We start from the raw sequence: 72,089 nt of genomic DNA on the forward strand, positions 1-72,089 counted from the left end.
TTGTGGACGGAAGCCCGGCTCCCGTAGGAGTCCGGGCAGAGTCTTCCTTGCAGTTGAAGTTGAGGACGGAGCCTGGCTCCCGTAGGAGTCCGGGCGGCGCTTACCAGCAGTTGGAGTTGTGGACGGAGCCCGGCTCCCGTAGGAGTCCGGACGGAATCTTCCTGCAATTAAAGTCAGGTGCGAAGTCCGGCTCCCGTAGGAGTCCGGACGGAGCTTGCCAGCAGTTGAAGTTGGTGACGGAGCCCGACTCCCGTAGGAGTCCGGGCGGAGTCTTCCTTGCAGTTGAAGTTGGGGATGGAGCCCGGCTCCCGTAGGAGTCTGGGCGGAGTCTTCCTTGCAGTTGAAGTTGGGGACGGAGCCCGGCTCCCGTAGGAGTCCGGGCGGCGCTTACCAGCAGTTGGAGTTGTGGACGGAGCCCGGCTCCCATAGGAGTCCGGGCGGAGTCTTTCTGCAATTAAAGTCAGGTGCGAAGTCCTGCTCCCGTAGGAGTCCGGACGGAACTTACCAGCGGTTGAAGTTGGTGATGGAGCCCAGCTCCCGTAGGAGTTCGGGCGGAGTTTTCCTGCGGTCGAAGTTGTGGATGGAGTCCGGCTCCCGTAGGAGTCCGGACAAGGTCTGTCTGCAGCCAGAGTCGGGGACGAGGCCCGCGAGGGTTAATCCCATTGAGAACTTTGGCTGAGGGTATTTTATACCCAACAACACTAATGGTCATTGGAGGAGAAACTGTTCACTCTACCTGAAAAGCCTAAAGACCAAGAAAGGTTATACATCTTTAGAAGGTATGTCTAATATGCTTGCAATTGAATCTAACCTAATGATTTATTCTACTTCTAATTGGGTATTGGACTCTAGTTCTAGTACTCAGATATGTACTTCAATGCAGAGTTTAATAGGAAATAGAGGGTTGAGGCAAGGTGAGATAATCCTTCAAATCAGTAATGGAGTAAATGTTGCTGTAGAAGTCGTTAGCATCTACTCTCTTCAATTACTGTCAGAATTTAGATTAGATTTAAAAAATTATTATTTTATATCTATAGTGAGTCAAAATTTAATTTTCATATCTGTACTAGCATAGGATGGATTTGATTTCAATTTTAATAAATTTTTTTATTTTATTTATTTATGAAATAAATTAATTGCATGTGATCTTTTAATTAACAGTCTTTATCACTTGTATGTTGATGCGAATGTGAATATAAACGAGTAAGTAGTAAGTGTCGTAGGTCACAAGAGATCCAGAGATGAAGTTAACTAGAAGTATATGTGGTACCTTAGGCTGAGACATATTGAAGAGAACAGGATAAATAAACTAAAAAAAGATGGGATCCTTGATTTACTTAATTCTAAGCCATATCTAGCTTGTGAATCTTACCTGTGAAGAGAAATAACCAAATCATTCTTTATGGGACATAAGAAAAGGGCCATTGAGATACTTGTCCTGGTGCATACCAATGTGTACGAGTTATTTGATATACAGGTCAGGAGTGGTTATAACTACTTCATTATCTTTACTGATGATTTATCATGATATAGATATGTATTTCTGATGAGACATAAGTCTGAAACCTTTAAAAAGTTTAAAGAATTCAGAAATGAAGTAGAGAGATAAATAGGCAAACTCATTAAGATTTTTCGATCTGATCGAAGAGAAGAATATCTTAGTCGAAAATTTTTGAGATATCTTATGCACAATGGTATAGTCTCTTAATGGACTTCTTCTGGTACATCTCAACTCAACGAGATATCTGAAAGGAGAAATAGGATCCTATTAAATATGGTCAGATCCATGATGAGCTTACTGATTTATCCTTATGTCTTTGGAGAAATATCTTATTAATCATGATATATCTATTAAATAGGATTCTTTCTAAATCTATTACTACCACAACATATAAGATATAGCATGATAAAAAGCTAAATCTAGGTCATCTAAAGATTTGGAGATATCCAGCTTATGTTGGAAGACAGATGACTGACCTACTAGAAGATAGATCTGTCATAGCTCACTTCTTAGAGTATCCAAAAGAAATCATAGGATACTATTTTTATTTTTTACAAGATCATAATGTGATTGTGAGTCGTCATTCTAATTCTTAGAAAAAGAGTTTATTGATGATGGTGGCAGTGGAAAATTAATTGAGCTCGATAAAAAAGTCTCTGAAGAGCAACGAGCTGTAGATCCTCAGGAACCCATTAATAATGAGCCAATAGTTGTTCCTCCTCCACCTCATAGATCTAATAGGATCTTCCATTCTCTTGAAAGGTACATAGGTATGCTAATAGAGGATATAGAAAAAATATTTTTTATGAGAGATAAGGATCATGGAAATGATCCTAATACCTTTGATGAGGCTTTATCCGACATCGACTTTGAGAAATGGTTAAATGCTATAAAAGTCAAAAATTAACTTTATGTACTCGAACCAAGTATGGACCTTAGTGGATCCATCCGAGAGTATAGTACCCATTGGGTATAAATAGATCTATAAAAAAAAATAAATACAGATGGTAAGGTGGAGATCTATAAAGCTAGGCTTATGATAATAGGTTATAGTCAGCACAAAGGCATTGATTATCAGAAAACTTTCTCGCCTGTAGACATACTAAAATCTATCCATACTCTGCTTGCTGTTGCAGCTTATTATGATTATGAAATCTAGTAGATAGATATGAAAAATACTTTCCTGAATGGATATCTTGAGGAAGATATTTATATGGAGTAGTCATTAAGTTTTACATCCGATGATGGTGATCACTGTATTTGCAAGCTGCAAAAGTCTATATATGGATTAAAATAAATTTTTTGAAATTGGAACCTTCATTTTGATGAAGCGATCATACTATTTGATTTCATCAAAAATAAAGAGTAACCTTATGTATACAAGAGGATCAGTGGAAGCATAATAACTTTCCTCATATTGTATGTAGAGGATATCCTCCTTATTGAAAATGATATTTCTATGCTGACCTCAGTCAAAATATGATTGTCCAAGAAATTCTTTATGAAAGATCTAGGGGAAGCATCCTATATTCTTGGAATCAAGCTCTATAAGGATAGATCTAAAAGGATATTAGGCTCGTCTCAAAAACTATACATAGAGAGAGTGCTGAAGAGGTTCAATATGAAAAACTCTAAAAGGGGACTGCTACCCTTTAGGTATGGTATTTATCTTTTCAAGATGATGTATTCAACTATATTTGAGGAAGTTCAGCACATGAGTAGGATTTCTTATGCCTCGATCATAAAGAGCCTTATATATGTCATACTATATACTCAACCTAATATTGTCCTTGCTATGAGTGTCATGAGTAGGTATCAGTTAAATCCAGACAATGAGCACTGGATAGCTACGAAGAACATCCTTAAGTACTTGAGAAGAACTAAGAATTTATTTTTAATTTTTGGAGGAGGGTCTGAGTTACAAGTCGACATTTTTACTGATTCAGACTTTATGTCTGATACTGATTATAGAAAATCTATATCCGGGTATGTATTCGTATATAATCATGGCGCAGTTGGTTAAAAGAGTTTCAAGTAACCCAACATAGCAGATTTGACCACTCAAGCTAAATATGTCACTGCCTCGGATGCTGCAAAGGAAGGCTTTTGATTCAAAAAATTTATCTGAGAGCTTGGTGTTATGATATTGGATGCCATACCACTGTACTGCGATAACAATGGAGCCATAGTACTTGCTAAAGAACCCAGATCTCATCAAAAATTCAAGCACATCAAGTGACGATTCTATATCATATGCAACTATCTCAAAAAGAAATATGTCGAGGTGTGAAGAGTAGACTCTACAGACAACGTGACAGATCCACTAACAAAGTAGTTGAGTTAGCCAAAGATGAAAGTCCATCTTGGAAAGATGGGACTTAGATTAGTGACCAATTAGCTTGAGTCCAAGTGGGAGATTGTTAGATGTATGTCCTAGAAGCTAATTTGATCGACACATTGTAATTCTATAGGACATAAATTTATACTTAAAATATTGATTTGATCAATAAAAGGATGGTATCTATTTTTTCAAGTGAATGTATCCTTGAATCGTTTGAGGAATTGATGCTTACGATATATATTCTTAAGATATTGAGAATTAGAGGTATATATAATTAATTTTTAAATTACTTTCAGTCATAGTATCATCATAAGAATGGTGATCAATCTGAATAGATCGATGCACAGATCGCTTCTTTGGGGATAGATGAGTCTATAGTCTATAGTATAGAGATACCGAGCGACAAGTGCGGATAGTTATTAGAGAATAACTAATACTGAGCATGACCATATGAGAGATCATGTGGATTTTTATTTAATTATCAATGATTATCTTAATACTGTAGTTGTGTGAATAATCTTTTGACCTGCGATGGCATAATTGCTCACAGAGAGGCTGCTGAAGTTTGATTGCACATAAACATGACCTCTTAGCCACTTAAGTCTTTGTAGTGTATGTTGACGACAGTTAGTCTACTGTAGGAGCAGAGTGTGCATCTAGGTAGAATCTATCGATCTTAAGAGAGAGTAGTCATCCTATAGGATTTGAGAAGTTGAGCCCTTAAGTCTGTGGCTACAGCAGTGTGATTAATGGAAAAGAATTTTTATATGAATCACTTTTAGATTTGAGTTGATTAAATCCATCATATGACTGATGTCGAGGTTTGATAATTTATCCATGATCTACCATCTTGTCGAGAATCTCGATAAATGGACTGATTCACATGAAAACTACACCTAGAGGTTCTTTCTTCAGTTCTGCTGAGTTACCACTATATATTACTAGGTATCACTGGTAGATTGTGAGAGCTCACTAGGATTATTTTAGATCGACGATCTTTATTGAGTTAGAGTGAAATCATTTCGATCCATTAAAAAAAATTAATGATACTATGATAGAGATCATAGTATATCTTACTATTAGACAGAATTGGATCTATACGGTCATACAAACAAGAAAACTAATTTGGATAGATCAATTAGACTTGTAAAATTTTAATTAAATTAGAATTTAGAAAAATCATATTGGATTTAAGAAAAGCTTTGCTAGCACATTGTTAAACCGAATTCCTCTTGAAACTTGGATTCCTTATTTGATAAGGATTAGGTCAAGTTAAGTTACATGCATTAGACCTAATCCAAATTAGATTTGAAATTGGGTTCAAGGGTCTCAATTATTGGGTGCCAATATATTTTGGATCAAGCATTCATTATGCCATTTAATTTGATTAAATTGGGTGTACTAAATGTGGATGAATTAGAGGGACCTTGGCTCCATCAAATTAGATTTGGGTGTAGGCCAATGGGTGGCTTGTGGCATGAGGATTTCATTTGGGTGTGTGCCCCATCCCTTATGGCGTGAGGATTTCAGGTGGGTGCCAACTATTGGCACCCCCTCCCCTTTCCTTATTTGGTAAGGACAAGTGATAAAATTTAACGCTTTAAAAGAAGAAGTCCTAACGAGATTAGCAATCCTCTTTAAATAAAGATTTGAAGTTTAGTTAGGACTCCAATTCAAGACCTATTTAAAGGGATCCCCTCTTAGCCTTATGACCAGACAACCAAGCATCAAACCAACCCCTCCAAGTCTCCATGCCTCCTTTCTCTCCCTCTCCTTCTCCAATGCCCAAAGGGTTGGATGTCTAAGCTTCTCCATGCCCAAAATCTGGTTGGGCATCCCATCCTTCTTCCTCCTTTTGGTTGGTGGCTGTTCTACATCAAAGAAGATCCAAGGAAGGGGAAAAGGCTGATCACATGGTTGATCAAGAGGTCCAAAGGTTGATCAAGAGTTGATCAATTGCATGTGAAGAAAAGAAGAGGAGCAATCCATGTTGTTCCTATGTGGATATCCATAAAGATCGGACGTCTGCATGGCTAAAGTAGAATCTGTGCTTCTTCTAGATCCAAAGTTAAGGAAAGAAAAAGCAAAACAGGTATGTGATCTGTTCACATGTTTTATTTTTAGATTGAAAAATTAGTATGTATTATTTTCAATATATGAACTAGATCTTTAGATGCTTTAATCATATGTATGCATGTTCTGATTAAAAAGAGTTTTGATCTATTATTCCGCTTTATTTTTCCAAAAGAATTTTGAAATCAGCATGCACCAGCACCCTACCGAATTCCAACAACAACAACTATAGCCATAGCAATGGTGATGACTTGGTGGCAACAATGGCCCTTGGTGATGGTGGGCCATATTTCTTGATATTCGGCCACTATCCAACCAGTGACTATATCAAGGGAATAGAAAAAAGAAAGAGAAAACTGGTTTAGTGGCTATACCTCACCTCTAGTGAGGTGTTTGTGTCTTCTTTCTGATGAAAATGGATGATCACTCACCACAAACACTCAATAGAAAACCAAAGAAATCTTATGGATTTTATCCACATTTTGATTCAGGATTAGGTCAATATGATTAAGGGAAGAGGGGAAAGCCTGTTTATAGTAGGGATCTAGAGTTTCAAGAAGCCCTAGATTTTCAGTCCTTATCGAGTTGGGGGAGGAAGATGACTCTAATCTAGAGTCTTCCTCCCCCCATTCTCATGTGCAATGCACACATGAACAGCCCACAAGAGTTGATCTAGGTCAGATTGGGCCCACATTACAACAGGCCCTTATAGAATCGAGGCCTCTCAATGCACTTGGGAGATGACAGCAATCATCACCATGAGCCTTGGCCATCGTGTTTTGGTGGTCTAGGTGGTTGGGGAGCTGAAAGAAAGAGGAAAGCTTCAATAAGAGGTATATGATTTTCCACTGGTGAAGGACCAATGTATCTATCATTTCAAAATAGAAAAAGATAGGAAGGCAAATATGGTTGGTGGGCCATTGTTGATCACTAGCCAACTTTAGGCAGTGGAGAGATGGATGCATAATTTTCAACTGGGATCGAATCTAATCAACATAGCAGTGGTGTGATTGAGATTGCAAAACTTCCTGATGGAATACTGGGACAAAGACTTGAGCTTAAGCATCGTGTTAGGGGCCAGTTGGTTGGTGGCTCTGGACGGATTCATAGATCACCTACAAAAGTTTAGGTTTGCATAGATTAAAATAGCAATCGATGCATTACAAGCCCTCAAGTCAGATGTCCATATTAGGGATCGAAGGAGAATATTCTGACCATCGACTATCACTATGGCTGGATTAGTTGCAAGGACGACCAGTGCTAGTACCATATGTCAGTGCCAGATGGTAGTGAGATGGAACGGTTGCTCAACCATGAAAACATCATCTGATTGGACCTAGGAAAGGGCAGCCCAGTGCCCATGGTAGTGAAAGGTCCCAATGAATTGATGACTTCTAACCCCCCCTCCATCAGCTAACCGATGGATGATATTTGGCCCTTGGCTGGTCATCATGAAAATTCAACAGTTAAGGATGCTAAAAGGGGGATCGCATCTGAGGAAGTAGACCGAGTCAACCTTGAGTCCTTCGATTCTTGGTCAACTCCCTCCAGTTCGAGCTCTCCATTGAGCCACTCAAGTCCATCAAGTTCTCCATCTGACTTGAATGGATGGCAAAGGCACCATTGAAGGTGGCTTAGCATCATTACTTGATAAACAAGTTGGATCATCGGTCTAGATCCACACTTGACCCATTAATGCATATAGATCTGGGTAGGAGATAAGCATAGTGTAGCCCATAAAGGACCTTAGCCAATGAACTTGCCGATAGGGGAAGCAAGCTAGAGTATGTTCTGACCTCCTCATGTGGCCTAGAAGCCCATTATCCCCGATGGCTGCTATGGGTGTGAGAACCTCATTTTTTTTTAACTTTTCCTACATGAATCTTAAAGCAGAAATAAAAAAAAAAGAAAAAGATCTATGGAAGAGGACTCCCAATGGGAGTCCACCTCCTCTCTTGAGTTCGATAGTGAAAAGGAGTCCTAGGGCTGCTAGACTCTAGTGAAAGCCCTATGACATAGCCTATAAAAAGCCCTTCCTTCTCTTGAGTACCTTGCACTCAATCCTAAATCAATTGTTGGCAAACCCATAGAAATTTTTCCATCAACCATTCCTTTGCAAACTACCACCGATTTCTCACCGATGATGAGATAAGGACCTCTAGTGTCTCTTTTCTTCCCTTCCCTGCCCCCAAGCCTTGCTTATCACCTAAAATTAACCAACGATTCATCAGATTTTGGTGGGTGAATCCTGCCATGTTTCTTCTTCTTTTCCTTCCATTGAGCAAGCTGTCATCGTTGAATATGGCCGTACTCGGACTACTGTGTGCTGGAGCCACCATCATTGCCGCCATGGGATTGCCACTATTGCTACAGAGGGAGATGGCCGGCCTAAATCATTGCCCCTTCCCCTATTTTCATAAAGTAGAAAACAAAAAAAATAGAGACAGAGAAGAAAAAAAAAAAAAGAAAAAGAAAGAGAAAAAAAGAAAAAAAAAGAAGAGAGAGAGTTTCTCTCTCTTCTCTCTCTTCATTTGCTTTCGATTTTTTCTCTTTAATCTCTCTCTCTGATCTTCTCTCTCTTTAGAAATCTTATGGACCAGAAAAGAATCCAGATGTTTAGGTACACTCAAATTAACTAATTAACCTAGAGAGGGGTCCGTAACCTGTTGTGTTAGGGTTGTTTATCTTGATTTTATACTATCCATAATCTTTTATGATTTCTATATTTCATCTTAATTATGTAGAGGTGCAATTATTTGTACAAAGTTGTCAAGTAGAACACCTGGACTATGAGTTCGTAGATCAAAGAGTTTGTTGATTTTGGTGTTTGAGTCAATCACCAATAGAGGTAAAGATCCTTAGACATAAATATCTATATATATGTTTATTTATAAATTATATGGTTTTAATTTTTTGTCACCATTTTTGATGGATATGTGATAGTCGGTATGATACTTTTATTTTCTATATTACATATTTTTATTGATGGCTTTTTGGATGGTTTGTACCGTAATACTGACTATTAAAAATTTGAAAGAATATAATATTTATAGTATTTTATTGACATAATTGAGATTAATAAGTTAATGATCAAGCAAAGGGTGTTTGGACTAGCCACGTTAAATTGTGAATAGTCATATTATAGATAGAAACGTGATACTGAGAATAGCCTACTATGGACTAGAATATGGTATTAAGAATAGTCCATCATGGGCAAGAACATAATACTGAGAATAACTCCACCATCGGCAAAAATGTGGTATTGAGAATAGCCTGCTATGAACAGAAACTGAAAATAGTCCCACCATGGTCAAGAATGTGGTACTGAGAATAGCTTCATCGCATGTAAGAATGTGATGCTTGAGTTTGCCAGTCACAAACTAGAACGTAACCTTGATTAGTCAAAAATCCTAAAGACAATTATTGATTGATTTGGATCATGTTAATATGAGATATGAATGATAAGATATCAAATCATAATTAAGTAAATAAAATTTACTTAATAAATGTGTGGTTTATCAATTTTGAAAAGATAGATATTTGATGGTATATTATGAATGTTTTTGTATATATCAATATTGAGTTATGCTGGATACTTGACGTGTGATTTCATGATTTATATTCTCTCTTTGATATTATTTATTTATTATTTTTAAATTATTATGATATCTGTATGAGTGTGTTGAGATTCTTATTAGACTGTAAAGCACATAACCCTCCTATTTTTTTAAGAGTTACAAGATACTTGCACTTGGCTAATGTTGGGATCTCGATTTGAAAGGATTGATTAGATTGAGTATCATCAATTATAGCTGAATGATTAAATTTTATAAATTATATAAGATTTGATATTTGTTAATATGAAATATTTATTATGAATTGAGATCAATAATATTCATGAGATCTTAATGAATTTTAAGGCCTTGCATATTCTTTAAGATCTTGCCCTAAAGAGTGTACGGCTATCATGTATCCGATGCAAATGCTAGGTTCGGGGTATAATAGAATAAAATCAGAGTTTAGATTATGATCACTAGGGATTGTCATTTAAATGGTACTTGAGTATAAGGTTATGATCACTAGGGACATGATTGAAGTAATAGAAAGGATTCAAAGTTTGGATTTCAGATCAATAAGTATTATGATGAAATTTATGTATAAGTGGCATATGATGTGTATAACAGAACTGATGAGTTATATCTTGAATTTTAATAAGTAAGATTTCACCTAAAAATGAGAGGTGTCGACCCTCGAATCAAATGAGACATATTGATATATTATGTTGTGTATACATGTTTAATCATTATTTAGATAATTTTGGAATTCTAAACTTGATATAGGTGAAGATCATAATGATTTTTCTAATTTTGATGTTAATTATTTGATCATTACAATTTTAAATTTATTAGAAAAAAATTATTTAGGATGTGATCTAAGAAAAAATTACATCATATGAGAGAGAAATATTTTTTGAGCTTTAAACCTCCAAGAGGATCATGCATGGAACTTGCATGTAAATGAAAAAAATATGTGTATCTATTGATGGATTAGATTTTATTATAAGAGTATGACATACACCTTTTGGTAGAATCTTTAATAATTTGTATTACCATCTTTTATATTGGATTACTTGATCTTTCTTGTATTTGTCAACGGTAGTGGGTGTATTGATTATCTCAAGTCAAACTTTATGTTCCTGAGCTGATTTACAATATCTTGCTATTGTTAAATTTTTAGAAGACTTATATGAGTTTTAATAATAAGGGACAAGATTTCATGTTGGTTTATTTGTTGATCCTAAGAGTCATGATGAAGGAAGCTTCAAAGAAAATAGCCAAGTCAATTCTACTCACATGAATATTGACTTGAGGTATTCTGCTTTGTTAAGGATTTTAGTTAATCTTTTTACAAAGAAAGGTTGGTTTAGAATTATCTCACTAGTTTCTAGCTAAATCCAAAGTTAACTCACTTTAAATTAATTGTAAATATATTAGATTCTAGATAACCGGTAAAGCTTATGCAATGCTTTTAAACATGAAAAGTGGATCAAGCTTTAATTTTGATGTGGTATGCTCGAGGCATAGTAAAGATAAAGAAACTTAAAGTTTTACTTTAGTTCTACTTATAAAAAACAATGAAAGGTTGGATATTTGTTATATTCTAATGTAAAGTGATATTTTTGTTAGAATTCATTCGATATACTTACAAAATCTGATAAATTTAGATCAAAGTATGCAATAGAAGTATGGTTGTTTGAATTGCTTAGAAACATTAATTTTTTTATTCAAAAGATATTGCAATGGAAGGCATTAATTTCCAAGTAAAAAAGGATTTCATTGATAATAAAAGGATAATGCTATTGATTCTTGACCTAAACTAGATATAGCCATGAAATTTTTGTCAATAGGTTATTCTATTGTAGACAATGCCAAGAAAAACCCTGGACATCTCAAATTTATTGTTAGTGGATTGATGATTCTTTGATTATGCTCAAACCTAGAATGCTTGGCAAAGATCTCATTGTTTGGGATTTAATATTGTTACTCCTTATGGCTATAAGGGCTTAAGATTTTCCTTAGATAAAAGGTTTAATCAATAAATCATGTGAGGGTTTGAAGAAGAAAGATGTTATATATCATGAAAAGCATTTGATGCTCAAGTCACCTTCTAAATTATTTAGAGTGGATTGGGCTAAACATGACTTCTACATGGAGTTAATCAAGAGCAATACATTTCACAGACAAAGAATTGTGTATTTTAAACTAAGGTTGAGATGTTAGTGTTCATTTGAAAGAGATCGAGATAATTTGATATATATATTGTAGATGAAAGAATCTAATTTTAAAATCACTATAGGAAAAAGGGTCATTTTTGAGGGATTTTTTGAGGAAAAAAGAAAAAAATTTGTTGAAAATTTATATTTCCGACAGAAACACGATCGTCGGAAAAACCCTCCTCAAAATTTATTTTTGAGAAAATTTTTTAGGGATTTTATTTTTCAAGGGATTTTTCGACAGATTTTTTCCTTTGAAAACTTTCGATGGATTTTTCAAGAAAAATTCTCTGAGGGATTTTTCGAGAAAAATTCTCTGAGAAATTTTTTAAGAGAAACTTTTCAAGAGATTTTTTGAGAAAAATTCTCCGATAGATTTTTCGAGGAAACTTCTCTGAGGGACTTTTCGAGGGAAGCATACCAAGGGATCTTTCGAGGGATTTTTCGAGAGAAGCATACCAAGGGATCATCTGAGGGAATCTTTTTGAGAGATTTTTTGAGAGATTTTTCTAGAGAATCTTTTAGAGGAACTTTCTGAGGGATTTTTTTCTCAGCAAATAATTTTTGAAAAATTTTACAAACAATTTTTTTTGAGGGTTTTTATGAAATTTTTAAGGGATTTTTTTCTCGACAAATAACTTCCAAAAAAATTTTGAAAAATTTCTCAGCAAATATTTTTCAAATTTTTTTTTGAATTTTTAAGTGACTTTTTTATATTTTCAATGAAATTATCCCTCGCTAAATAATTTTCGAAGGAGATAATCCCTTGCAAAATGACTTTTTGAGAGAAAAAATATCCCTCACAAAATATATTTTTAAGAAAAATATTCCATTGTAATATTTAAATCTAACCATTAAAAAGTACCTATAATATTCTATTTTTTTATATACCTGATCATATACAAATAATTCATATAACAACAAATTCATATTCATAAATATAGCATATGAGTCATAATAGAAAATCATAATCATCACAAATATTATCTTTCTCATATATCCAAGTCTATAAATAAAATAAGTTCCACAAATATCATCATTCTCATCATATCCAAGTCCATAACAAAAGAAAAAAGTACCATAAGTATCATCATCCCAATCATAACAAAAAAAGAAAATCATAAATGACTATCCTCTTCATCCTCCTGATCATCATCACCATCATCACAATCATCACCATTTGTAGGGGTAGTAGCTAGAGGCGACACTGGAACTGTAGATGAAGGTTGCGCTAAGATAGATGGATTGCCATTCTTTTTTTTTTTGATGGGTGTGTCTGAAGAGCTCATCCAATGTAGTGCCCTGTTCAACTTCTGTGTCTGAATTTCACAATACAAACAATATTAGCAACTTTAAAAATAAAGTTATGTTATATGACCAAAAGGATTGCTCTTAATATTAAGATCAAAAAGCCATTCAGTGGAGGATCAGCATGCACTTAAAAAGCTAATAGATAGAGATTATCGCCAATTGGCAAAGAAGTCAAAGTTTAACATGGGGTAGTATAACAACATAGAAATTTCTAAATAATCACATTACCTATACTTACATCAAACTTGTGTCATGCTTGGGTTTTCAAACTGAATGCAATTTGTAAAGTTATCAAAGTGACTGTTTTTCAGGATCTTTGATTTATCATTTTAGTGGTTTTCCTATGACAATATTCAACTATTTTTTATTGGAAAAGGAAAAAAAAAACATTGTCAATGCAAACCAAGATCATGTTATTTCTCAAACTTCCATGTCAATAAATGTAGCTCTCATAAAGGTAAAATTTCAATTGCTCAACCTGCATAGAAAATAATTCAATCCTTTGAAATGCAAAAGCAAGGAACACAGTATAGTGTCAAGCATCTAAAGATGCATGAAACAAGTTACAAAGCACCTTCATGCTTGGTTATACTAAAGTCACTAAAGTTTACTAATCTGCTTCTATAAACTCTAAAATCATACGCTATCATCAAGTAGAACTCCTCAAGGGACCAGTAACTAATAATAGTTCAATAATCGAGTTTTGTAAATTATACAAAGTTTGATATTGGTTAATATATAATATTTGTTATGCATTGATCAATAACGTTCGCGAGATTTTGAGGCTGTAATCAATTTTAAAGCCTTACATATTCTTTAGGATCTTATCCTAAGGAGTGTATAACCATCACGTATCCAATCTGCATGCTGGGTTCGGGGGTAGGATAGTGGACTAGTTGAATAAAAAGGAGCCCCTAACTAAAGTAATTGATGCAGGCCTAAACCTAAATGGGGCCCATCATCTAGGGTGATTTCTTCCCTGATCAAGTCAAGAGGGTCGGGATCGCACTTGACTAAGAAGGGGTGGTAGGGCCTTGATGATGATTGGATGGAGTCCTCCAACCTTCAAAGAGTGGCGATAATGAGTTGGAAGGAAGTGGGCATCAATTTCGTCAACACGGCCAAGAAGGCCCGATTGTTGGGGATGCCATGGCCTCCAATGGATCTAAAGGGGCAAGCCTTGTTGGTGCATCAGAGGAAGGATGCCGATCGATCAGCCTAATAAGGACTCATGAGAAGGGGGTGCTATGAAGACCAATGGAGATAGGGGGTAGAGAGGGGTGCATGCTCTCTACCCCTCCAAATCGAGTAAAAGACCAATGCTTTGAGCATTCAAAACTCATGGGCTGTTTGGGCCTAACTGTGGTTGAAATAGGAGATCAGCCTAATGGAGAGAGAAAGTTGGGGAATCAACCAACTCAGCAACCTCCTATGGCAATCCAAGAAGAACTGGATCATGAAATAGCCATTAGATGTATCAAGACGACCCTATGCAAAGAGATCAATGATGTGGGGATGGGGGGGTCAGCTGGGGTGAAGGAGCGGATGGTATTGGAGAGCTTGAGGCTACTTGAGGAACTGGCCCAACTTCCCCTCCACCCTCTCACCTATGAAGATTATAGTTTGAAATACAAAGGGGCACTAAAGTCATCCTTCTCATCTGCCTATAGAAGACTAATGTAACTTCATATCTAGATATATGTGTGCTCATGGAGATATGACTGAGTGGGAGCAGCTTAGACCATGCCCTACCCCGGTTCTCGATATCCTAGGGTTTCTAGTAATTGAATCCCAAGGTCTTGCCAGGATATCATTATTGTATGGAAATTGGGAGGGGTTAGTGTGGATGAGTTCCATAGTTGTAACCAGGAGACTATATTTGTAATTTTCAAACCTAATGGATCACCTTGGATCTTATCTAGCATCTATGCTAGTATGGAGTGCAAATAGAGGCAGGTGCTTTGGTATGAGATTTTCAAGCTAATTGAATAGGATATCTCGATACTGGTGGCTGACAACTTCAATTGCATCAATAGCCCTCAAGAGAAAAAGGGGGGTATGCCCTATACTGACAAGATTGAGATTAGTGAATTTTAAGATTTTATTGCCACAAATGATCTTGTCAACCTAGGCTTCTCGGAGCCTTGGTTCACTTGACGGAACAACCAGCAAAATGAGGCCAGAGTTTGAGAGTAGATTGACAAAGTCTTTACTACAATAATTTGGATTCATCTATTCTCAAGCTATCAGGTACCCATCTTCCTCTAATTTCGTTTGACCATTGCCTGCTTCTAATTTTCATAAACACTAGGAGATCTCACCAAAGCCCCTTTAGTTTAGAAGTTCTAGCTTTCTTACCATGCTCATGGGACATCATGCGAGATGCATGTGTGAAGGTAAGGTTACAAATTTATGGTAATGCTATGTACCAGGTGACTGACCAACTAGAACTGACCAAACATTGGCTCCACTAATGGAACATGGAGGAGGTAGGCAATATCTTTAGGCACCTAGAGAAACTTGAGGCATCAATCTTGGATCTCTAGATAAGGGAGGAGAGGGATGGTGGTCTCTGTACTATATACCATGTGAAGCCACAGAGGAGACTCTCTATGCACCATTCCTTGCTCCGATAGTAAGCGATTTTGTAGAGATAGAAGTCCAAGATCTAGTGAATCAAAGAGGAGGATAGAGACTCACTTCTTTCACCAATACCCCATTAATTAGGAGATAGAAGCTAGATCCAAGCACTATGTGGTTTCAGTGGATAGTGGGTGGACAGTAAGGACACCATCAGCTAGGAGATTCTCCACTTCTTCAGGATTCAGTGAATGACTGGATGGGGGATCTGCTACCTTCTCTTGCCCACCTCCTATAATTCATATCTCTGTGATATACAGAATGACGAGTTGATTGGAGAGGTGTTTAGGAGGAGGTTTGAAGGGCATTCTGCTTCATGGCGAAAGATAAAGCATCAGGATCAAATGGTTTGCCCTACTATACTTTAGGAGATATTGAAGCATCATTTAGAATGAGGTTGTTGAGGTTATGCGCCAGCTTTTTACTATAGAGAGGATATTGGTGATGTGGAAGCAGACTTTTATCACCCTAATCTTGAAAAGGTAGGATGCTTTCAAGTTAGACCACTACAAGCTGATTAGCCTTTATACGACCTTGTACAAGGCCTATGCTAGAGTCATAGTTGGCAGGATGAAGCCTTTTCTTCCCCATCCCATTAGTTTGAAGTAGGGCTTCTTTATGGAGGCCAATAGCATCTCTAACAATATCCTAATTGCCTAGGATTTCATGCATGATCTCCATCGCACCCTTGCCTATAGCCACATGATGGCAATTAAGCTTAACATAAAGAGAGCATATGATCATGTGCTGGGATTTCCTCCACTTTATCCTAGAGAGCTTTTGCTTTGACAATTGATGGATTAGCTAGATCTTTGGTTGTGTGTGCTCCCCTTCCTTTGCCATCCAAGTCAATGGTACTCCAATGGCCTTCTTCCACTCCACATCAGGCTTCGCTAAGGTTATCCTCTTTTCCCTTATCTTTTTATTCTTTGTGTTGACATCTTTTCTTATTCTCTCCATGCTACATCTTGGAGCGAGGGGCTTAATGCATACACACCTACTCCGGGGACCCAATTGCTATCCCACTTGCCCTTTACAAATGATTGCTTCTTGCTAGGCTAGGTGATGGTATGGGTTGCCATGATCTTCATGAGGATCTTGAGGGATTATTGTGCCACCTTTGAGAAAAAGATGAATCTACTAAAGTCAGTCATCTATTTTAGCCCAAAGACCAAGCGTCAGTTGACATAAGCAATCAAGGATTGTTTGGAGATTATGAAGTGGGTCGAAATGCGGTGCTACCTGGGGAGGTCGGAGATTGGAGAGACCAAAATGTACTAACATGGAGCAAAATTTCACAAAATGGATGGAGGGCTACAAACTAGGTTGCTATTCATGATAGATAGAGTGATGCTGGTCCAATTAGTCCTGTACTCAATGTCAATCTATATGATGTCTAGCACCATTTTGTTGAGGGCCTCATTGTTGAAGCTAGAGCAATTTATTTTGGGGTTCTTATGGGGCTTATGTAAGAGTAGAGAAGGGGGTTAATCTTATTACTTGGGTTACTTTTTGCCAGTCGATGGGTGAGGGTGGGCTGACTATCCACTCCTCAGTGGCCAGGTCTGAAGCATTGATAACCAAGCATGCACTGCACTTTCTGCTTGAGCCAGGGAGCCTTTGGAGTTTGATGGTGAGAGTTGAGTATGTACCTTGGACCAACTAGAGCTAACACTCATGCCCATAGGAGTAGATCCTTTCTATGGCTGGAGAAATGTGCTCATGCTCTAGAGATCTTTTCTCATACTAGGTAGCTAATTGGTAATAAGCAGATGGTAGATGTTCTATCAGATGCATGGTTATTTGGTCTCTTGCTTGCTCGATGGCCAACCTTGATTTGTATGGAGGAGATGGTGGGTGGTTGAGTTAGTGATCTACTTTACCCCTATGGAGAGGAGGTGGAACACTTACCTAATGACCCATATGTTTAGAGCTTAGCTGGCAGAGCAGATTCTGGCCCTACCAATTTCAATCTAAGTGTATCGAGATGTGAGAGTTTGGAGGTCTACTTATAGTACCAAGGCACTATCCAGGGATCTCTATGAGCTCTATAGAGAAGAGCCACCTAAGAGACTAGAGGTTGTTTGGATCTGGAGAATTTAAGTACACTTGAAAGTCAGTCTCTTCCTCTGGAAGGTGGCATGGAGCTGTCTACCAACTAAAGGGGTGTTGAGGGAGTGAGGAATGGATATCCCTCCAACGTGTCCACATTATGAGAGTGACACTAAGACGGTCATGCATGTTTTATTCTAGTGTCTAAGGGCTATGTAGGTATGGAGCCTTGCTGGTTTACCTCCCATGGTTATCTAGGGGGATATGCCAGTTCAGGCCTTCCTTCAGCTACCATAGAGGAGGATGCATCTTCAAACCTTGATGCATCAGAGAGCATACATGGTGTCTTGGATCTGGCTAGCTAGGAGTAGCAAGGTATCTAAAGATAGAAGGTAGTAGGCTAGATTCACTGTCGAGATAGCTTTGCTTTGAGCTACGAAGATTACCAGTCTCTTTTTCCACATAGTGACTTTGACGGATTGGGACACTTGGGACTCACACCTGCTCATGGAGCAAGCCACATGATCTTCATCACTTGGAAGCCCCTACCCCTGACCTTCCTCTAGGTCAACATCGACAGTAGCTTGAATGGTGGTAATAGTGGTGCTGATTTTATGATCTGTGTCCTGCATATAGGCTTCATGGCAAATGGGAGTATCACTCTCCTGACCCTAGATCATAAGCCAAAGGTAGCAGCAACCACCGTATACTTATGAAGAACTTTCTCAATGAGCATGCAAGGCATCTCTTTAGAATATCATAAAATCACCAACAAAATAAATTAAATTAACTAAAATCTAAAATTTAATTAATTAATAAATTTGACTAATAAATAAATTTGAAAGTCTTGCATCAAATAAATCTTAACTAATAATCCTACGAGACAAAATAATAAATCTGAATACAACTGTGTTGATACTATTAAACCTCACTTCTAATCTCACTCATAAAGTAGCATCTACATTTGCAATTAAGTATTTGAATCTAAAAAAGAAAGAAGAGATTATGAGCTCGACAACCCTATAAGTAATGAATACCTTATTATGATAATTCATGTGATAAAGTAGAATACAATAGTCAAAACATAGTTTACCATAAATCAATGTAAAAATATAATCTATTCATTTTTAAAAAATAAGTCCAGTAATTTTAGTATCTTTCTAGTATTCATATTCATAATCATAATTGTGATTTGAAATCAATGATATTCAATAATTTGATTCAAAATAAATTTTACTCAATCCGTTATCCCTTAACGATGACCACGTACACTTATATCCCATGGCTAGGCTTGAAACATAACCATACTTATATCCTGTACAATGGGCCAAGATACTATACTTGTACCTTGTGATGAGATCTAAATACTACACTTATACCCTCAGGAGAGGCTGGAATAGAACCGTACTTACACTATATGGAGTAGATTAGAGTACCACTCTTATATTTTGTGGTGGGGCCAAAATATCATACTTATACTTTTTGGTAAAACTAGAAACAAAAATATGAGATCAGCAATAGTCAAAGTGCTAATACACAACCTTCAATTAGTAGGATACCAAATATAGTCAAGCTGAGAGTCTAAATCTAATTCATATCATAGAATAATATATATTCCATAATCTAATCAAAATATGCGTATATGATATCAAATTAGTAAAAAATTATAGTAATACTCAAAAGATATTACTTCAAAATCCCATAATAATTTTCATTTAAAATATTATTTCATAAAAAAATATCATATATAAATCTATTAACAATTTATTCAATGTCAAAATTAATATTATATAAATAAAAAATTTGAAAAAGATAGATCATTATTTTTATTACATGAACAACAAGCAAAAAAATCTAACTAAATCTGAGATTCTCCTTCAAATCTAATATCCAAATTATAAGTTTTTAATCAAAATTTAACCATGATAATTTTCAGAATAAAATTACTAAGTTCCAATACCCTCATGAGGCTGGCAAAGTGATAGTGGCAGACATCCCGATTAGTTTAGTCAAGGTGATTTTATTTGACCTAGACTAGGATATAGATGGGTCAATAGAAATCAAGGAGACTAAACTCTAATAGTTTGATAAAGGTCAAGGTGAGGGCTGGCATGCTACTTGATGATCATAGATCAAGACTCTTACACCAAGATCGATCAAAATTATTGAGAAGACCGCTTTGCTGAATCCAATAATCCTAGAGAGAAAATTCATGCAGAGAGAGAAACTTATAGAGAGAGAATGTGGAAAGAGAAAGTAGAGAGAAATTGGAGAGAGAAAGGGGGTAGAGAGAGGAGAGACGAAAAAGAGAGAAATTCTCTCTCCTTTTCTTTTTTTCCTCTTCCTCTTTTCATCTCTTGATGGAATAGGAGATTCAAATCCCCTTCTTTTCCTAGATAGAGAAGCCGGTAGTGTTGGCCATGGTAGCACAACCAAAACCCTTCCCAATGATCAACAATAATATTGAACAGCATCGGAAGATCAAAAATAAATCATGAAAAAATAAGAAAAAAATAAGGGCCCTATTTTTCTCAAAAATTTTTAGTGATTGCCAGCCGAAATCTGAGCTTTGTGACTAAGGAAGAGAGAGAAGAAGGTTAGTTAATATTTTTTGGCCTCTTATCAAGATTTTCAATAGTGATTGAGCCCCAATTCTGAAGACACAGTGATAGGCTTCCTAGAAGAAGAATAAGAGAAGATAAGGGAAATAACCGACAATTCATGACCTAGGCATAGGATCCAATAGGGACGATGGGGGCTTGTTAAATAGAGTGGAGGAAGGCTAAGTCCCGCTTGAAGTTGGCGTCACTCCGGCGAAATCAGGTGGGAGAAGGAGACTTCCATTGGCAGTCTTCTTCTTCGCTTCTTTTTCTTTTTTCATGATACTTTAAATTTGTGTAACTCTATTGAGTCCTTTTTTTGCTTCTTTAAAAATCATGCATTATGGCTGGGCCAATCAAGTGGACCAGGCCCAAGTTGATACCAGGCTTGTTTGGATCAAGACGTTACATTCTCCCTCTTTAAAAAAATTATCCTCGAAATTTTTTTCTTAAAAGAATCTTCAAAAATTTAAGATTATCACCTCAAGCCATTTTCTAATTTCAAGATCCAGTCTTCATTAAGATATCTTTTAAATCAAATTATTATTTAGATTGGCTTTAAAAAATTACACTTATATCAAACCTAGGTTTCTAAGTTATATCACAATCAACATTAATTACCATCCCAATATCCTTAATGTTTATCTACCTATACTCATCAGTGATTCTATATATTATAATTTATCCACTTATACTCTAATACTATATTAATTATCATGCCTCCAACCTGAGATCGTGAGTCAAAGATCACGACAACCACCGCATACTCATGAAGAACTCTCCTCACAAGCATATAAGATATTTTATAATACCCCAACCTAATTTGACCCAACCCATTTCAAGTAGTCCAATAAGGCTGCGCATGGATCTTGAAGCATGAACAAAAAAAAATTGCTAGCACGTGTGGGAAGGAAATTGGACTCCCATTGGTAGTCTCCTTTGTGTGGTCTCCCGACGAAAATCGAAAACTAGGGAGGACTCAAACTCCTCCCATGGTCCTCTATAAAAGGAGACCAAGCCTCCCTTCGAACCCCACAAATCTGATCATCGTTCATCATTAGAAAGGAGCCCAAATTCCTCTTTTTCTTCTTGAGACTTTCATGAAGTTAGTTGGAGTCATAGGCCTTAGCTCGTCAGAAAGAGGATAAGAATCTCTCCCTATCCTTCTCCCCATCTTTCTCAACCCATGGGTATTGGGACTCCGACTGGCAATCACCAAATTTTTATCAAAATAGGGACTTGATCAAATCTCCTATTTTCTTTGAATTTTCATATGCTTTTCTTAATTTTTCCTAGCGAGGGTCGTCACCGTCGACCATTGGTTGATGATCCTCCATCCACATCGCCCTAGCCTGCATCCCCAACCACCACTATTATAGGGGAGAAGCTTCCCTATTTCAAGATAAGCGGGGAATGATGTTCCACCCAAAACGAAGGAAGAAGAAAAAGAAGAAAAAAAAAGAAAAAAAGAAAGAAAAGATAAAAAAAAAAGACTCTTTCTCACATCTGCCCTCTCTCTTTCTTCTATTTCTCTCTAATTTTCTCTCTCCACTTTCTCTTTACTTTCTTTCTCTAGAATTTTTTCTCTCTAGATTGTATCTCTCTTTTAGGATTTTTTTAGAATTTTGAAAAGATTGATGATAAGTTTGAATGATCTTAGTGAAGGGGTTCTAATTTATGATCGTCAGACTGTTAGAAAAAGACTGATTCGCATACATAATAAATCTATACGATTATGATTACCACAACGAAAGTAGATTTTTAAAATTTTAATCTAATCGAAGTATACTGATTCTAAATCATAATCACTTCTAGAATCGTCTAACATACATAAACAAATTTATGAATATAGATCTGAAATCATAAATAGCAAGAAAAAGGTATACTTGATCACTTTTTTCTCCTCCTTCATCGAATCAGATCATACAGATATCTGGGGTTGCTGTCGTAGCCGCACAAGCATCCAGCCTCTATTAGTATCTACACGGAGATGTCCTTATTAGAACTTTGAAACCTCTGAGGTACTAACTCTTTTACAGGCTTCATTTTTTGACTTGGATCAGGGCCCTTTACTTAAATCTACTTGATACAACCATGTATAGGATCTTGGAGATTGATCCTAACCATCAAGAAAAATCAAAAAAATTTTTCTTAATTTTTTTCTCTGTCTCAAAGGCTCTCTCTTAGATCTCTATCTAACGTGGAATAGGGGCATGGAAAAGAAGGGATGAAAGGTGGTTAGCGTGGAGAAGGAAAGGGGGCGTGAGGTAGTTAGCGCACAAAACAATCGGTAATTTTTCTCACACCAAAACCCATCCCTTTTTATAATTTTATCACACAAAATTACCTTATTTCTCAAGCCAACATCTGATAAGAATCAGTTTGAATTAGTTAGGCTTTATCTCTATCTAAATAGATGTCTTAACTAATCAAGAAACATCAAGAAAACACCTCTCCATACCCCACTCTTCTTCTTTCTGGTCAGCCACTTGGGGAGAGAAGCTCAAAGAACTTGGGTTCTAAGGTTCAGGGTCAATTAGATTCAAACTAGATCTAAATCGAGTCCAAATTGAGTCCGAATCGAATCAAATTCGAAAGAATATCCAAATTGATCCAATCAAGATTAAAATCCAAATCTGACTCAGATAATTAAATCTAATTAGCATTAAATTAAATCAAATCTAATTAAATTAAATCTGATTTAAATTAATTAGGACTTGATTCATAATTTAATCAATCCTAATTAAATCATAATATTTGTAATTAAGTCCAAATGCTAACAATTAGCAGTTACTGAATCTGTAATACTTACAAATTAACAGTTTTCAAATTCAAACCATCAATCAAATTGATAATTCAAATTTGATCCAAGCCACTAATCGGGTCAAACTCCTTTTATGTGTGACTCCTCAGGTTCTATTATGTCTGATAGTGAGATATACTATGATCTCTATCACAGTATCATCGAAACTTCTTTTGATGGATCAGAATAATTCTAGCTCAACCCATAAGAATCTTTGATCCAAAAATAATCTTAGTGAGTTCTCACAATCTATCAATGACGTTTAGTAGCATGTAGTGGCAATCTAACAAAATAAAAAAATATAAACCCTTAGGTGCAGTTACTATGTGATTTAGTCTCTCTATCATGAGTTTCGACTTGATGGAGATCATGGAGAACTCATCAAACTCCATTTTCAATCATATGCCAAATTGACTCAACTCGAGTTCACTTGTAAATTCTATGAAACTCTTTTCAGATATTCACACTTGCTTCGATCAAAGACTTTCTGAACTCAATTTTACTAATCGCATAGGACTTTTTCTTTTCTACCAAGATCGATAGATTCCATCTAAGTACATCCTACTCTAATAGCAAATTTGAACCTACTGTAGCCAACATATATAGTAAAGATCCGAATGGCTAGAGATCAAGAAAATATATAGTCAAACTCAGTAGTCTCGCTGTGAATAGCCAATGACACCGTAGGTTAAAAGATCACTCACACCACTGCAGCATTAAGAAGACCACTAACGAGTAAGTAGATATCCACATGGTTTCTCGTATTGGTCATGCTCAGTAAAAGTTGTTCTTTAACAACGAGCGGCACTCTCACCCTAATGTCACTGTAGACTCGAGACTTGTCTGCTCATAAAGAAGATGATTCGTGCACCAATCTTAAATGAATTGATCACTATCTCCGTGATAATCCTACGATCGGAAGTATTTAGAAACTAACCACTGATAATGTAAGTTTCAAATTCTCAACACTTTGAGAATATACAATATCATCTTTGTTAATTTTTAGGATAAATTATGGACACATAAACATGATTGAAAATGAAAATATCTTTTTATTAATAATAAAATTTTATAAGTATAAGAATATACTCTGAAAATATAAATGTGTTAGCCAACAATTGCCTTTCTAAGGCACACATCTAACACAGACAGCGTACCAACACCCACCTTTATCAAATCATAAACCATTAGATTTGATCATCCATAATTTTTATTGAATCATCTATATAGTAATGCAATCATGTTTTGATTTAAATCATATTGATTGGGCCGATCAAGATGTCAGATTGTGTCGTCTGATTAGTTCTATTGTACCTTATTAATTTCTCTCTTCTCTGATTTACTCTCTTCACTTGATTTATAAATTCAATGAAGAATTTCCAGTCCTATCATTTTGAATTAGAGTTGACCTAGTAGATAGACTCTGGATCAACTTATTGATCAGATAGTATATCTACAGCATCTGAGCCTTTCTTGAGTTGCGCAAGATCCAATCTTTATTGATTTTTATTGAATCCTTGTAGCTTTGATGATCTTGATTAAATGAAAATATTAAATTGAACTGGCCTCTGATTATCGAATGACATACTGATCTTCATTTTGACTCTTATCAGATAATACTGATTTGATCATCTTCGATCTCTATTAAACCATCTATGTCCTAATTAGATCTTGATTGAATGAAATCAGATGACCAGACCCATCTTGGATGCAACTATCCATGAGTCCTATCTTGCTTAATTATTTGTATCCTTTTTAATTATTAGACTTGATTCTATATAGGATTGTGGATGTTTGGTAATGGGATACGATGATATGATCTATGAACTAAAGATTTTGGAAGAAAATTTCTAAAATTATGTGGATGTATTAGAGAGAAGAAAAGTATGTCCTTGATCTATTCTATTGAGATGATAGAAAATAAGATATTTCTGCTAATGTTTTCAAAGCTTGATGTGAATGCTTTCAATGTATCTTGCAGTAATGATATGATATGGCACAGGAGGTATGGTCATCTTAATTTTGTTGGTCTGAAATTATTGCATAAGGAGAAGATGACAATTGATTTTCCAGGAGTTACAGGAGAGAAAGGGATTTGTGAGCCCTGCCTCTATGGCAAGCAACATCGTGAGAAGTTTCCAACTGGTACATCTTGGAGGGCTACAGAACCTTTAATGCTGGTTCATGCTGGCATTTGTGGTCCAATGCAAATTGCATCCTTTAATGGTAGCAGGTATTTTTTGATTTTTGTGGATGATTTCTCAAGAATGACATGGGTGTATTTTTGAAAGAGAAGTCAGAAGCTTTTGAGTGGTTCAAGTAGTTTAAAGTGACTGTTGAGAAGCAAAGTGGTTACTCTATCATTGCACTATAAACTGATCGAGGTGGCAAATTTACTAGCAATACATTTGCAACATTTTGCAACAATAATGGTATACAACAAACAGCTAGCTATACTCCTCAACAAAATGGAGTTGTGGAGTGCAAAAATCAAATTATTATTGAGACAGCCCGAAGCATGATGAAAGATAAGGCATCACCAGAGAAGTTTTGGGCAGAAGCTGTGGCAATAGCATTCATTTGCTCAATCATTTTCCCGCTCAAGCTATGAAGGGAAAGATTACATATGAGGCATGGTGTAGAAGGAAACCCAATGTAAGTTATTTGAGAATTTTTGGTTGTATTGCTTTTGCTCATGTGCCATCTGAATTAAGAAGAAAATTGAATGATAAGAGTGAGAAGTGTCTTTGTTGGTTACAGTGAAGAAACTAAGGATTATAGATTGTTTAATCCAGTGACTAATAAGCTGATTATTAGTCGAGATGTTGTTTTTAATGAGGAGGATCGTTGGAATTGGGAAGTTTCTGGTTCAAACTCTCTACAGGTAGAAGGAGATACTGAATTTAATCCAATTAACATGATAGAAGATCCAACTTCTTCACCTGATTCTACTCCTAGAAGGATGAGGAGTCTTGCTGATATTTATGCCAATGATGACCAGTCATCATCACCAAATTCTCTTCTAGAAAGGCAGAGAAGTCTTGCAGAAATTTATGCCTCCATTGCCATGGAACCTACTTGTTTTGAAGATGCAACAAGACAAGAAGAATGGTGCAAGATAATGAAGGAAGAAATCAGTTCCATTGAGAAGAATAAAACTTGGTCTTTAGTGGATTTACCTGAACCAAAGAAGCCATAGGACTAAAGTGGGTGTTCAAGTCCAAGTACAACTCAGATGGAACTTTACAAAGACACAAGGCTCGATTAGTTGCAAAGGGATATGCTCAAGTTTCATGTATTGATTTCACAGAAATTTATGCTCCAGTTGTTAGATTTGATATTGTGAGATCTATTTTGGCTTTAGCAGCTCACAATGGATGGATTATTTATCAATTGGATATTAAATATGTATTTCTTAATGGTGAACTTATAGAGGATGTGTATGTAGAGCAGCCTCAAGGTTTTGAAGTTGTATGTTTTGAGCATAAAGTATACAAATTGCATAAGGCACTATACGGGCTCAAGCAGGCTCCGAGAGCATGGTATAGCAAAATAGATACTTATTTTGTTCAAAATGCTTTCCAAAGGAGTGCCAATGAACCAACTTTGTATGTGAAGACTCAAGACAAGGATTTCTTGGTGGTTTGTCCATATGTTGATGACATGATTTACACAAGAAGTTCAATGGAGATGATGAAGAGCTTTAAGGAGTCCATGATGAAGACATTTGAGATGTCAGATTTGGATTTGCTGCACTATTTCTTAAGAGTTGAAGTTCAACAAAGTGTAGAAGGTATTTTCATTTATCAGAAGAAGTATGCAGGCGATTTGTTAAAAAGGTTTGGAATGTTGAATTGCAATGCAGCAAAGAGACCAATGAATACTAGTGAGAAGCTGTGTTTGAATGATGGTATGGAAAAAGTTCCTGAGAAAGATTTCAGAAGCATAGTGGGAGATCTCATGTATCTCACTAACACTAGACCTGACATTTTATTTGCTGAAAGTGTTATTTCCAGGTTTATGCACAATCCTAGAAGACATCACCTGGGAGTTGCAAAGAGGATTTTGAGATATGTATGTGGTACTCAAAGTTTGGGTCTTATGTACAAGAAGGGCACAACAACCAAGCTAATTGGCTTCACAGACAGTGATCGGGCCAGCAATATTGATGATCGAAGGAGTACAAGTGCCTATATTTTTTCTCTTGATTCGGAGCCATTTCATGGAGTTCAAAGAAGCAACAATGCACAGCACTATCCAGTACTGAAGCAGAATATATTGCTACTACAACAGTAGCCTGTCATGCAGTTTTGCTTAGAAGGATTCTTGAAGATTTGAGGCAAGAAAATCATGGAGCTACTGTGATTTTTTGTGACAATAATTCAACCATAGAATTATCAAAAAATCTAGTTCATCAAGGAAGGACTAAGCACATCAAACAAGGCACCACTACATCAGAGAGTTAGTTGCAGGACTGGTGGAGCTGCAATATTGCAACACAGATTTTCAACCAGCTGACATTCTGACAAAAGCCTTACCTGAATCTAAGTTCAAGAAATTTTGTGCTATGCTGGGAATTCAAGCACTTTGAATTAAGGGGGAAAGTGTTTGTTAATTCACGTGCTTTTTACTGTTAGAGTCCTGTTCCCATGTTCCCATATTTCTTTTGTTAAGAGTCATGTTCCCATGTTCCACTGTCTCAGTTGTTTCCTAGTATTAAGGAGTCTATTATCTGCTAGTTGAGTTTGTTTCAACGTGTCTTTAGTTGTTAGTCATAGTTCTGTTTTCAGTCTATTTAAACACCAGTTGGTGTGAAACTGTGTAAGCTGAAAATAGTAGAGTTTCAATTCAGTAAAAAACCTTCTCTGTTCTCTGGTCTTTTGTGAAGTTTACGCCTCTGTTTTCTAACAGAGACAAGCTTTGAGATACACGACATTTGAGTTGGAAATGGTAAAGGTTTTTTGTTGCGTGAAAGAAAACTGCTATTAGTCCAACCTAGAGATAAGAAACGAAGCGCTGGTACATGTCACAACTCTAATGGAATTGGTAATTTATACAACCCCCCATATCACATTGGCCCTGTGAATTGCAATAATCTATTTAGCACCAACTGGTCAAGTTGGTAAAGTTGTTGGTGAGGGAATGTGGAGGGTAACCCTCTCTTTTCTAAATATTTTAGAGAAGTGATCCAACCCTTTTCATTTATTAAATTAATTGAAAGGAAAAACAAGCGGTAGAGACAGACGAATGCAATCTCTGCATCACCTAAAATGCAAATTGAAACCACTTTACAGAACACAGAAAATTTTTAAAAAGAAAAAAGAAATCCAGAATCCTCTTTAAAATTTCCTGTTCTTTGAAAAGCATTCATGGACAAATTGAGATCAGCCTTGTAGCTGGTCTTGACCTTTGGAAATTTCCCAAGCTCCGATTCACTGTAAAAGTTCCCTTCAAGTGAAATGACAGGGCAGCAAGATGAATTGGGTTGAAAAATGGTTCTCCAAGTTGATAATTCTTGTCCAAGTACATGTTTCTTGGTCTAATTAACAACATCGTCTGCAAGTTCACAGTGGGCATAATGAACAATATCAGAATGCTTCTTCATAAACCTGTAATTCATACTATATTAGCGATAATGTTTTCTTAGGATGTGCAAATATATCCAGATGTCTCCACATATGCATCCTATGAGTACATGCATGACCTGCATGTGGAAGTGAAACTTACCTGATGCTAAGCGGCCACGACACCTGATGTTGTCGTCAGTAAACCCGAGTTGATGCCATTTGTTTGATCTGATGATTCAAAATAAGCAGAGGAAATGTCTTAGAACTAATGGAGTTGGATAAAGCAATACTTGGAAGTGCAACAATCCTTTGATCAACACGTACTTGGTGGTGTTTTGAGGACAAAGAAACATGCACCAATGACAAAATAAGAGAGTAGGAGAACAACTCCTTTCAAGTAATGCGAAGTCCCATCCTGCAAAACACATGTAAATCACCCATGTTGTGAATACCAATATACACATATTAAGGCGACAAGAATAAGAAGAATTAGAGCCAGTGAAAATAAGGCAATAAATAAATATTTATGCAGACAATTCATCCACAATCTACTTTAGCAGAAAAAACTAGTCCAAATTTAGGTTAGTTACAATCTGATATTATTCTGATATACATTTTTGATAGGAGCTTGATACATAAAAGTCCGCAATTTAAAGAGAAACAATCTTCTTTAACTAGAAATTTGATGAATGATCAAATTACCTGAAGGGTGAAGGCTGTCAACAATACTGACATGATCAAAGAGCCTGTCTCTAATAGTTTGAAATCAAGATCCATATCAACTCCCATAATCCATGCCACAAGCACACTTAGTGGAACCTAAATCATGTCAAAAAAATTATTATAGAATCTTCCTTGATCAACTGAGGGAAAGTAGGTTGTACTTTGCAAGCTTCTTAGAATCTCACCACAAACATGGCGACCTGAGTCGCTGATCCTAAGGAAACTCCTAGTGTGATATCCTGCAACAAATCCGTATGTGTATATGAGCATTTAGTTTTGCCTCTATAAAATCACGTAGGAGTATAAGCACTTGGTAATTACTGACCAACTTGTTCTTAAAAGCAAATATGATGGCACCCGCGTGCTCAGCAGCATTTCCGACAATGGGTAGCAAGATAATGCTTATGAAGCTTACAGATATGCCCCAAGATTCTGAAGCATCCTAGATGAGGAAATGAAATGCCATGGTTATCTCACTAGTCATTTGAAGAAGAATGCAACAATCCATCAAGCATGACAGAGCTGACTGTATTGATATTCTGTATTTGATCATAAAAAATCTTATATCCGGAACAGTATGAGTTGAAGCTACATTACAGTAGGAGAAAAAACTGGGAGAGATGAAAAGTGTGAAATTAGAATCAAAAGAAAAAGGAAAGAAGACTTCATATGCATACCCATCAGAAAAATAAAAAACAAGGATATACTATATAAATGTACATGCATGTTTCTGTCGACTTCACATCTACGAAAAACCCACTGCAACGTAGCCATTTATTTCTTCAATTAGCAACAATATACTCAGTACAAGTATTAAACGACCTTTTGAAAGACCATCTACCACAAAGAATGTTTTGCATTGCAAATTCTTTGCATCCTTAAAAGATAAATCAATGGGAAATTTTTCTCTGACGTGTTGCATACCTGGCTTACATGCAAACTAGCAAGGAAGATAACTAATAAACAATCCAACTCCATCTTCTACAGTAAATCCAATAAATTGGCTACCGCATCTATCAAGTCCTTCCGACTCACAATGCAAAGCGAAGTTACAGTTCTTGTCATGTCCTCTAAAACTACATGATATATAGGTTATGTTAACTTTCATTATAATCGTTCTAAAGATTTCTGGAGATAGAGATCCTCATGATCTGCAATTTGCAAACTGTATGCAAGTTCGTAGGAAAATCGATTTCTAGAGAATGCATGATCGCTCAAGAATCTATGTAATTTTACATTTGTACAGCTCTTATACTTGAATTACTAAATTGCATCCTTATATTACTCCACTACCAAATCTTAAAGTTTCGAGATTAAATTATCTAAAATGCTGTCTACCTCTTCTGAGAACCTACACTTTATATTTCAATGAACATTGTGCATTGAATAAGCTTGCACACGACTTGAGCATTTTTCTAGAATAGTCAAATCGTTCCTTCTCTCATTTTTATATTTCATTAAAAATATGTAACCATAAACGATCTTCAGACACAACCACACCCATCCACGCATATATACAAACATGCAAGCACGGGTGCGCGCGCGCACGCACAGAGAGAGGGAGATGATGTTTGGGAACATTGAGTGGCGAACTTTACCTCAATTGTGCCAACAATATACTCAGATAGTATTGCTATCACAATCGTCATGCCCACCAACCAAGCCAGGGCACTTGGGAACCCCATGACCGCCTCTTCTTCAGCGGTTGCATCATCGTCCTGCCAACAACATGAAAGAACTTAACATAAATCGATGTGATAATTTGCTTCTATTAGTTAGCATTAACAAACATGGTGCAATTCTGTTAGTGTTGTTTAGGGACTTTGGGCATGGGTGCCTCGTATGGCGATCAACCATGGCAAGCATAGGGGTTGGCACAAGTAGCTCACCTCCTGCGCTTCAAAGAGTTGGCGATGAGTCTTCAGCTGAAAGAACAGGAACGCAATATAGGCAAATAGCATGACAAAGCTGCATGCTCTCGACAAGTCCAGTATTGGAACCTTGGTCACTGCACGCTCACCAGATTTTATGGCATACCTGAACCCCAACGGTAGCAAGTGGCACAAAGCAGCCAATATCAAAAGGCCTGAGTTCGCATCAGCTTGCTTCTACAGAAGACAATGCAACCAATTAATGGTGGCAGCAGAATCAGAAAAAATAAAGTAGGCTATACAGATCAGAATTAAGTGCAACAAAACCCACTTCATCAAAAAAAAAGTGCAACAAAACCTCATTTAATTCCATAACTTACTCGATCATACAACTGCTCTTTGCGAAGGTTGGCGATGCCACCGCAGAGGAGAGAGGTGCCAAGGACAAGCAGCAGGTTGGAGAGGATAGAACCCAGCAGGGATAACTTAACCACCTCGATCTTCCCCTCATACAATGCAAACAAAGCTATGATCAACTCTGTGGCATTCCCACATGTGGCATTCAAGAGACCACCCACTGCAGTTGCATTACATAGTTTTTAGTATATAGAGATCGATTCGCATGCTTCAAGATATATTACAAGCAATCCAGGCAAACATGGACGTAATGTCAAGGGATGGAGAGAGTGTACACACCAGTGGGGCCAGTATAGTACGCAATTTGCCTGCAGAATCGAATCCAGGTAAGGGGAGAAAACAAGTCAGTCGATGAGATGATACGCTATAGCTGAAAGACACAGTGAAATAAGAAAGAAAAGGATGTGCATCTAAGTGTCCAAAGATCATCGCTTTATAGAAATCGGCTAGCTCAGCAACAAGTGAACCCTTCCTTGGTGCGACAAATTAATAACCTTCTTAACTCGGCCATAGTGCTCACAGAGCCAAACTATGCAGCAGCGCAAATAAAGTGCACAAAATCGCAATGTAAATGAGTTGCCATATATGCAACAGTATAAATAGCAATGCAGTTTGACTGCAATCGACCCCCACACGAAGAACAAGACAATGACTAATAGACAAGCTATTGTTTATCAGTATAATGAAAAAAATGATCTATATTAGTAAAACAAAAAACATTTCTTTTCAAATAAAGTATATTTCTTTCAGCTAAAAAAAATAATTTTAACAATATTATGTTTCATTCAGAAAACAGTATTAATTTCAAAAAATGACTGTGATAGCAGAATAATAGGTTCCAATACAGCCACTATTACGATTCCTATTTATCACATTTACTATTTTAACCTTCGACTGGGTCAGAAATTGGCACAGATGGAGATTTCTCCTCGACTTGTTTTCCATTGTGTGGCGTGTTCTCCACGGACAGACAGATGAATCCAAGAACAAGCATTAGTGGCAGAGAACGAGAGAGACAAACTTACTCGGTTAGGAAGCTCACGCGCTCGGCCAGCGGAGTCAGTCCCAACAAACTCAGCGCGAACACCCAAGCCTGTTCCATAATTGGATCAGCGAAATAACATCCAAGAGGAGGAGGAGAGAGAGAGAGAGAGCGAGGGCATACGCGACTGAAGTGGAAGTAATGGGCGGCGATGGCGAGAGGAACGGCAGGGAAGAGGATGAAGAGCTTGGTCCCCAGGAAGATCTCCTGCAGGTTGGCGAGGAGGCTGCGCAAGTTACCCCAGGGCACCCTGGACACCAGCGTCATATCCGACTTCTTCCGCAGCGACGACGACGACATGTTGTGCGCGGTGCGCCCGTGGCCGTGACCGTGGCCGTGGCGCAGCAGCCCGCTCTTGAAGTCGCCTCCCTCGATGCTCCTCGCCGCCTCATAGGCCGTCGAAGAAGCCATGGTCGCCGCTTTCCTCCCCCTCCTTTAGAGAGGATGAATACGAAATACCGGGCAGTTTACCCACCCAGTCTCCGCAACTTCTTCACACCTGCCTCACCTTGCCGTACTCCGTACTCCTGCCACTGCGCCTCCCCACTAGTATATATCTCTCGCCCCCATGACGTTTATAGGAAGGGGAAATCTTACAGACACTCAGAAATCCCACAATAAAACGTGACTCTCCTAGGGGGAATTCAACTTTGGTGTCACAGGAGAGAAGATCGCCACGCCACTCGAGCAGTGGGGTAGATGTTGGGGTCACGCACCGTGGCCTTGGCAGTTATGGTAGGTAGAACGGGGTCGGAGAAAGAACCTTCCAAGAAGCTTCGCCTGGTTTCCGATATGGCAAGCCCTGTGACAGTTGGCTACCGGCACGCCATGCATGCCTGATTCATGCAATCATTGCGTTCTAATAATTTTTTTCCTGGAATGCGCCATAACAAATATAAAAAAAAAGGCTACGTTCCATTGACAGCGTACCCAAATTCATATTTATTTTATCTAAAAAATATAAATACGAAAATAAATATTATCTAAATATAAAAATTTATATTCATATTTACTTTAAATAGATACTAAAATATAAATATAATAATAGATATAACTTAGATAATTAAATTTTATGATTATAGATTGAATCGGTATTACTAAATAGATGATAAATTAAATTAATAATATATTTTTAAATATTATATAAAATTATATGGAGTTATATATGGATTCAGATATTGGAATATGGATTGAATAATTATCTATTCATATCCATTTTTTTTTTTTATCGAATACGAATATGAATATCAGTGAGATCATCAAATTTTTCTATATTTGAATTAATCAGAATATAAAAATAGATATGGACGGATAATATTCATATCATTTTCATCTCTATCCGAAGGAGATTTGACCAGCCTCTATATTTGCATCAGTATTTATAATCTATGTGTCATATTAGTATTTGTAAAAGATTGTGAAATCAGAAGCATGTCTTCTAACATCTCTTCATTAACTTTGATTATGCATGGATAAATTTGGTAGGATACAGACCAGGTATTTATTAATTAATTTCCAGTTCTGTGATTAAAGGGATTTTTCTACCATTTCTTAATTAACTAATTTTTATTCGAATAAGGAATAGACTTGGTAGGATATAGAATTTGCTAATTCATATCCATGCAATGTACGTTGGGGTACGCAATGTACTCGCCATAAAATGCGGTCACAAACAATGTCCATAAAAAATGAATGTAAATTAAGAATTTTTACAGGGACCAAGTAATTTACATTAAAATAGTCCAAAACAAAAAAATACAATTAATGGAGAGGTGGAAGACGTAGGCGGACACTTGGACGTATGCTCTCCCTACGGCAGATGCAATTGAGGAGAAATTTCCTGGAATCTTCCTAAAAGAATTAGACAAGAACAGCAGCAACCAAATTGCAGTTGTCCTAAACGTTTATATGACAATGAGTGCTTCGACGTCTTCATAGCGATGGAGGAAGGTCTGCGGAAGCTTCCCTCCTTCCAATCCGTCCCCGTCTCTCATAAATTTGGCATAATATCCGCCAGTTTGCCTCCAGCCACATGCACGCCAGCCAAAAATAGAACGTGATTCATTTGGTGGAGATATACGTGATTGGATCCTGCCAACTTCTTTACTCATGGTTAAGCTGTTGTTGGTCCCAAACTTCTTGGCTCAGATATTGCTCAATTATTCCCAAATTGCATTCGTGTATCTGCTTGTATGAACATGCAATAAAGATATCTGCTGCACTCTGATTCATTTTATGCATCTTCTCGAATGGCATGCAACAAAGATTAGCACACAGATCTTTTGAAGTATCTCCCGTTAGATTTGCGTTCAGTCTAATCTTTCCGGGATGCAGCATTTGGGTCTAACATATTTCTTTCTAGCTGCTCAAAGCTACTGGGCTAACATATTTCTACGCCGTCCCCACGTGTGTGTGTGGTTTTTGTTTTTGTTTTTTTATTTTGATAAATCCGAAAGTCTCTCAATTGCATAATTAAGCAAAAGTTATTATAGCATTTAAGAGATTGTTACCACTCATGGTTTTTGAGAAGGAGAAGATGGGAGGGAGAGAAGTGGAACCATGTCAAGCACCGTACTAAAATAATTAAGTTTTTGAGATTGTATTCCATTTGTGCCAACTTTGAACAAAATAATCATCTGGCATCAAGGAATAACAGGAAGTGATCACAAAAGGCAATTTAATGCAAGCCAGTGGATTTACGAGACTGCCACTAATTGAGGGCTTTCCCCTTAACATGGGAAATGTCCGACTAACTTAGCAGATTTTGGTGGGAAATATCCGAAACATGAGATTTTTTTTTTTTTTTAATACCAACCAATAACAGCATTAATTCCAAATTATTTAATTATTATTATAATTTATTTAATTACCATTAGAATTCCTTCTCCTGAGATTATTGGTAAAGAGGGAACTCAAATGAAAATATGCCATCAGAGACTTTCTTTAAGATTATTTGCAAAGAGACCTATTATTTATAGGGTAGCGATGAGTCCCATATCTGCTCTTGCGGACATAAAAAGCTTCTATTCTGGAAAATCGAATTGTAGGTAATGTATTAACATAAAAAATCGACAATTAATAATAGAAAAAATGCTTCAAAGTTTCTATTATATTTGTTAAGCAACATCATCTTTTCCTTTTTGTGTTCTTACTTACCAAATCACATCATCATTATCTGCAAATAGACTTTATTGAGACGTAACTACTTTTGGATCGTGAGCATTTTCAAAAATAAAGGATTCCTTGCTTCTATTACCAGCAAGGCCTGCTAAAAAAAAATCAAATCCTAAGTAATTTTTTTTTACATAAATTATTTATCCATGCAATTTGGAATGTGGTATTCCAAGCATATTATACCAATGTGTATGATAAAATTTTTACCATAGGTATATTCATATGCAACAATCATTATATACATGTTATGCTTGTTATAAGGATGTTATCTCATTACCATAATGATCACTATCTATCATTGTTATACCAATTTTGATATTTTTTATTGAATTATGATTCTTTTCCAAATCAATGACAACGATACCACCTTAATTATTGAAGTTTGAAATTCTTGGGGAGTTATATATTTGTGTATTGATAAAACCATTCACTATTTTTTTAAGCTCGATCCCCCCTCCCCCCCCCCCCCCCCGATAAACCATATAGCTGAGAGAAATCATGAATCAGAATAGAAAAACTTGCTCCACCCTTGAGTATAATTTTTTACATCGTAGGTCTCCCTATGTTGTCATCTAACTTATATTTTTTATGTAGCATTCAAACTGAATGACTCTATAAAATTATGTCAATATTTCTACATATTACAAGTAACGCAGGAGACATCTCTATTTTCTCGATAAAGGAGAATTAAATGATTCAAGTGGAATTTTTCTGTAACGTATCAATAAGACGGATTCACCCTGAGAGCAATGAAAAAAAGAAAGCATACTTTCAAAAGGGATCTTTTTCCTCTATTCAAATAAAAAAATGTTATCTACTCCATGTCATTAGTTCCAAGTTCAATTCCCAAGGATACAAAAGTACAAGCCTGTGGAGTCCCTTCTATATATAATTAGATAATCAACATTGGAAATCGTCTTTACATTGGGTGGTTCAGGGTTTTGATGATTTTTACCTTATTGATTGTCCGATGGAAGCTCAATTGACTGACAAAGCCATTTTTTTTTCTTTGTAATCTTTGTATCCGACTGAAAAAGAGAAAGGGATATGCTATCCATGGAGTTGGTTCTGCTTCCACAAAAGGGATCTACAATTGGATCTTCAACTATCTCTGCTTTAATTTGTGATGAAAAGTTGACTAGTTCTGGATTAATTGAGGAAGAAAAGTCCACATAATGCAAAGCTAGTGGTATCAATTGAGTGAATTGATCAAGCTAAGACCAACAAATATGGGTTCCTCAACTAGAAAGAGATTATGGGGAGACAAGATCAAACCATGTCAGTCATAAAGAAATCCAATCCATCTAAGACTAGAGGCCATCAACATCATCTTACCAAACATTAATACTAAAGTTTGTGTTGATGCATGTGTTTTGGAACCAAGCCAAGCCATTCTTAAATATAAATAGATAATTTTTTGGATAATTTTTATTTCAGTAAATAAATTATTTCTAATATTATATAAATTAATAAAAATATATTATTCTTAATATAATTAATACAAATAATATTATAGAGACACTATATTTTCTAAATAAAAAAAGTACCCCATGCATTTCCACTAATGATGTGCAAGTATATACATACATACGTACGTACGTACATATATACATACATACATACATATATATATATATATATATATATGTATATGTATAGACACACATATACATACACACACATATATATGTAGATGTATATATATATATGAATGTATAAATATATATATTAAAATGGAAGCCTCCATCTGCCATGTGTAAAGGCCCACCCTTCACCATCTGTACAGGATATAGCAAAGCCAAGGCCTCTCCCCTTCCCATGCAATTAATTTTCCATCCGCCGCTTGCTCTCTATTCCCACATACAAAGATTTGTGATCTACCGGGTGTACATAGATTTTAGTATAGGATATACAAGAGTTGAGGCTTCTCCACTTCCCATGCAATTAATCTTTCATCCATCGCTTGCTCTCTGTTTCACTTGTACAAGTTTAATCTACCACAATTTATTTCCAAATATTATTACATGTGTATAGGGAAGTTATTTCCAAAGCTTGTAATTATAACTTTGCCACATGAAAAGCTTTTCACAACCATGAAGAGATAGATGGTATATCACCTATTTAGATATTTAATCTGCCGTGTGTATAGATATGATTTATTTTTAAAACTTGAAATTACAACTCTGCCATATATACAAGATATATGAAAAGTTCATTTTAAGAACACAAAGGGAGAGATATTAATATCACAAGTTATGGCTTCAATATATATGCATAATATATGAAAAGCCCATTTTTAAGAATGCAAAGGTACAGATAGTATTAACATCATAGGTTACCTATTCAATACGTCTAGGGATATTTTCTAATTTCATGTCTTAAAATTAGAAGAGATAGCTAACACATCCATATATATTTTTCTAACTCCAACATGCTCTAGTTACAATCTTGCGATGCTGCTTGTACAAATAATTGTTTACCCTCATGTTTCACTGAATTTAGCCATTATCTCCATTCACGGTTGATGCTTTGAAACACATTTGAATTAACTAAGAGATTTGGAAGAGGTAGCTTTATTTATCAATATACCTCATGATTATAGCATGATAAATATTAGATATAGACATTTCAAGAATGGTAATATATCTCAAAGAGAAGGGATTTGTTGCTCCTTCTTGTAACAATAGTGTTAACCTAGAGGTTGATTGTGATGAATACAAAATATTTGAATACTTATTTTGATACTAATAAGTTGATAAAATTCTTGCGTAGATGTTTTTGGAATGTTAAATTCATTCTTAGAAAGCTTGTACTAATCGATAAGTTTTGGAAGAAAAAAGATTAATTGGATAATGCCACATCATGAAAAATCAAGAAAAAGAAACTTAGAGTCAACCTCTAGTTCAAAAGAGTTGACTCTAGCACATATTTTTTAAGTGATATAGGCACAAAATCGATCCCTACTTAAGTACGAGCTGACTCACATAGACAGACAGAATGTGGATGTTCCATTTGATCCCAATGGTTAGAAACAGCTAATTTATCTTTTTCAGATTATTTAAAGGCATTCAAACTTGGTTAAAATAAAAAAAATAAAAGAGAAGTGCTAAGAGATAGAAAAAGAGGAGAAAAGCTAAAAGTATACCAAAAAACATTCAAAAAGAGCTAAAAGCTATCAAATCTTTGAAGCATACAAAGAGTTTCTCTATGCTTTGATTCAAAAGCTTTCTCAACTCATTCTCCAAAGAGAATTATTGACTTTTATCTGCTCCATTGGAAGTTTTATTGAGTTTTCATTTGTATCTCTCATTTTTGCTATAATAAGTTTCAATTGGAATTGAAACTTGAGGAAAAACTAATCCAAGCTTGTAATTAGATGGTGTTTGATTGACAAAGCCTAGGAGTGACTTTAGGGATAGATTTTGGTTGGTGAATCCAAAAAACTAACTATGTTTATTGTGAGCCTAAAAAATAATTTTGCTGTAATATGTATAGATTACAATGGAAGGGATGCTTGGGGAGTGAATGTAGGTGCTGGATTTGGCACCGAACCACTATAAATCTTAGGTGTTTATATGTGGCTTCTCTTTTATTTGCCTTACATCTTTGTTATTTATTTATTTTAGCATTTCTTATTTTATATCATTTCATCATATTTCACATACTCTGAAATTTATGCACAGCAAGTTTAGATTTTAAAAAAAATCTAATTCACCTTCCTCTTGGATTATCTCTCTAAGTAACAAGTATTATCAGAGCTTGGTGCTCAACTCTAGTAGGTCTAATGATCAAAAGTTAAAGATCAAATGGCATCTCAAATTGATGCTTTTTTTATCGAAGGGTAATCCACCAATAGATCATCTTTATTTAATGATACAAATTATACTTATTGAAAAGCATATATGCTTATATTCATTCAAACACTTGATTATAATCTTTGGAGTATCAGAATCAACGATCCATATACACCCACAATTATGGTGGATGGCATTGTCACACCCAAACCATAGTGAATTGGGATGACTTAGATAAGAGAATGGTTCAATTGAATGCTAAAATTATAAATATTCTTTATTATTCTTTGGATGCAAATGAATTCATTAGGATTTCTGTCACACCCTCAATTCGAGATTATGAGCCAGAGATCATGGCAATCGCTGCATACTCATAAAAAACTCTCTCTATAAGTATGTAAGGTATCTTATCATGCTATCATAAAGCAATGATGAAATAATTTAAGTCTAAAACGTAACAATCTAAATTTTAACTTTAATATCTCAATAATTTAACAATATTCAATATGTCTTACATCAAATTGATCAATATGACTTTCAATCTAAAATAAAAGTATGGAGGTTCTGCTTCTAATCACCCTCCTTGTACATAATCCCGTGTCATCTTAGTTTTTTAAGATCTTAAAAATAGTAAAATAAGAGATAATGAGCTAGACAGCCCAATAAGCAATAATCACTTTAACTACTTTATATCAAGTAATAAAGTAAATAATTATTTATAAAAAATAAGCATATAGAGTTCATCAATTCGAAATCAATTTCAATTATGCAACATAATTCATACCAAATTCAATTCTCTTTCAAAAATTTGAGTCTCTCTTAAGAATTTTATTCTCAAGTTCTTTTTATCAACCATGAGCTATAACCATATTTTTTTTCTATAAAAGGATCATACCACAGTGTATCATCTTACAGTAAGCTGCAAATCATCTGGCAACAAAGTCCTTCGAAACTATTGATCTCACTGGCGGTTTGTCATTGATCTTGCTGGCAATATAGACCCTCAGAATAAATCTATTACCAATATATTTGTCCCCATTGGCGGAATCATTTACATAGTCAGATTGTCAATTCATATCATTTTTGAATCAAAATTCTTCATAATTCATATTTCTTATTCTAATTCGATAGGAATACACATAATCATTTAATGTCGAAATCAATCAATATAACGTATAACAAAATTAATACGTTCAATTATACTTCATCATAATATTTAAAAATAAAATATTTTTAATAATAAAATATTATTCACCAAATTTATGCATTATTTTATAATTCATATTATAAAAATATATTATAATTTATTGATAAATCTAAAAAAATGAAGCATTACTTATCTCATACGTATTTCAATAAATCCACATAATTCTAAAAATTTCTTTCCAAAATCTTCAGTTCATGAATCATATTGTAGTATCCCATTATCAGACATATACAATCCTATACAGGATCAATTTCAATAATTAGAAAAGATATGAATAACTAAAAAAGATAGGATCGATGGATATCCACATCTAATAGTTCAGATTGGTTTAATCATCTAATTTTATCTGATCAAGATCTAATTAAGATGTAGGTAGTTCAAAGTTTATCTACTAGATCAACTCAAATTCAAAATGATAGGGCAGAAAATATTTCATTGAATTTATAAATCAAGTGGAGAGCATAAATCAGAGGAGAGAGAAATGAATAAGGTGAAACATGGCTGATCCAACAACTCTGGCCGACATCTCAATCGGTTTGATTAAGATGATCTAATCAAGTCATAATTAAACCAGTATATAGATGATTCAAAATAAAATTATGGATGATCAACTCTAGCAGTAGCAAATCTGATCAAGCTAGATGATAACTATATATCAGAATCTTTTCATTAAAATCAGTCAAACTCATCAATATAAAGTTCTTTACTAGATCAATCTCAAAGATAAACTTCGAGAGAGAGAAATCCACAAAAAAAAATAAACAATCTAGAAGATTTTAGAGAGAAAAAATGGAGAGAAAAAATTGGAGAGAGAAAAAGAGGAGAGAGGAAAGAGAGAAAAATCTTTTTTCTTTCTTTTCTTTACCTTTTTTTCCTTTTTCCTCTTGTTTTCCTTTTTCTTCTTTTTCTTTTTTTTTCTTTTTATTTTCTGCCTTCATTCTTTCAAACAGAATAGGGGACCTTGGGGTCCCAATTCGTTCCCCAAAATTGGAGGCCATGATTGAGTGGCTACAATTGGGAACGGTCGGGGCGATGGCAGCGTAAGCGGGGGACCAACGATTGGTGGTCGGCAGCGATGGCTGCCACCAAAAAAATCAAGAAATACGATGAAATTCAAGGTAAAAATAGGGAAAATCAATCCGCACCCCCTTTTGACAACATCCGATGATTGCTAGCCGAAGTCCCAACACCCACGGTTGAGAAAAATAAGGAGAAGGATAGAGAGGGAATCTTACCCTTTTTCTGACAATCTATGGCCTTGATTCTAGCAGGCATGATGGAAGTTTTTCAAGAGAAGAAGAAAGCGAGGATGACTTTTCTGACGATGGGATGCGGCCGGAGCTTATGGGGTTCAAAGGGAGGCTTGGCCTCCTTTTATAGAGGGCCAAAGGGAGGAGTCCGACTCCTCTTCATCTTCCATCTCCATCGGAAGACCACACGGAAGAGGACTCCCAACAGGAGTCCCGTTCCTTCCCACCCAACATGTCCATGCCTTTTTTTTGTTCTCTTTCTCTACTATTTTAAAATTCATGCAGTGGATCTAATTTGGGTTGGGGTATTACATTCTTTTCCCTGAAAAAAAATTTATCTCCAAAATTTTCTATTAAAGGTTTTTGAACTTTAGGGTATTAAAAACATGATCTCATTTTTAAGTTTTTGTGAATTCTACTTATCAATTTGTTTTCATTATTAGATCTTATTATAAGTATAAAGTTTAATATCTCATGACTTGATTATTCTTATAAATGATAAAAATTAAATTCATCTCTTGTATATGGAAGAAAAAAATCAACACCTTAATTCTAAATAAGGATTTCAAGTTCCTCCATCAAAACATTAGCTACTCTTAATTAATCGACCCATCATAAGATTAGATTGCAAATGTTTTCAATTCACCTCTTGTAGAATAATCTTCAATATCAATAGATGACCTCAAACTCTTCAATCAAATAGAGAAATGATATTGATTGAAGGAGTAAAAGCTTCGTATTTAGGAGGGATAGGATCTATATCAAAATATTTTTTATTCAAGATGGAAATTCGATGACCCATTAATTTTAGATGCAAAATGCTAAAACTTTAATGTAGCATAAGATAGAAGAACATACTAATATGAATCACATAGTGATATCCCAATCAGTTGAGAATCAAAAATATTTTTTTTTATCTATGCTTTCAAAAGTTGAAAATTTACGGTTCTAGTCTTGTCCTCAAACTTTTCGATATTTTAATTTTCAGTATAATTTCATCATTAAATCATCTCATAAAAGAAAGATCAATACCACAAATATTTATCAGAATCAAAAATATTATTTTTAGTAATCGAAATCAATATCTTATTTTCAAATCAGAATATCAGGTTTTTTGGCAAAAATATCAACTGCTTATGATTTAACTGATCTATCACAAGATTATGAATAATTTTACAACACTTTTAATAGATTAACATTCGAGGATAAAAATTTAAGATTGATAAACAATCTCAAATTTTTTCTAACAAATAGAGAAGTATAAGTTTCAATTCTAGAAGAAAAAAATCTATCGCTAAAAATTTAAATCCAAGATTAAAAATCAATAGTCTACTCATCCAAGATTCAAGACACTAAAATTTTTTTTAACATGATAAAGAAGAGACTGACTTGTGAAAATCATATAGTGATACCAAATTATCTAAAATCAAAATATTATCCTTTCCATTATTGATGAACTTTCTTTATAAGGGTATCAAATCATATCTTCTATTATAAATTCTTAACTTAAAGGATCAATATTGTTGACTAGCTCAAATAATCCAGATTATCATGTATTGGCCCTATGATTGATTTTGATGATTACCAACCTTTAAGTAATTATGATCCTAATCATGTATTTCTAGATTGGATATAAAATTTTTCAAGTATTTAAAATAAGATACCATATCAAAATACTTAAAAAAATAAGTTCACACAATTTTGAATGGTTTGCTGTAAAGAAAATAAAATTGAAAGAAGAAAAAATGAAAGTGAAAGAAGTAAATATCATTTGAAAGTATTAAGGCCAAGAAAATTTAAGTTTGGAAGGTCAGACAATGAAAAAAAATGAAGTTAAAAAGTTTGGAGCCGACTCTGAAAGAAATCAAGTCGATTCTGATACGAAATGGGATTGAACTTTAGCTTGGCATGCAGCCGAGTCGGCTCAAAATGGATTCGAGCCGGCTCTTTTAGAAGGATAGAAAACTGTATTTTCAAGATGCCTACTCGAGCCAATTCGATTGTAACTTGAGCCAGCTCGACTGTAACTCGAGTTAGCTCGACTACATGGGGACAGCAATAACAGCTAGTTTTCTGTACTTTTCTAATGGATAGTTTTTATATCTAATGGTTATTCAAAGCTCTCCAACAGTCAAAACACATTCTCAAGCCTCTTTCAAGGTTATAAAAAGTTAGAGAATCATTCAAAAAGCAAGAAAAAAAAGATTGAAAAGAAAAAAATATTCAGATTTGTGAGGTTCATTATATATCCTTGAAAAGAGAAGAAAAGAGAGAAATTAGTTCATTATTTTGAGAGCTTTTAAACTGTGATCTTCTCCAACATCTTCTTCATCTTCTCAAGCATCAAGAAAAAAAGTTAAAACTTTATTTGAGCAACACATCAACAACTTCTTCGAACATCAAAAGAGTTTTTTTTTTATTTTTCTTTTGTGCTGAAGTTTTTGTTCTTTGTATTTTGTTTCTTTATAAATTTTTTTGGAGAAAAGAAACTTGGAGATTAGGCTCGTCCAAGTTCATAATTAGATGTTGTAAAGATTTTGTTGGTGAGTCAAAAAATTAATTGAATTATTGGTAAGTCTGAAAAACTAACAGTGTAAGATTTTGGCTGGTGATCCTAAAAATCCAACTAAATTTTATTTATGAGTCCGAAAAAACAAACACACTATAATCAAGGGAGAATTATAGTAAAATTTTTAAGAAAAGCTTGGAGAGTAGATGTAGGTGTGGGTTGCACCAAACCACCATAAAATCTGTGTGTTTGTGATTATGCATTACTCTATTCACTTTTTTGCTCTTCTTGCTTTTCTTTCTTTACTTTTAGTTCTTATTTTTCATTAGATTATTTGTTGCAAAGTTTTGTTGATCATTTGCTTTTGCTGCTGCACATATTGATCACATCACAAGCATTTAGTTAAGTTTTAAAATGAGAAACATCATTATTTAGAAAGTAAATTTGATTAAAATTTTTAAACAACCCAATTCAACCCCCTTGGATTATTACCTTTAGGTAACAAGTGGTATCAAAGTAGGTGCTCTGTTATTAATTGTTGACCTAATGGTTAAGAGTTTAAGATCATGGTAACCCCAAGTGTTTGTTTATTCATTGAAAGACAATCTACTTCTAGGCCACCACTCTTTGATGGAACAAATTATTCTTTTTAAAAAATTAAAATAAAAATTTTTGTACAAGCTCTAGACTATGATTTGTGGAGAATCATAACTAGAGGACCTCACACACCCATAATAGTAGTTAATGGTATGACTCTTTTCAAGTTGAAAAAGGATTGGAATGAGTATGATAGAAGGATGGCTCAATTAAATGCAAAAGCCATCAATATTCTTTATTGTTCTCTTGATATAGATGAATTTAATAGAATATCTACTTATACATTAGTCAAAAAAATTTGAAAAAGATTAAAAATAATTTATGAGGGAATAAGCCAAGTTAAGAAGTCCAAAATTAACTTGCTTGTTCACAAATATGAAATATTTAAAATAAAAAAATATGAGTCTATTTTTGATATATTTTTTAAATTTACTAAAATTATTAATACTTTAAATGGTCTTGGCAAAATCTATACTAATCATGAACTTGTTTGCAAGATTTTGAGATCTTTGCTAAAGCAATGGAAAGTAAAGGTGATGGTAATTTGAGAAGCTAAAGATCTCACCAAGCTATCCCTAGAAGAGCTCATTGGTTCACTCATAATACATGAGTTGAACATAGCACAAAAAAGGAAGTAGAAAAGCCTAACAGAAAGATCATTGCTTTCAAGTCTACCGCCAATCTTGAAGAAAGCGATGAGTTGGAGAAAATGAAGAACAAAAAGGTGAAAAGGATGATGAGGATATGATTCTACTTTCAAAAAAGTTCAAAAAATTTCTCATGAAGAAAAACTTGAAGAAGAAAGAAGATAAAGAAAGAAAATAAAAAAAAATATCACTTGCTACAATTGCAACAAGAGAGGTCACTATAAGCCAGATTGCCCCTTAATTGAAAATCACCCCACAAAGATCAAGAAGAGTGCATTACTAGGGATTTGGGAAGATAATGACATATCAAGCTTGGAAGAGGAAGAGAAAAATGTAAATCTTTGCCTCATGGCTATGGAGGATGACATAAGTTATGAAAACTCTTTCAATTTTACTTTTGATGAATTATTTGAGGCTTTCAATGAATTAATATATGAATTCAATAAATTGAGGCTGAAAAATAAGACACTTAGAAAGTCAAATCTTAGCTTAATGGAAGAAAAGAATACTTTAGAGAAAAGAATACTTTAGCTAATGAAAAGGAAGAATTGTTGAAATCTGAAAAATTATTGGCTAAAGAAAATATTGAGTTGAAAGAAAAATATGAAAATATGAAATTCTTTCTAAAAGAAAATGAAAATCTTCTAAAAGAAAAGAAAAGACTTATGGGAGAAAATGAAAAGCTAAGAAAAAAGATTGAGATTTTGAATCCTATAGCTAAAAAATTTACTCTTAGTTTTCAAAATTTTTAATCAATAGTAAATAAAAGTAAGGATGTTTTCAATAAGACAAAAATTGATTCAATTCTTTAAGAAAATAACAATATGCAAAAAATATGTTTACAAGAGCTTCACCTAAAAATGATTATGTTGTTTGCTTCAAATATAACAAAGTAGGTCACAAAATTTCGAAATATAATTTTAAAAGAATTAGCTAAACTTTGATTAAACAAATTTGGATGACAAAATGAATCATATGCTCTAACTTCTATGGACCCAAGATAGCTTAGGTACTAAAAATTATGAAATAATTTTATAGGTATACTAAGCATCCAAGGGCAATGAAGGTAAAAATTCTGAAAATGGATGCTTAGGATTTAAGATGAATGGATGATGTTGCTCGATAAAAGCTAAACTTTTCTCACATTATGATGGAGACATTATGATAATAATAAATAAGATAATGGGGACATTATGATAATAAATAAGAGTTGCAATGGTTATCCAGAAAATACAAAATTCAAGGGTTCACTTGTTCATAGAATTATGAAGTCATCTGATTATTAAATATGATCAAATTATATATTCTTGAAAAGCTCTAGAAGTCTAATTTCCAACGCAATAAACGGTGTATGAATTGGAGTTTTCTAGAAGAAGTTATGGTCAATTTACTCCAGGCTATGCAGCAAAAATTGAGAAGACAGATTCGGGCTTTAAGAAGGAATTTGGATTTCCAATGGATAGGGTCATGTATTTGAATTAAATGTGTAATCTAGGGAAGATGAAAGTGATTATCTCCAACTAGTATAAATAGGTGTCTTGGTGATAGATGTAAGCATGCCTGAGTTATTGAAATACAATATCATTACAACTCAAGATTGAGTTCTATCTTTGGACTTAGTCTCTCTTGGGTGGATTCCTAAGGTGTACTTAGTCGAGTTCTTATTGCTCTTGGGGGCTTGGCTCCTTCTCCTAATTCCTTTAGATATCAAATTGGTATCAAAGCTCTGGTTCCTTCCATGGCTGGATATCGTCGTCGAGGAGCGAACGTCAACGTGGCTATCGTTGAGCTTGATCTTCGTGATGTCAAGATGCATGAGTTGAGGAGGCAAGTGCAACAACTTCAATAGCAGCTTGAGCATCCTCAAGCTATAAATCGTGATGGAACATGTCATGGTTTGAAGGTTGGCAATGAGGAGGAGGAGATTAACCCTTTCCATGATGATGATTCCGATTCATCTACTAAGAGGGCTTCTTCTCGTCATGGTTAGAGAAATCATCGTGAAGACTATGGTGTTAAAGTCAACATCTCTGACTTTGAAGGCCAATTGCATCCAGAAGATTTCATCGACTGGTTAGCCACTGTCGAGCAAGTTTTCGACTACAAGAACATCCCAGAAGACAAGAAGGTGAAGATAGTTGCTATCAAGTTGAAGAAACACACTTTGGTTTGGTGGGAAAACTTAAAGAGGCGAAGGGATCGTGAAGGAAAGTGGTGGATTATGATGTGGGAAAAGACGAAAAAAGAGCTTAAGAAAAAAATTTTCCCTGCTAGTTACAAGCAAGACTCTTTTTATCGGCTCTACAATTTCAAACAAGAGGAGTTGTCTGTGAAAGAGTACACTACTGAATTTGAGCATCTGATGATGACATGTGATGTCATGGAGTCTGAAGAGCAAACGATTGCTCGATATCTCGATGGTCTTTGATCAAAAATCCACAATGTTGTCCAATTGCAACTTTATTGGACTTTTAAGGATGTTTGCAAGCTGGCGGTTCGTGTGGAGAAACAGTATAAGGAGAAAGGTGCTCGCAAGACCTTGGGCAAAGAGGGGATCTCTAACCGAGAGAGTACCTCGAATCCCAAGCCTTTGTCAGTAGGGAAGGCTACTTCTTCGAAGTCAGCTCAAGCACAAGGTGGCAACCCTCGCAACACTTCGAGCACTACCTCGAAACAGTGCTTTAAGTGTCGAGGATTTGATCACATCGCTTCTGAATGCCCAAATAGGAAGATCATTTCCTTAGTAGAAGAAGGGAAAGACGATCCGGTGTTCGATTCCTTTGTTGATGAGGAGAAAGAAGTTGAGCAAGAAGAGGTCACCTACGGTGATCAAGGGGAGGCTCTCGTCGTTCAATGCAACTTGAAGTCTGTACATGTTGAAGATGATAAGTGGCTCCATCACAATATTTTCCACAGCTGATGTACTTCTCATGGTAAGGTGTGCACCATCATTATTGATAGTGGGAGTTGTGAGAATGTTGTTTCCACTACCATGGTGGAGAAGTTGCAACTCAAGGTGGAGCCTCATCCAGAGCCTTACAAGCTCTCTTGGCTCAAGAAAGGCAATGACGTCCATATCAATAAGCATTGCCTGGTTCAACTTTCAATTGGACTACACTACAAGGACAAGATTTTGTGCGATGTGGTTCCGATGGATGCATGTCACTTACTTCTTAGGTGACCTTGGTTATATGATCGGAAGGTGATTTGTGATGGCTTCAAGAACACCTATTCCTTTATTAAGGATGGTGTGAAGATCACATTGGTGCCTTGTAGAATGGGAGACAAGCCTAAGTCCTCCACTGGAGAAGGGAGTTCTTATCTCTCGAAGTCTCAATTTCTTCAAGTCATGGATCAATCTCCCGATGTCTTTGTGCTCGTGCTCCTGGAGGAGAATGAAGATTAGGAGGATATTCCGCCTATTTTGAAGCCTTTGCTCGAGGAATTTCGAGATGTGGTGCCCAATGAGATCAAAAGATAAAACTCCATCTTGAGTTGCAATGATATTGTATTTCAATAACTCAGGTATGCTTACATTTATCACCAAGACACCTATTTATACTAGTTGGAGATAATCACTTTCATCTTCCCTAGATTACATATTTAATTCAAATACATGATCCTATCCATTGGAAATCCAAATTCCTTCTTAAAGCCCGAATCTGTCTTCGCGATTTCTACTGCACAGCCTGGAGTAAATTAATCATAACTTCTTCTAGGAAACTCCAATTCATGCACCGTTTGTTGCGTTGGAAACTAGACTTCTAGAGTTTTCAGGGATATATAATTTGACCATATTTAATGATCGGATGACTTCATAATTCTATGAATAAGTGACCCCTTGAATATGTATAATCTAGGGAAGATGAAAGTGATTATCTCCAACTAGTATAAATAGGTGTCTTGGTGATAGATGTAAGCATGCCTGAGTTATTGAAATACAATATCATTGCAACTCAAGATTGAGTTCTATCTTTTGACTTAGTCTCTCTTGGGTGGATTCCTAAGGTGTACTTAGTCGAGTTCTTATTGCTCTTGGGGGCTTGGCTCCCTCACCTAATTCCTTTCGACATCACATTATACCATCACTAATTTCTAATATAATTTTGCTTGAATGATTGATTTTGATGCTTCATACATATGCATGTTGTCATGATGAATTCTCAATGCTTATTTGAATATATTGTTTATTTGCATGCTCTTTTAATCCGAGTATCATATTGATAGAAGCTTAAGTTTTAAATCTAACATGCTCTCAAATCCTTCATAAAATGACACTACTTATAAAACTTAAATTAAAATGAGCTTGATTGTATGTAAAATATTTGGGTGTAAAACTCTCAACTAAATCTTTGACATTCTCATGAAATATTTAATCATGATTCAAAGAACATCAAGATAAGTTATCAAATCATAAAAAATTACATACTTGATGATTTACACTAGATTTTAGTTTAACTCTTAAAGATTAAATATTCTCCTAATTAAAACTTAACTATAGAGCCTTTATCTAGTTCTCCCCTTGAATTCACTTGATTTGTTTTGAGAAAATGTGCATACTTTACATGTTTTGATAATCAATTTTTAATAATTAATTGATATTAAGTAATCATTTTTTATCTCGAAAGAGAATTTATTGATGAACACATTTTGATTGATCGATTTTGAAAAATGAATTTGAAAGTTTTCCTATTAAAGCTATCATGCAAAATATTTTAAAAAAACTATCATTTTATCTTTAAAGCTAAATATATAAAAAAAAAATTAGTTTCAATCAATTGGTATAGATAGCTTATTTTTTGTCTTATATCTTATTGATTTATCTTTTGCCAAAATAGAAGGATGTCTTTGTCTCAAATCTAATTTTGCAAAGCTATATTCTTGATATTACATCATTTGAGATAAATCCAAGAAGTTTGTACCTTTTCTAAACTTAATGGATTGATACCTCTTAAAAAAAAGGAAGAGAAGTATTTTCAAACTATATTATTCAAAATTTTGAATTAAGAAGTTTGTTTGCATCTATATTTTTGAGAAAAGGAAGAAGTCTTGATTTGAATTTCTAATTTAAACCCACATTATTTTTTTGCAAAAGAGAGAGAAAATATTTAAGAAGAAAATATGTTCTTAAAAGACTACTTGATTGAAAATGTCTTGACTTGTAAAACAAAGGGAGAGAAAAATATTAAGCTTAAATATGCACAATTTGAAAGAGAAAGGGGGAGAGACACAAGGACATTAACTTTCTAGCATTTATTATAAAAAATAGGGGAAGAAAAGTTGAAAAATAATCTAGCTTTGATTAAAAATTCAATCTGTATTGAGAAAATTGAATTTGATCTTAAATTCTTGATTTGAGCTTTCTTATGCCTTTAATTTGATTGAAAATATAAATTAGTTTAAATAAAAAAAATTGACTTTGATCTTAAACTCTAAATCAAATGCTTTAATGTGCTTTCATGTGCTTATTTGAGCTTTGATTTTCATATTGAGCTTTCATGTGCTTATTCCATTTGATTTACTTGATTTAATTACTAAATTATTTTTGATAATTAATTAGAGTTAACTAAATTTGAAACTTTTTTTACTCCAAACAAATTGATTTTGATACATACTTCCAACTTTGAAACTTAAGACTTGAAGAAAAAATCGTCTTTTTCCTTTGTAGGATCTTCCAGATTTTATCAAATCTGGGATGGAATAATTTAAAAATTTTTATCCTATGCTATTTTAAATCTAATGCCTGTTAAATCTAATTTTATTATCTAATATTTAAAATCTAAAATTAAATCTAAAAGTATGAGAAGTATAGACATACTTCAAGGGTAATCTGATTACCCTTTAGATGATCTCTGCACAGCTCGAGATTCTAATGTAGCCACGCAAGCGCCTGGCCTCTACCGGTATACACTCGAGCAGGATCTAGAACATCTTCTCCTCACAAATCTATGCTCCAAAAATCAGATCTCTATCTGATTTGGAAGTACTTCAGAACTCCTTCTGAAGTTGGAGCAGCAGCCTGTCGAAGATGTCCTGCAGCCTTCCTGTTCCAGGCATCACCACGCCTTGGACCTTTTCCAGATGGATGTCCAACTCCTTGGATATGAAGAGGAGAGATAGGAGAGCAGGGAGGATATGGAGAAGAAGGGAGGGGGTGGCAGCTTTAAAAGTTTTTCACAAAAACTTAAAACCCTAGGCGCAGACAGGGTTTATATAGACCCTGCTGTGCTGCGCAGTGCCACATCATTCGATCAATCAAAAAATTTTAATTAATTCTAAAAAAATTTTGATTAGTGGAGTGATATCATTTGATCCCATCAGATAAGAACCCAACCCTCTCTCCTATGTTGGTGCCAACTTTGGATAAGCACAAGCAAGGGTTGGCGCCAAAGAGTCCATGTTAATCAGGACTCTTCATCCTTATCCATTTGGGGTGCCCACTTTAATCCAATTGGGCTCACTCCATAATCTGATTATGGTGCCTAATTCAATATGATTTTGGCATGTGGACACTCCACAAAAATCTTCCAATGAGCTCTCTTCAATTTAAGATCCATATGTCAATATTTGACAGATGTCCTAAAATGAAATTGGTAGGTGACAGGAATTAGCAGGTGCTTATTTTAAATTTATCTCATGAATTAAGACAAGCCTTTTCTGAGCTGAACAAGCTTCATTTAGACTGAGATAAACCTTCTCAAGGTTCTCTGGGTGAGTCAAATCATATTTGGCTCAGTAGAAACAGAAAAGATTACACGATGAGAAAGTTAGGCTCAATCGTATACTAGCATGATTTTTTTGAACCTAATTGGATCTTATCCAAATCAATTGGGTTAGCCCAATTGATGACATCCAGACCCTAATCCTTATTTGTGTGACTCAGTTAGGTTCAAGGCCGTATGGTAATGAGATATGTCATGATCTCATCATCGACATCATCGAAACTCCTTTCGATGGACCAGAACTCTTCTGATTCAGACAATTAGAATGATCGATCATCAATATCATTCTAATTACACCCAAAATCCATCAATGACATCTAGCAGTATATGGTGGCAACCCATCAGAACTAAAGACGAACCTCTCGGTGCAGCTACTTGTGTGATTGAGTTCCTTTATCATGAGTCCCGATTGAATTAGGGTTAAGGTGAACTCATCAAACCCAACATCAGTCATATGAATTAATCGATCGATCTAAGTCTGATGTGAAATCCCAATGAAAAATTTTTTTCCATTATTTCACTCTGCTATGGCCATGGGCTTAAGGACTCAATTTTTCGATCATCATAGGACTACTCCTCTCATCTACCGAGGTTGATAGATCCCATCTTGGTACGATCTAGTTCCTACAATGAATATGCTACAGCCAACATACACCTCAGGGTTTCGAATGGCTAGAAGATCGAGTTATGGTGTAGTCAAACTATAACACACTCAAGGTGAACTGTCGATGCACCTCTGGTCAAAGAACTAGACACACAACTGTAGCATCGATCTAGTCATCGACGAGAAGGTAGACTTTCTTATGACTGCTCGAGGTGGTCACGCTCAGTACTCTCATTCTCAATGAATACCTGTACTCTCGCTTCGGTGTTTTCACACCGTAGACTCAAGACACATCTACCCTAAGGAAGCGATTGTACACCAATCTTCCGAATCGACCACCATCCTCGTGATGATCCTATGATCAGGAGCTGTTTATGAGTTAGTTATGTAAATTCATGCCTTAAATTTTCAACTCTTGAAAATATGAATTGATATTCCTACTAACTCAAAGGATGTATCATAGACACAATGTATACAATGTGATAGAAGAATAATCCATTTATTGATTTATAGTCAAAATTATAAATTTGCCCTTAGATTTGTACAAGAATGTGTCAATCAATCTGGCATCTAGGGCACACATCTAACAAGACTTTCCTTGAGCCAACCTTATAAATTTGATTTGCATGATCATTCTTGAAAATTAATAGGAGTTAAATTGAATTGAAAACATATTCTTACTCAAAAAAATATATTTCTAAATCCAAGCTTGAAACTCATTTGAAAGTATAAATATAACATAGAACTTTTGATGTGTATGAAAAAATCTTTGTAAAATTATTTTTACCCTAATACATTCCTAATACATACTTTTTTTGAATTTAAATGATGGATTTTTATTAAGAAAAGAAAAAAATGAATATTGAAATACTATGCTTGATTTCACTGCTAAAATTTTTTGGAAAGTTCGATTCCCTTTGCAAGCTCAAAGTAATTATTTACTTGATTGAAAATCTAATTATAAAGTCAAATTCATTCAAAAAAAAAGAGAGAGCTTTTTGATTTTTGAATTCAAGCAAATTTTAAGAAGGAAGAAATATTTTAAACTTATTTTGAATCAAAAGATATTTTTTTTAAAGGAGAGATGATTCATTTGAATTGATTTTTCTAAATTTGATACATCTCTTATATTGATATATTTTTATTGATTTTGATGATATTTTTTTATTTTTCCTATGAACTTTTTGATGATGTCAAAAAGAGAGAGAGAAATGTTAAATATATGCTTAATGAATTAATTCTTAAGATACTCATAAATTTTATGCTTAAAATCTTAATATTAATTGATTTAAATTAAGAATATTCATGAAGTGTGCATTCATGTGTTTAATCTATTACTTCATGGTATATATTAATAAATAGCATGAAAACATATTATATTTATTTTTATGTATATACTCAAAATTTTACCATCATCAAAAAGAAAGAGATTGTTAGCCTCACGATTGATTTTGGTGATTACCAAATTTTGAATAACTATAATTCTAATCATGTGTTTCAAGATTGAATGTAGAATTTTTTAAGCATTCAAAATGAAGAATTTGTTGGAAAAGGTGCAGGGTTTCATGCATGAATTTCAAAATTTTTTTGAAATATAACGCAGCGGAACATGTATATTAAATAATTTAATCTAAAAATGCATGTAATCAAATTACTAAACCCTACAATTAGGACCTATAACATGTCATATTATATTTATAAATCAAAAAATAAAAGATTTGGTATTGATCAAATCAATATCCTAGATCTGAAACAGTTTCAGATCTAAAACCTAGATCATATCTAGATAAAAAGAAGAGATCAGATCTCTTACCTTCATGCGGGTCGAAAACTCTATGGTTGATTTTTTTTGTTACCTTTGAAGCTGCACACACGTTCGGCCTCTACAGGTGATCCACACGAGGCTGCAACAAAATTGGAGGTTCGTCGAACGAAGATCCGCTTGAAGTGCTAGCTTCTTGCAGATCCCTCTGGATGGTTAATCTAAAAAATATTCTTCGGATCTCTTGGACATTCCAAGAGATAAAGACTATGAGGAGGAATAAGGGAGAAGTCAAACTTTTTGAGTCCCTAAAATCAAAATTAATATTTAATAGAAAAAGATCCTAAGAGAAGACAGATCTTCTCCTTCAGTATATCAACAATTGATATCCTGAAAACATCTCTATGCTAGGACTTGAGAAGACCTTCTTCTCTTGATATTTTTTTAGTTTCTAGATCTTATAATATCTAATTTTTCTCATAGAAAACTTTCATGATTTATGGAGAAGAAGGATTCTAAAAGAAATCTTAAGAAAAGACCTCTTTTCTTCTTCTTCTTCCATCAGAACATGATCATATCATGTCCAAAATAAGATCACCATGCTCCAACTTTTTGGAGCATGAATTCACCATGCCATCCTCTTTCTCTTTCAAATTTTTTTATCATATAAAAAATATAAAATAAAGAGATATTAATATGAAAGAAAAAATAATAAGAGAAGATAATTTTCTCTCTTACCTTTCTCTCTACAAGATATCAACCTTTGATCTCTTGATTGAAGACTTTCCTCCAAGGATTTTGGTACCTAAAACCACCCATGTAATCCTTCTTTCTCTCTCATATTTTTATCACATAAAAACACAAAAACAAAGAGAAAAAAATATGAAAAAAATCAATAAGAGAAGACAATCTTCTCTCTTACCTTTCTTCTCTACAAGATATCAACTTTTGATCTCTTGTTAGAGGACTCTCCTCCATGGATTTTGGTGCCTAAAACCTCCCAGGTCTTCCTCGTTCTCCTCTGATAATTCTCTCAATTTTTCATAAATTTTTGACTCCTATATCATGGCATATGGGGCGTCCTCCTTTTATATGGCAGACTAGGTCATAAGACCTAGTCAAACAAGGAGTCCTTGGGGCATCCAACTCTTGGACGCCCCCTATCTCATTTATTTCATGGATAGCATAAAAATATCCATAAAATGAGAAATAAATAGGAGGATAAACATGGGGGAAGTTGGTGCAAGAGAGGGAGGGAAGAGTCCTTGTGAAGAGGGACTCTTTCAAAAAGAGAAATAGGCTAAACCACTTTCCACAATGAACTAAATTAATTTTCATATTGAACTAGATCAAATCTGATTCAAATCTCTAAAATAAATAGTGTGAGATTACTTTTCTTAGATGTAGAAATCATAGAAAAATTATCTAAAATTAATTAGTGGGTGTGGGCTTTGATTTTCTTAGGTGGCGCAAAAGAAGATGGAATCCTAGTCTAACTAGGATTCTTATTTAGATTAGGTCAAATACTTTGAACCCAATTTAAATTAATTATAACCTAATTAATGGTGATCCTAGTCTAACTAAGAGTTTAATTAAATTAGATTAAATTATATTTAATTTAAATCTTAACTTAATTAGGAATTAGGTGCATACAAGTCCTAGTCAAACAGGGACTTGTTCTCCCTTGCAACTGGCTTATCCAATAAACTAATTAGACTTAATCTAATTAAATCTAAACTAATTCTAATTGAATCATATTCAATTAGACTTGATCTCAGCCCAATTTCTCAATCAGATTGAGCCAATTAGCAATTTAATTGCTAATGATCCTCCTGCAACACTTACATTAGGTCAAACATTAATCACATTGATTGTTTAAACTTACAATAATTCTCAATCGTCGATTAACCATCTGATTAGGTTATAACTTTTTATGTGTGTGACTCTATAGGTTCGAACCTAAGCTAGTAGCATAAAAATTAATTTTTGTACCAGTCGAAGTAACCATCTAGCAATGGTTCCCGACGTCCAGATAGGTTGAATGTATGCAAAGCAACATTCTAAGAACCCTGACCCATAGTTACCGTATAATTCATCTTTTTGATCAATAATGCTCAAGATGACTTCGAGTATGCTATCAACACTCATGTAAGTCATCTCTATTGTATCTCTAAATTTTGCAAATCCTGTGACTCCTTACGAAGATTATCCAGGCCTAGGTTTTGCTAAATTAAAGCACAATGAGACATTCTCTTCCTGAAGTTAATCAGGAGTAGTCAATCCCATCTTGACTCACACACCGACTTCACAAGTACTTGATTGTACCCAAAAACTTTTCGAACGTATATTAAAAATACAGGCAGTCTAGCACCAAAGCATAGTGAGTTGCTTGCAAGTCACCATGGTGATCTCAGATAGGAGGGACACTTATACCCATTGATCTTAGCTAACTACTCTTGATAGTAGAGTATTACATTGGTCATGTTCAATGCAGATGTACTCCTACATCTCACCTAGATGCCATACCAGTGTCTCCACACCACTTGGTTACGAGAACAACCAACGCATATGGCATACAGCGACCTACAGTTGATAAGTTATCGTCCTTATTAATAACTTATCATTTGATCGTGAACAATTTAAGAACTATCCGATAAATCCTCCTTTATCGATTGATTGTGGTTCTAAAGACTTTATCATAATTTAGGAGTTCATTTAAGGAAGATAGAACTTTTATAATGAATCTGTCAAATAACTATAATTATTAGATAATTCATATACTAATTCCAATCATCTATCACTTAGATGATTGGCTTTAGGATATATTTTCCAACAACTTCCACTTGTACTAAAGCCAATCAGAACAATATCAAATATCCTATCTTTCACTTAAGTTCGTAGAACTTCTTAGTTTCGAGGCCTCAGCAAATGGGTCGGTCAAGTTCTCCTTTTTCATCGATCTTTCAAAGATCGATGTCACCCTGATCTAAAATCAAAAGTGATAGTAATACAGAGTATGCTGATCCTTCGATTCTTTAGTCAGATTTATAGCTCCAGTGCTACGATAGGATTGGACCAGCGGTGGAGGATGCCACTCCAAACCTGTTAATGAAGCTCAGCAATTACACAGCTTACATGGCAGCATCATATGCTATGATGTACTCTACATCACTAACTGAGTAGACTAAAGTATCCTGCTTGAAACCTTTCCAGCAGATTGCTTCTACAATTAGGGTATGATCCGACACTTTCTTGTTGTCATCTTGATCTGACTAAAATCAAAACATCCACATGTTTAAAGTCAGTATTTCCATATTTGAGTCACCGGATCTTAGTATTTTCTAAATACTTAAGGATTGTCTATACAATCTTCCAGTGGTTCTTACTTAGATCAAAATGGTATCTGCTCACTATAATTAGTGAGTATACCATATCCGATCATGAACATGAAAGAATTAGATGACACCCAAACCTTTATTCTTTGCAATGCTGGAATGCCATTCTCGATTAAGAAAATTTCATCCATAGACAACACAAGGAATAACACTACAGAATATTTTGCCCACTTATAGATGCAGGGTTCCTCTTTATTCATAACAAAGATATATGTTCAAAACGTATGTTCTAACTCTGGGATAATAGTAAAACGAGCTTTATAGGTCTCCACCTTCCCGTCTGTGCTACTTTGATCCTTTTGAAAAATTCATTCACACCCAATGGATTTTATTCCTTCAGGTGAATCATCTAGTGTCCATACACTATTGATTTTCATGGACTTCAATTTGGATTTAATGGCTCAAGCCACTTCTCAGAGTTAGACCACTGCATCGCATTTACTTTAATGGACTCCGAGTTTGATCTAATCAAATCAGTTCTGTAGGTTTACTAGATTATGTCGGTTCATTTTCTACCAGTCAAACTTTCAAGTTCAACTTGATAGGCATCAGTTCCTTCTCTAAGGAACTCCTTTCCAAAAAGAATACCCTACTGCTGATGAGCATCTTATGTTCTTCAGCATGATAGAATTAGTAACCCTTAAACACCTATTGGACCATGAACCAAGTTTATCTATATGCAAACCTTTGACATAGGCCGATCAACTCCAAACCCAAAGGTGAGAGAGTCTAGATCTATGTCCGATCCATATCTCATATGAAATCTGCACAACAGACTTACTCAGTATATTTTTAGAGTAAAATAAGTAATCACACAAGAGCACAATCCTGAAACAGGCATATTAGTGAATCCTATTGTGGATTGAATCATGTCTAACAAAGTTCAACTTCTCATTTTAGATTCACTGTGTTCTGAAAAGGAATCCACTGAGAGAGAATCCAATTCTCTCCGAGATATGTCATCCTTTTTATCATTTGAATCATTTGAACATTTCAAATGATTTGGTCAGATGCACCCATACCCAGATAGGTCGTCTGTAATGAAATATTAATATCTTCCTTTGGCACTTAAGTTCACAGGTCTACATATATCACTATGTATGAGACTTAGAACTTTATCAGCTCCTTCACATTTTCCATTAAAAGATGACTTTGTCATCTTTCCAAGAAGATAAGACTCACAGGCTATCAATGATTCACAATCATTGATGTCGAGGTTTCTCTCTCAAGCTAACCCGTTTATCCTATTCTTGTCAAGATGACTAAGCTTATAATGCCAAAGATAGACATTCATGATATTATCTAACTTGGGTGTGTACATTACACTTAACAGACTGTGTAAATATCATTTCCTTGTTGTCCATGTATTATTGTAACATTATTCATAATAATACCATAATAATCTTCCTTTATGAATGATGATCATCTTTAGCCAAAAGACCAACAAAGATTATAAACAACGGATAATAGTAACAATTACTTTAAATGATAATATTTAAAAATAAGCTCTACAATTCCTAAAGTTAGGATTGGAATAAGACTTCCATCCCTAACATTCAAGAATTTCTCACCATTTTCAAATATTCCACTTACTTGTAGTCCTAGCAATAAATTGCATAAAACCATTGGTATCTAATACCTAGGTAGTGAAATTACATAGAGAAACTTTAAGGTATTATCATATAACATCCTTGATGAGCAACCCTTGCTCTTTTCTCTTGTTCAGCCTATTATGGTCAAGGGAAGCAAGATAATTCTTCTTCTTATGACCCTGTGCTTATGCCTGATTTGGATCAATTTTGGACTAATTATTTTGACTGGACTAAGAAGCTCCAATACGAATCCATTCGTACTGCTGAACCAAATTCAATTTTTGATACTAATTAGCGAAGTTGGATCCCATAAGTCATCACTGTCTAACAGCGATTGGAGCAATTAAGGTTTAGCCTTATTTTGAGAAAAGAGAACAATGACCTAATGTATATGAATTATTTTAAGCTTAGAGACTTGGACTTTAGTCTCAAGGTTCTCCCACTATTTTATTCAAATTGGTAGCCTCTACCTCTAATTCAAAAAATTACTTTAATTTTCTAGTAGGTACTAGAATCCACATAGACTACACACAAGCCCGACTTTGGTCAGCCAACCCATGTGCATCTACAGGTAGGTTCATTAATCAATTGTTTCTCCAAACAACTTCTAGTAATTTAATTTTTTTCTAGAAACCTAATCAGTAGGCTTTGGCCTCCACTGTAAGGATCCAATTAGGTCCAACCATTAACATGACCATACTTGGTGTATCTAACCAACAAATGATTAAGTCCAACTTTAGTTGGCTCACCTAACCACCATTAGAGAGACACTTCTAAGTCATCATATAATGAGTGATAATTCTATTAGTCAACAAGCACCAGGCCTTTGGGTCTGCAATGATTATTGAGTTAATGGACTTATTATCAAACACCTTAATGGGAGGCTATGACTCAGTTATCTCCATAACTTTGTCATTTTAAGAATCCAATAATTTTAAAGGATTTAAAATTATTAGTGATTTAAGGATAGAAAGGATATAGACCAATTTGGTCCCACTGACTTCATCAAGTCAAGTCCTCCCACTGACTTCTCAAGTCATTAACAAGGACTAGGATCAAATTTGGTCCATGGGCACCTAGATCAGTCTCACTGAATGAAATCAGACTCTGATTTTCTATGTGACATGGGTTAGTACGAATCAATGAGCAACCTAATCAAGACCTGATTAACCACATTGGCCAAGTAAGTATGATCGATGGGAAGGTCTGCCAATGCTTGCCTTAGACACCATAAGAAATGGCCAGGTAAGCATGCTCCCAATTAAAAACCATCGGTCAAGTTTACCTTAAACACCAATTGGGTTATCAGTTTTGATTTGGTCTGCCTAAAGACCCGGGCTCAGCTACTGAGCCACGATCAGTGTCCATTTATTAGATATATGGACTTTGATCAACTATAACTATTGAAGTGATCTATAGAAATGACCTAATCCTAATTAACTTTTAATTAGGTTTGATCAATTTCTTAACTTAGTCCATATTTAATCTAACCCTAGGTCTAACCCAGTTAATGATCTGATCAAAGCTAACCCATTACCCTTTAACCCATGTTTTATGAAATTATCTTAGGATCTTTAAATCACAAATCTAGATCCTAAATAATCACTTAATTCTTTTAAATAAATTCATGGCTGAGGGTTGGAGTTCGACATTTTGAAAAATATTTTCAACTTTTGAAAGGTTTAATACAATCTAGTGTTGCTTCACTAAATAGGTCGACTCATTTCAAAAATGGGTCGGCTTATTTCACTAACAAATACTAATAATTAAAATCAGTCAGAAATATAATTCAGCCAACTTTTCAGTCGAGCTGACATGCTGGTTAAGCTGGCTTGCTGGTCGAGCCAGCCCGATCAGCAAATAGAACCTTCGCAAGATCCTATTCAAGGCTGATTTTAATCTATGTACATTACATAAAAATTTATGAAATAAAATAGACTTAATCTAAAATATTCATGACAAGATTTATTTAAACTCTTTTAAATTTTCTAGATCGCAACGTACCAGGACAACTTTTGCACTGTAAGGGGTAAACCTTACAGTAAGACAACCTACAGTCCGTGCAATCATTATTTTATTTTTTAGATTTATTTTAATATAATTATGAATATGTTATAAAAGAACCTAGATGCTCTGATACCACTATTGGAAAAGGTGCAGGGTTTCATGCATGAATTTTAAAATTTTTTTGAAATATAACACAGCAGAATATATAAATTAAAAAATTTAATCTATAAATGCATGTAATCAAATTACTAAACCCTACAATTAGGATCTATAACATGTCATATTATATTTATAAATCAAAAAATAAAAGATTTGGTATTGATCAAATCAATACCCTAGATCTGAAATAGTTTCAGATCTAAAACCTAGATCATATCTAGATAAAAAGAAGAGATCAGATCTCTTACCTTTATGCGGGTCGAGAACTCTACAGTTGATTTTTTTTGTTGCCTTTGGAGCCGCACACGCATCCGACCTCTACAGGTGATCCACACGAGGCTGCAACAAAATTGGAGGTTCGTCGAACGAAGATCCGTTCGAAGTGCTAGCTTCTTGCAGATCCCTCCGGATGGTTAATCTAAAAAATATTCTTTAGATCTCTTGAACATTCCAAGAGATGAAGAATATGAGGAAGAATAAGGGAAAAGTAAAACCTTTTAATCTTCCTAAAATCAAAATTAATATTTAATAGAAACGGATCCTAAGAGAAGACAGATCTTCTCCTTCAGTATATCAACAATTGATATCCTGAAAATATCTCTATACTAGGACTTGAGAAGACCTTCTTATCTTGATATTTTTTTAGTTTTTAGATCTTATGATATCTAATTTTTCACATAAAAAAATCTCATGATTTATGGAGAAGAAGGGTTCTAAAAAAAATCTTAAGAAAAGACCTTCTTTTCTTCTTCTTCTTCCATCAGAACATAATCATATCATGTCCAAAATAAGATCACCATGCTCCAACTCTTTGGAGCATGAATTCACCATGCCATCCCTCTTTCTCTTTCAGATTTTTTTATCATATAAAAAATATGAAACAAAGATATATTAATATGAAAAGAAAAACAATAAGAGAAGATAATCTTCTCTTTTATCTTTCTCTCTACAAGACATCAACCTTTGATCTCTTGATTGAAGACCTTCCTCTAAGGATTTTGGTACCTCAAACCTTCCATGTAATCCTTCTTTCCCTCTAATATTTTTATCACATAAAAACACAAAAACAAAGAGGAAAAAATATGAAAGAAAACCAATAAGAGAAGACAATCTTCTCTCTTACCTTTCTTCTCTACAAGACATCAACTTTTGATCTCTTGTTAGAGGACTCTTCTCCATGGATTTTGGTGCCTAAAACCTCCCAGGTCTTCTTCGTTCTCCTTTGGTAATTCTCTCAATTTTCCATAAATTTTTGACTCCTATATCATGGCATATGGGGCGGCCTCCTTTTATATGGCAGACTAGGTCATAAGACCTAGTCTAACAAGGAGTCCTTGGGGCGTCCAACTCTTGGACGCCCCCTATCTCATTTACTTTGTGGATAGCATGAAAATAAATACAAAAAGGGCAACAAAAAAGAGGATAAATATGGATAAAGTTGGCGCAAGAGAGGGAGGGAAGAGTCCTTGTGAAGAGGGACTCTTTCAAAAAGAGAAATAGGCTAAGCCACTTTCTACAATGAACCAAATTAATTTTCATATTGAAACAGATTAAATCTAATTCAAATCTCTAAAATAAGTGGTGTGAGATTACTTCCCTTAGATATGAAAATCATAAAAAAATTATCCAAAATTAATTAGTGGGCGTGGGCTTTGATTTTCTTAGGTGGTGCAAGAGAAGATGGAATCCTAGTCTAACTAGGATTCTTATTTAGATTAGGTCAAATACTTTGAACCCAATTTAAATTAATTATAATCTAATTAATGGTGATTCTAGTCTAACTAAGAGTATAATTAAATTAGATTAAATCATATTTAATTTAAATTTTAACTTAATTAGGAATTAGATGCATACAAGTCCTAGTCAAACAGGGACTTGTTCTCTGTTGCAACTGGCTTATCCAATAAATCAATTAGACTTAATCCAATTAAATCCAAATCAATTCTAATTGAATCATATTCAATTAGACTTTATCTCAACCCAATTGCTCAATCAGATCGAGCCAATTAGCAATCCAATTGCTAATGATCCTTCTGCAACACTTGCATTAGGTCAAACATCAATCACATTGATTGTTTAACATTAGAATGATTCTCAGTTGTCAATTAACCATCTGATTAGGTTACAACCTCTTATATGTGTGACCCTATAGGTTCAAACCTAAACTGATAGTACAAAAACTAATTTCTGTACCAATCGAAGTAACCATCTAGCAATGGTTCCCGACATCCAGATAGGTCGAATGTATGCAAAGCAACATTCTAAGAACCCTAACCCATGGTTACCGTATAATTCATCTTTTTGATCAATAATACTCAAGACAACTTCGAGTATGCTGTCAACACTCATGTAAGTCATCTCTATTGTGTCTCAAAATTATGCAAATCTTGTGACTCCTCACGAGGATTACCCAGGCCTAGGTTTTGCTAAATTGAAACACAGCGAGACATTCTCTTCCTGAAGTTAATCAGGAGTGATCAATCCTATCTTGACTCACACACCGACTTCACAAGTACTTAAATATACTCAAAAACCTTTCAAACCTATATTAAAAATACAGGTAGTCCGGCATCAAAGCACAGTGAGTTGCTTGCAAGCCACCGTGGTGATCTCAGATCGGAGGGACACTTATACCCATTTGTCTTAGCTAACTACTCTTGATAGTAGAGTATTACATTGGTCACGTTCAATGTAGATGTACTCTTACATCTCACCTGGATGCCATACCAGTGTCTCCACATCACTTGGTTATGAGGACAACCAACGCATATGGCATACAGCGACCTACACTTGATAAGTTATCATCTTTGTTAATAACTTATCATTTGGTCATGAACAATTTATGAATCATCCGATAAATCCTCCTTTATCAATTGATTATGGTTCTAACGACTTCATCATAATGTAGGAGTTCATTTAAGGAAGATAGAACTTTTATGATGAATCTGTCAAATAACTATTATTATTAGATAATTCATATACTAATTTCAATCATCTACCACTTAGATGATTGGCTTTAGGATATATTTTCCAACAGAATTTATTTTAAGGATAAATCCTCTTAAGATACCATACCAAAGCACTTAAAAGAATAAGTTCACATAAGTTTGGATGGTTCATTGTGAAGAAAATAAAATTTGAAGAAGAAAAAAATAAAAGTAAAAGTAAATATCATTTGAAAGCGTGAAGGCCAAAAAAATTTAAGTTTGGAAGGTCAAATAATGAAGAAAAATGAAGTTGGAAAGTTTGAAGCCGACTCCGAAAGAAATCGAGCTGACTTTGGCATGAAATGGGACTAAAACTTTGGCTTGGCATGCAGCCGAACCGGCTCGAAATGGATCCAAGTCAGCTCTCTCAGAAGGAGAGAAAACTGCATTTTCAAGAGGCCTGCTCGAGCCAGCCAGCTCGATTGCAACTCGAGCCAGCTTGACTGCATGGAGACAGTAATAACGGCTAGTTTCTGCACTTTTTCAATGGCTAATTTTTATGTCTAATAGCTATTCTAAGCTCTATAACGGCCAAAATACACTCTCAAGCTTCTTCTAAAGCTATAAAAAGTTAGAGAATCATTTAGAAAGCAAGAAAAAAAGATTGAAAAGAAAAAAATATTTAGATTTATGAGGTTCATTGTATATCCTTAAAAAGAGAAGAAAAGAGAGGAATTAGTGCATTATTTTGACAGCTTTCAAAATGTGGTCTTCTCCAACATCTTCTCCATCCTCTCAAGCATTAAGAAAAGAAGTTGAAGCTTCATTCGAGTAACACATCAACAACTTCTTCGGACATCAAAAGAGTTTCTTTTCTATTTTTCTTTTGCACTGAAATTTCTGTTCTTTATATTTTGTTTCTTTACAAGATTCTTTGGAAAAAAGAAACTTGGGGATTAGGCCCGTCCAAACCCATAATTAGATGTTGTAAAGATTTGGTTCGTGAGCCCAGAAAATCAACTGAATTGTTAGTAAGTCTAAAAAACTAACAGTGTAAAGTTTTAATTGGTGATCCTAAAAAACCAACTAGATTTTGTTTGTGAATCCAAAAAAATAAACACACTGTAATCAAGGGAGGATTATAGTAAAATTTCTAAAGAGAGCTTGGGGAGTGGACGTAGATGTGGATTGTACCGAAACCACTATAAAATCTATGTATTTGTGATTGTGCATTACTCTCTTCACTTTCTTACTTTTCTTGCTTTTCTTACTTGCTTTACTTACTTTTAGTTCTTATTTTTCATTAGATTATTTGTGGTAAAGTTTTGTTGATCATTTGCTTTTGCTGCTGCACATATTGATCACATCACATCACAAGTACTTAGTTAAGTTTCAAATTGAGGAACATCATTGTTTAGAAAGCAAATTTGATTAAAATTTTTAAACAATCCAATTTACCTCTCTCTCTCTTGGGTTGCTACCTCTGGGCAACATCATGCTTCCGCTATACACTCTGATCTAAACCCTCAAAAGTTCACAGGATATAATAACTTTCAACAAAATATTACTTCGTATTGAGAAGATCCAAAATTTAACTTTTAAGTAGGTCAAAAGAAACTTTCAAGTCGCATCCCTAATACGCATCGAGCACATTAATCTAAATCAATCTTTAAATCTAATATCATGTTCAAAATCATCATATAGGTTTACTATAATTTAGTATGAATTATATCTTAATTCTTGTATCAATTCAATTAGATAATTCTAATTAAAAATCTTATAAATAAGGTCAATAAGAAAAATCTTCTGATACTCTGCTAAGTTAGGACTTAAATAAAAAATATAGGGAAAACTAACTCAATCATCTTTTCTAAAATTTTTTTCATTGAGATCTTTGATATCTATCAAAATACTTTCTATAACAATCATGCAAACCTCTTAAAATCAATCTTCATACAATACCCAATTGTATCAAGGACCTCAATAACAATATCAAAGAACTCCAAATTAGTTCCTAAATCTAAAATTTAGAATTGTAATTTTATGCATCCCAAAATCTCGAATAGATATAAATAAAATCTTTTATTTTGATCCAAAGATAGCAATCAAGGATTTCACTTACAACCTCAATAATAATGATAGAAGATCTCTTGATTAACATAAATACATAATCCTTGAATTAAAGTTTCATATATTCCATATAATCTTCAATAAGAAATAGATGTCTTTGCAAAGTTCGCAACTATATTTTTTTTTTCTATATACAAGCTTTATATATGATCCACAATCTAGTATAAACCTCTAAAAAAATTTATTCCAATCAAATATCATAAAAGATATTCTTAGTCCAACCTGAAATAATATTTTATTAATGAATCTTCACTAAACAATTAATTTAAAATCAAGAGCAACATCACAATATTCTCCCATATCAAATTTAAGTTTGCAATTTGCTCAAACTATTAACGAATAAATTAATAGTCACGATACATAATAAAATTTCATGATCAATCATCTAGCCATGACTTTAGATCAAAGTCTAAATAAGTATAACATGATCCATAGATTGCCAATTATAAATCAAACTCTATGTCTTATAATCTCTTGTGACCCTTTCATATATAATTACAATGTTTAACCAAAAATCATAAATATACTTTATAATACAATCATCATAGATCTACACCCCAACATCCTTAGTGCCTATCCAATTACACTAATTCTATATTTAATTCTTCATATCTTAATTCATCCACTTATATTCTGATATCATATTAATCATCATACCCCCAGCCCGAGATCACGAACTGAAGATCGTGGCAATTATCGTATACTCATAGAAAACTCTCTCTACAAGTATACAAGGTATCTTATCATGTTATCATAAAGCAACAGCAGAATAATTAGTCAATAATTTAAGTCCAAAATGTAACAATCTATATTTTAACTTTAATATCTCAATAAATTTAATAATATTCAATAGATTTTCTATCAAATTCAATAAGTCTTTCAATTTAAAATAAAAGTATGAAGGTTCTGCTTCTAATCATTCTCTGTACATAATCCCATATCATCTTATTTTCTCAAGATCTATAAAAATAGTAAAATAAAAGATAATGAGTAACATAGTCCAATAAGCAATGATTACTTTAACCAGATTATATTAAGTAATAAAGTGAATAATTATTTATAAAAAATAAGTATATAGAGTTCATCAATTCAAAATCAACTTCAATCATACAATATAGTTCATGCCAAATTCAATTCTCTTTCAAAAATTTGAGTTTCTTATAAAAATTTAATTTCTTTTATTCTCAAGTTCTTTTCATTAACCATAAGCTATGACCATATTTTTTCTGTAGCAAGGTCATACCACCGTGTATCATCTTGTGGTGAGCTGCGAATCAACTTATAACAAAGTCCTTCAGAATTATTGATCTTATTGATGGTTTGTCACTGGTCTCGCTGATGACATAAATCTTTAGGATAGATCAATTATCAATATATTTACCCCTGTTAATAGGATCCTTTACATAGTCAGATTGTCAATTGATATCATTCTTAAATCAAAATTTTTTATAAATTATATTTCTCATTCTAATTTGATAGGAATACATATAATTATATGGTATTGAAGTCAATTAATATAGTGCATAATAAAATCAATACATTCAATCATACTTCATCATAATATTTCAAAATAAAATATTTTTAATAACAAGATATTGTTCATCGAATTCATGCATTATTTCATAAGTCATGTTGAAAAAATATATTATGATTTATCGATAAAATTTAAAAAAAATAAAGCATTACTTATCTCATATGTATTCCAACAAATCCATATAATTTTAAAAAAAAATTTTCAAAATTTTTGATTCATGAATATATTATAGTATCTCATTATTGGACATCTACAATCCTATACAAGATCAATTCTAATAATTAGAAAAGATATTAATAATCAGAAAAGATAGGATTGATGGATATCCATATTCAATAGTTCATATTAGTATGGTCATTTAATTTCATCCAATCAAGATCCGATTAGGATGTAGGTGGTTCAAAGTTTATCTATTATGTCAACTCGGATTCAAAATGATAGGGCTAAAAATCTTTCATTGAATTTATAAATCAAGTGGAGAGAGCAAGTCAGAGGAGAGAGAAATGAATAAGGTAGAATATGGTTGATCCAACAACTTTGGCCGACATCTCAATTGGTCCGATCAAGATGATCTACTCAAGTTATGATTAAATCAGTATATAGATGATTCAAAATAAAATTATGGATGATCAACTCTAGCAATACCAAATTTGATCAAGCTACGTGATGACTATAGATCAGAATCTTTTCATTAAAATGAGTCAATAAACCAGAGATAAACTTTCAGAGAGAGAAATCCACAAAAAGAAATAAACAATCTAGAGAAAGAAAATTTTAGAGAAAGAAAATAGAGAGAGAAAGTGGAGAGAAAAAATTAGAAAGAGAAAGAGAGGAGAGAGGAAAGAGAAAAAAAAATTTCTTTCTTTTTTTTTATTTTTTATTTTTTTCTTTTTACCTTTTGCTTTTTTTTCTTTTTCTTCTTTTTCTTTTTTTCCTTTTTCTTTTCCTCTTTCATTCTTTTAAACAGAACAGGGGACCTTGGGTCCTTGTTCATTCCCCCAAATTGGAGGCCACGATCGAGTGGCTAGGGTTGGGAGTGGCTAGTGCGTACACCAATTCACAAGCCACCATCTGGCTTGACTAAGCCAGGCCTAACTATATCAATAAGAGTTCTTATATTTTAATAAATTATTATTTTTAGTATTTTTGCAGCTACTATTTTAGACTGCCATATGTGCTACTTGGATTTCATCTCTGCACTATGTCACCACCCAAGTTGGAGCCTTGATGGACTCCTGATGCCATCCAAAAGAGAGTCTCAATTCTCTAGCCTATGTCATGAAGAAGACCAAAAGAAGAAGGAACTATATTGGCACCACCCAAATCAAGGAACCACATCCAAGTCTAAATTTCAAGTCTATCAATGAAGATGGCGCAGATCAACAACCTGAAGCCAACATGTGGATTTAAAATTTTTTTATTTATTTTCAAAATTATTTTATGTTATTTTAGTTTATCATGTTTCTTTTAGATAAGTTCCTAGATTTGAAATCAAGAGTTTGTTATCTTATCTAGGTTTGAAATTTATTATCTCATCTAGGTTTGAAATTTATTATCTTATCTAGGTTTGAAATTAAACTGTTGGATAAGATTTATGCAGTCTATAAAAGCCCACAAGACTTTAGACTAAAAAAAAGATGGAATGAAAAAAAAATAAAGCTATTGCTTTTTTCTCCAATCTACAGATCCTCTTCCCCCTCTTGGCTTCTTCCTCTCTTCTTCTGAGTTTTTCTCTCTATGCTTGAACTCATCCGTGTGCCAAGATCAAAAAAGAAAAAAAACTACCATCTTTTCTAAGATTAATCTTAAGAGTGGATACCATCAAGTTAGAATTAGATCGAGAGACGAATAGAAGACCGCCTTCAAAATGAAGAATAGTTTATATGAATGGTTGGTCATGCCATTTGGCTTGTCCAATATACCTAGTACTTTCATGAGGATTATGACTCAGATATTACGATCCTTTGTTGGATTATTCATGGTCGTGTACTTCGATGATATCTTCATCTTTAGTCGAACAAGACATGCAAGACCATCTTAGCCATTTATGATAAGTCTGTTTGACCCTTAGAACTAAGAGTTTATATGCAAATCTTAAGAAATATACTTTCATGACTAATAGGATTGTATTCTTAAGATTCGTTGTAACGTCTAAGGGAATAACCGTAGATTCCAAAAAGGTTCGAGCTATAGTAAAATGGCCAGTACTTAAGAATGTTCATGATGTTCAAAGTTTTCATGATTTAGCCATCTTTTACTGTCGATTTGTTAAAGGATTCAGTTCAATTATGGCTCCTATCACAAACTATATCCATAAGGGAGGATTTGAGTGGATAAAATCAGCTGATAAAGCTTTTCAAAAAATTAAGGACAAGATGACTCAAACCCCTATCCTATGACTATCTGATTTTAATAAAATTTGTGAGATTGAGTGTGATACATCAGGTGTAGCAACAGGAGGAGTGTTGATTCAAGAGCGCCACCCTATCGCATATTTCAATAAGAAATTGAATGATGCTAAACAAAAGCACTCTATATATGATAAAGAATTTTATGCAATAGTACAGACTTTGAGATTTTAGAGGCATTCCTTGTTGCCTTTCGAATTCGTCTTGTATATGGATCATGATGTTGGATTTATGCCCTAGAAGTCAATTGTTGGCTGATACATTATGTAATTCTAGGGTCTAAACTTGTACTTGTAATCTTTTTATTATCAATAAAGAATTTTTTTCTTCTAATCATGTTTATGTATCCATGATTTGTCTAAAAAATTAACAAAGATGATTTTTGTATATTCTTAAAGAGTTAAGAATTTGAGACATACATTAATTAGTGGTTAATTTCTAAATACTCCCGATCAAAGGATCATCATGGAGAACAGTGATCAATCCATTTGAGATCGATGCACGGTTCATCTCCCTTGTGGGTAGATGAGTCTCGGATCTATAGTGTAGAGACACTGGGGTGAAGGTATGGATGGTTGTTAGAGAATAACTTACACTGAGCATGAGCAACATGAGAACCACATAGATATCTACTCACTCGTCAGTGATCTTCTCGATGCTACAGTGGTGTGAGTGGTCTTTTAACCTACAGTGCCATTGGCTATTCACAGTGAGGCTACTGGATTTGATTGTACATTTTCTTGATCCCTAGCCATTCGGATCCTTGCTGTGTATGTTGGCTTCAGTAGGTTTAAGTTCGCTATTTGGAGTAGGATATACCTAGATGAAATCTATCAATCTTGATAGAAAAAGAAAAGTCCTATACGATTTATGAGACTGAGTTCAGAAAGTCTTTGACCAAAGCAAGTATGAATACTAAAAAAAAATTTTCACGAGATTCACAAATGAACTCAAGTC

The 72,089-nt window shown here is 34.5% G+C and overlaps 2 protein-coding genes across 3 annotated transcripts; one reads left to right on the forward strand and one right to left on the reverse strand.

Annotated features, from left to right (window-relative positions):
• The first annotated feature begins 14,256 nt into the window (after positions 1 to 14,256).
• Positions 14,257 to 27,390, forward strand: LOC140855773 (uncharacterized). The gene is made up of 4 exons (XM_073252511.1): positions 14,257 to 14,678; positions 25,076 to 25,327; positions 25,855 to 26,256; positions 26,682 to 27,390. The coding sequence occupies exons 1-4, from the start codon at positions 14,257 to 14,259 to the stop codon at positions 27,388 to 27,390; spliced, it is 1,785 nt and encodes a 594-aa protein (XP_073108612.1).
• Positions 27,391 to 28,278: 888 nt separating this feature from the next.
• On the reverse strand, positions 28,279 to 33,408 carry LOC105032563 (vacuolar cation/proton exchanger 1a). Of its 2 annotated transcripts, none has more exons than XM_010907029.4 (12): positions 32,838 to 33,408; positions 32,698 to 32,765; positions 31,952 to 31,980; positions 31,636 to 31,832; positions 31,274 to 31,492; positions 30,983 to 31,102; positions 29,710 to 29,826; positions 29,570 to 29,623; positions 29,364 to 29,480; positions 28,986 to 29,076; positions 28,822 to 28,889; positions 28,279 to 28,650 (listed from the first exon to the last, which is right to left on the reverse strand). In XM_010907029.4, exons 1-11 carry the CDS (start codon positions 33,123 to 33,125, stop codon positions 28,828 to 28,830), a joined length of 1,362 nt encoding a protein of 453 aa, XP_010905331.1. In that variant the 5' UTR covers positions 33,126 to 33,408; the 3' UTR covers positions 28,279 to 28,650; positions 28,822 to 28,827. The 2 variants fall into 2 exon arrangements, with proteins under 2 accessions (XP_010905331.1, XP_010905332.1); XM_010907030.4 differs by having other exon boundaries at positions 28,279 to 28,703.
• Positions 33,409 to 72,089: the final 38,681 nt, after the last annotated feature.

The sequence above is a fragment of the Elaeis guineensis genome, chromosome 1 (assembly GCF_000442705.2).
Source record: "Elaeis guineensis isolate ETL-2024a chromosome 1, EG11, whole genome shotgun sequence".
Classification (NCBI taxonomy): domain Eukaryota; kingdom Viridiplantae; phylum Streptophyta; class Magnoliopsida; order Arecales; family Arecaceae; genus Elaeis; species Elaeis guineensis.

Excerpts from the sequence above, each read along its gene's own strand:
- LOC140855773 (XM_073252511.1), top strand. The coding sequence starts at position 14,257 with ATGGAGATAGGGGGTAGAGAGGGGTGCATGCTCTCTACCCCTCCAAAT. Across the intron at positions 25,328-25,854 it reads GCATCCTTTAATGGTAGCAG|TGAAGAAACTAAGGATTATA; the intron begins GTATTTTTTGAT and ends TGTTGGTTACAG. Across the intron at positions 26,257-26,681 it reads ATTGAGAAGAATAAAACTTG|GAGTGCCAATGAACCAACTT; the intron begins GTCTTTAGTGGA and ends TGCTTTCCAAAG.
- LOC105032563 (XM_010907029.4), bottom strand. The coding sequence starts at position 33,125 with ATGGCTTCTTCGACGGCCTATGAGGCGGCGAGGAGCATCGAGGGAGGC. Across the intron at positions 29,481-29,569 it reads CTCAGGTCGCCATGTTTGTG|GTTCCACTAAGTGTGCTTGT; the intron begins GTGAGATTCTAA and ends GACATGATTTAG. Across the intron at positions 29,077-29,363 it reads TGACAGCCTTCACCCTTCAG|GATGGGACTTCGCATTACTT; the intron begins GTAATTTGATCA and ends TGTGTTTTGCAG.